Source organism: Platalea leucorodia, assembly GCF_965183815.1.
Source record: "Platalea leucorodia genome assembly, chromosome: 9".
In the NCBI taxonomy this organism is placed as follows: domain Eukaryota; kingdom Metazoa; phylum Chordata; class Aves; order Pelecaniformes; family Threskiornithidae; genus Platalea; species Platalea leucorodia.
The window spans coordinates 2,553,020-2,624,713 of NC_138831.1; the positions used below are offsets into that span (position 1 = coordinate 2,553,020).

A 71,694-nucleotide genomic window follows, 5' to 3' on the forward strand; every position below is an offset into this window, starting at 1 on the left:
CTCCAGATTTAGGCGGGGTTAATGGGTTCAGCTCTTACCTGGTGAAAATGGACAGTGCTACCCATGTTACCTGTATTGCACAAAGCCGCAAAGATTTCCAAATGGACACGACGATACATCCTTTAAAGAATAGTCTGTCCCAGGGGGAAATGAAGAAGCTCAGTCTTTTGGGATTTTGTAAATTAACTGGTACAGACAACATACTGCAAGGAACAATTCTCCGCAGGTAGGGATTCAGGTATTCAACTTCTCCCTCTTTTTTCAGCTATAACTCAAAACCCCCTCTATTTCTCTCTTAAGTTTGCCTGTGTTGGAGGCCTCCTGGTCTCCTGAGCCAGCTTGAAATTAAAGATCTAGAAAGGCTCCAGATGCCATTCCCCATACTTCAAATTATCTCAGGTCTCCCAGGTTAGAGGGAGACTGGAGTCAAACTCCTCTGTCCCCGGTCCTCTGAGCTGTATCACCCTTTGTTGCTATTCTGTTCCTAGCAAGCCCGTTGTTTAGGATCTGTTTTCAGTGGGTTCCTCCTGAACCTTCCTCGGGGAAGCGATAAAACTGCCTTTGAAGCACTCTAAGTTTTTGTTTTCATAACCAATGTTCATTGCATTCATTTAATTTCTCCAGATTACTATTTCCCAATTTTTCTTTTTCCTATCCTTATACAAGATAATGACCCGAAAGGACAAAATCCTCCCTTGTCCTACACTGCATCAGTGCTCCAAAACTGGAAATGAATTTGGCTTCCTTTGCCCAAACAGGGTCGGTCACAGCCCTGGGGCTTTCATCCTCCTCCCAACCAGGAGGGCAGCATCCCTCTCATCAGGCCGTTCAAACGCGCCACGGCCCGGACGCCGCGGTGGGAAACAAATACGTCATGCTATCGTTTCGCAGCGCAACGTGCCAGGCTCTGACAAACGAGCCCGCCGCGACGCCCTGCCGCTCTCTTGGCACGTGCCGCAGAGCAGCGGGGGAGCAGCTTGGCTCCCGCTACCCTGCCAGGGCGCGAGGCAATGCCAGGTCGGAACGAATCCTAAAACGGCCCATAATCACACCGCAGTGAAGGGAGAGGGCCTAGGGGAGTAATCGCTCCTTGTGGCAAATGATGCAACCCCAACCAGGACTTGTATGGGCTTTTTGTGATTTGTACCATAACCATATGCTTCTCTTTCTATTTCAGAGCGATCAGAACTAAGCAAGCCCTCATCCGGAGAAAACCAGGCAAGAAAACAACTGTGCTTGAAGCGAGCGGGAGGAAATGAGAGGCTCGTTCAGGCCTTTGGCTCCCATTCCCTGTCATGTAACAGTTCCATCATTGTAGGAAGTGTCAATAAGATACCAACAGGGTAAACAATTGTCAGACAGATTTTCACAGAGCCAGTTGACTGGACCATGGCTGCTTTGTACACAATGCCAATGCAGTGTCATTTCTAATAGGGGAATTTATACAGTGTAATTATGTCAGAATTTGCTCCAGGCTACACACTGTTGCATTATAAACCTGGCCATTGCCATGTGATTAGTCAGAGCTTTAAATAACACTGAAAGTAATTATATCAAGCAAGACGAAGGAAAGCGGTGCATTCCAGCGCTTGCCACATACCAGCCCCTGAAGGGGGTTACCTAACGATGATGTCCCCTTTACTGCTGGAAGTTTTGATACCTTAGGGCCACATCCTGATCACCTGACTCACAAACAGTTTAAGGACCCTCTTAGTTTGGCCCCCGTAATTATGGAGCAGAGGGGACTTTATGCGAGGTAAGATAAGATTCCCAGGTGACTGGATGTAGATGCGTGCGATTGAAATGCAAAGAGCGTGGAGGATGCCCCACATAGTAGCACACGGCCAAAGGGGGTTTGCATCAGAGATCTACATGCTTGTAGGCATAGGTGGGTGTCAGGCATCCTCTCACCAGTGGCCTGAGGGTTAAGGGCTTCTCCAGGGCTGGTCTGGCTGCAGAGAAAGGGCACGTTTTCCTCCTGATGGTGGCCCTGGAATGAGCAAGGCTCCTCCAGGCCTGCACGAGCATGGTTTCACATCGCCAGCGCTCTGTGAAAGTGAGGGCTCCATCCAGGAGGGACAGAAGAAGGATCTAAAAGAGAAAGCGATCACTGGATTAAGGGTGAGCAGATCACAAGCTTATGCGATGCTGCGATTTTGCACTTTTCCGTCAGAAGAGCCCTAATCAGCTGGCACCCTTAGATCCCCATTTTGCAGAGAGAAAAACCAGATCCTTTGCTTTCCAAGTCATGCTGAGCTTCAGTCCTGTGAGGGGGACAAAGCTGGCTGATATCTCCCTTGCTCTGGCCCTGGTCCCTCAGGGCTGTTGCAAACTATTCCAGTTCATAGCAGCTCTCCTGAGGGCTGTTACAATGGTTGGGAATTGCCGTCAGGCAGCATCTCTTAGCCTCGCTCAGCCCTGCCTTCGTTCCTTGCTCTGTGTCACATAGGGTGTTTCCCCTTCGCTTTACCTTCTCTTTCCAGTAAATGCTCAGCTGGGCCCGGAGCAACGCCTGGAGGTTATACCTCTCAAGAGCTCATGGGATCCGGGGCATCTGCGATGTCGCAGCCAAATCACAGTCAGAAAGGCTGCTGTTGCTGGGGCCTTACAGCATCTGCTGTAGAGGAGGCTGAGGCACTCAGGTGGCTGTACAGACACGCTTTTAGAAACCGGGTGGATAATTAATGAGAAATCCTCACTACTTCTGCTTCTACCTGGCCTGAAGAGCTACAGAGACCAACAACTACTTCTGGTATCCCGGCATTTCTGCTTTTGTCTGGGATGGGAATTAAACCAGGCACTAGATGGACAATAGAAATAACAGAATGGTGGAGGATTAGCCAAATCTCTTCAAATCCCAGCAAAAAAAATTCCCTTTGGTTTTCTGAGCAGACGTTCAGAACAGTTTTCATTTGCTCTGGACTGACTCATCCTGCCCCTTCCTTTGACCTGGAGAAACGGTGACTGAAGCCCTGCTTTTGCATCCTGTTTCAGCTGCAGAGCTCCCTGCAGAGGTGTCCCTCCACAGCTGCTTCTCAGGGCTCCCATCCAGAGGTTGCCACCTCTTCTGGCCTGCCAGCGTAACTATTTGTGTTGTCAACTATTTGTGTCATCACTTCCTCAGCTCTATCAAAATAGTCCTGCTTACAGAAGACCTAAATTAAATGGGCTTTAAAATGGGATGGGACTAAGTGGAGGACTGCTGTTAAACAGCACGTTCAGGCCAATGCCTTGAGCAATTAAAAATGGGGCTGGAGGCAGCAGCTCTGCAGCATCCCCAGCCAGCCTCTCTGCTGAGCACTGCTGTCCTACACGGTCTCCCTCTTTTCCACTCCCTTTCTCACTTGACCCTGTAAAGCATTGCCCCAATGTGTTGAACTGGCATAAAACTACTCCTACTAAAAATGGCTTTCTCTTTGCTGCTCAGCACCCTGGGCAGGCTCAGAGCAGGATCCAGTGAGCCCCAGAGCCAGCCTGAGGACGGAGGCTGCTGTGCAGCCACAGCTCAGACACATTACTACAACCAGGTGTCTCTCTCCAGGTCTTCGTCTCAAAATCTGCACTGCCAAGCTGCTGTGAAAATAAAAGATGCTGTGGGCAACAGAGCTGGAATTGAACAGAGGTAAATTTGAGTTTCAAATGAGAGAAAGAAGGGGGTGGGGTGAAGAATGAAGGGCAGTGAGAAGAGAGATGCATTTTTTGAACAAAGCACCAGTGTTTTGTAGGACAGGATTTCTCCTGAGTTTCTTGAAGTCTGATAATTTTACAGCCAGTTCTGGATGGTAATTCCTAGTCATTTTGGGTCATGTCATCAACTGTTCTAATGGAGCCAACCTTGTAAACTGCTGCCGTATTTCTCAAATGTGCAGTCACATACGCGCGCACATTGTGCGTATCAGCTGTGAAAAAGGAAGTAAAAACCAATACCCCAATCAAGTTTTCCATCTGAGGTGCTTTGCCTCAGTGTAAGTAGTTCAAAAGTATGAAAAAAAACAACTCTTAGGCGATAAGTAAACTGGTATGTGGTTGGCTGGCTTGCTGTGATTTACCTTCAGCACCGCCCTGGTCTGGAATACCTGGATGTTCGCCTGGAGCTGGTTTTCATTTTGAACTGGAGGGGGGTTTTGACAGCAGGGCTGCTTTTTGCTAAGGGCTCCCTGTTGTTTGTTCACAAGTTTATCGTACGAGTGGAAATATCACTCAGCGCTGTGCTAGGGATCTGGGAGCACACGAGAGCCGTTCTGGCTAGAGCTAGTGGTGGCTGTGCCGCTCTGACCACTGGAATGGTGAACTAGCGGTCCTGGCCCATAGTGGCCGTGCATTTGGCCGGCTCCTTGCCAAAGCAGAGCATTGAGAGGTGGTGTTGGCTTAACATTGCCAGTGCCTCAGGGCATCCAGCCCGTCTCACCTAACAAACAGGGTAAACCAAGCAAGGCTTCACTCTGGGCTGCTTACCTGCTCCACCCCACAGCATTGCTGGGCACGGCAGCTGGGGGATGCTCCAGTCCCAAACTGTGCTGGTGAGCGTGGCTCTGGGGGCCTTCGGGCTCGTCCAGTCCCTGTTCTGAGACAGCTGGGGGAAGATTTCAGGGATCTTACCACTTCTTCCAGCTCTCCTGCTTGAAGGAGAAAGAGAAGTAACTTTTCTTACATTTTCAAGCTTCTATTAATAGTTGCAGAAGTCGCTGTGCTACGGCAGCCTGGGGCAAGGCAAAACCCTACTGCACAGGACCTTGTACTTGCAAGAGCAAGTAGAACAAAAGAGAAGCCAAAAATGCATGTGGACACAGATGCCTCACGTTACAGCCCTGTATTCCTCTTCAAAACACCTCAGCAAGGTGTGGTGACCATGGCTTCCAGACGAGAGAGGGAGGTTTTGCCCTAGGGAGTGACCCAAAGAGCTGAGAAGACTGTGCCCAACCCCGGAGGGCTGCTGGGCTCTCACTGAACCCCTGAGTCCCTCTGGTTCCTCCAGCAGCGTACGACCCTGGCACAGCTTTGCAGGGCGGTGAGCGAGGCCAACCAGCCTCCAGCTCTGCGATGCGCCAAATTATTCTGGTCCCTTTGAGATGGAGCTGGAAGGAACAGATCCCAGCAAAGCTGAGGGATGCACGGGCTGTCAGAAGCATCAGGCGGTGCCAGATGGGGACTTGGGGACTTTAAGCCTCAGAGGTAATAAGACCTCCATCATGGACTGCACCAGAGTTGTGAAGCCCCAGAGAAGATGGATTCAGCCGAATATGGAACGGCCACAGCTTCCCTTTTGCTTGCCCTTCTTTAGCCATCTCTGCCACCTCTCCAACACCACATTTCTCATGTTGCAGAGACACCAGCGATTCTCAGGAGCAGCAAGAGGAGGGGCAGCACAGGGATCTCACGTGTGCCCAGCTCCTGCCCCACAGCCACCTGCACCGCAACCGTCAAACTCAGGGGGGCTGCAGGAACTGGGAGATGGCATTGAGCACCCTCGTGGAGACTGCGTGCCATTGAGGGACAGAGCTGGTCCCTGCGCCAGATCCCAGCAAGTAAAAAGAAATAGAGAAAAATAATTGTTATATTCTCCTACACTAAAATGGTCTAAAAAGTACCTTGAAGTGGCTTTGCCCCTTCTCTTGAGCTTTTCTGAAATAAAATCTGTGGTTTTGAGGGTTAAAAAATGAAAAACACCATCTGCGATGAACAAGACGTTGGGACGAAGTGGGGCAGCCAGGTGGGACAAGTGGAAGGGATGCGCCGAGAGGAGGACGAGAGCAAGGAAAAGGCACACTGGAGAAAAAGGAAAAAAAGATCGGTGGAGGGAGAAGGCCGTGGTGCGGCAAAGAAACCCTTGCAGAGACAGCGTCCCGGGAGCTGCAGCCAGCCAGCGCGGCTCGCTCCCGGCCCCCAGCCTGGTCCAACTGCAACAACATCTGTTACACTTGAGCTCTGCTTGGTTAGTGGCATGTTTGTTTAATTGTGGGCCTGGTTTGTTATTTTGCTTCCCATTAGGAAGCTGAAGAAAGGAGGAGGAGGGTGTTTTCATTCTGGGGAGCATTTCGCCAGGACAATGAGGTTTTTCCATGGCACTGGGTAGTCAGAACTAGCTGTACTGCTCCTCGCGACAAGGCAGACGCCTCCGAAGCCCATTGTTCAACCTGATGCATTAAGGGCTCACACTTGTAATTTTGGCGCTGATCCCCCTCTCCCATTGTGTGAGCAGAATGGGCTGAAAAAGGAGAGTCTGTCCTCTTTATCTGGCAGCAAGAAAAGGAGGCAGCGGTGGTGGCAGCGGCTCCGCTGTCCGCCAAGGTTTTCGCTCTCCTGCGGCAGTGGTGGGTGGCTTTGGAAGCTTCCCTGGTCACTCCCAGGAAAGTCACCCAACTTTCACTCTCTGCTGTAGCTCCTTGGCCTCCCTCCAATTTTCCCAAATTCATCACTGAGTATTTTGGAAAAATATGACTTCTTCCTGCCTGACAGCTCAGGCTTTTTTTGTTTTAATAAAAAAGAGAATTGTTGAAAGGGGAATTTTCTAGCGCTGGACTGACAGCCCTGAAGACCAGTACCCTCTGCTTCTCCATGTACTGCAATCAGAGCACGGCAGCAGCAAACTCCCACGCCACCATCCCCTACCAGCAAGGTGTTTTGTCCCTAACCTGGATGAGACCAATGCATTGCTGTCAGAGGGCTTCCGTGGCACGAACGTCTCCTTCCTATGCCAGGGTGATGCTTTGGCTTTGTCCAAGCCCCGAGAAAGGCTTTGGGCTTGTAAGAGGGGCTGGCACACGCAGGCACGCCCTGTTGTGCTTGTCTTGCTCAGAGGCAGGACAGATGACCAGCTCTCTGACTCAGCACCAAGCACAGACCCGTATATATATAATGGTCTGACATGAGAAAGCACGTCCTAGCAGCAACCGGGACAAAAGAGCGTCAGGAACGGCAACGGGTCGACGAGGCTTTGTACAGCACCGTTCTCATGCTCCTTCATCATTGCTCAAAACTAGAGAGCTCAACTCAAACCACCGGACCCAGACTTTGTATCCACTGCAGCAACACACTGAACTCAGCAAAACAAAAAAACCCTTTCCTTAAAATTACGGATGGATTAAAAAAAAAAATGAACCGAACATCAGAAGCTTAAATATAAACTTAAATTAGTAAACAGGCAATACAAACAGAGCCCTGACTTTGCAAACATTTACATATGCAAGAATCCTGGGCACTCTGAGCTCAAGGGAAAGGATCCTGTGTCTAAACATACTTATGCGGACCAGCGTCTGCCAGGACTGGGCCTGACGCTGTAAACGCTTCGGGGCACGCGCTGTCCTCTCCTCCAGCTGTACAGCAGGGATCCACTGCTGTGGACATCTGACCAGAACCTCGTTAGCAGAATTAAAATGCCTTGGATCCTAGGCAAGCTGGACAGAAGCCTCAGAAAAACCCAGGAAAAAATGTACGTTAAGTCGGAAGAGAGATGCAGAGTCTGAAGACGACTACAAAAATGCTTCCCACCTTCAGTTTTGCAGACTCCAGAGCGTTCAGCCCTGCTTTGGCAGGGCCGTGTTCCCTGTGCCCAGCCCGTCCTCCAGCGGAGGACCCAGCCATGCCTGGGTGCATCACGTGGACCCCAAACCTCAGCCCCAGGCCTGTTGGCTCCATGCTACCTTTAGAAAAGGACTTGGCTGCAGCTGCAGGACCGCGGGTGATCCCCTGGCTGAAACCTGCACTCCGCTCACGCCCGGGAGCCTCCCCGTGCCAGCAGCGTTCGGGGCCCGGGGTTTCGGGCGAGCTGCCCCAGCCGGCGGAGGTTTGGGCAGAGGAGTCCTTTTGCATGTCTCTGGGAGAGCAGGGTCTGACCTGGGGAGGGAAGGGGGGACGCTTTGATGGACTTCTTCCCCCAGCACCTCAAAGCCAGTTACGTGCTGCCAAATTATGGTAGGAGCTTTACACAACTAGGAATCTTGCTGCCAACTATTAAGACTCACTTTACTGAGCTAATTCCATCCACCTTCAACTCTAATTAGATGCCTTGACCATTAGAAACTACAGCTTCCAGCCCCTCAGATCAAGAAATATCCGTGGGCAATGGAGGGCTTATGAGGTTTGCCCGTTTCTAAGGGCCCATCTCTGCTGGCTTCAGCTACGATTTAACAGCCACGCTGGTCGGGCAGGACTCTGCCTTCCAAACGTGTGCCTTGTGCGTTGCAATCACCATCTTGCCATGCCTGTCTCAGTGCACAACCTCGAGGGAGAGGAGGCATCATCATACCTGCTACCTTCACAGAGCAGCAAGTCCTCCTTGATTGCCATTGACCTCCACGAGCGTCAGCCAGGCGAACACAGCAGCGGCTTTTCCTTGCTGGAGCCACACACGGACAGACTGACCTGAGACAGAACTCCCCTCTGTAGAAATCCAGCCTTAGCTTTTGCCAGCCACGGCTCACTTGATTTTCTGTACAAAGTGAGACGTAGCTTGCTAACCCATTCCAAGGTGGCGGAACTCTGTGGGCGCTGCCTGCGTGGACGCTTTAAGCCATGGAAAATAAACTTATTTGGGATCTGGTACTAAAATGACTTTACGGGAGACGCTGCAGCTCCCAGCTGCTTGGGCACCAGCTTCAGTCTCAGCTGGTGACAAGAGGACCATCAGCACAACAACCCCTGGTCAGAGCCTTGACAGCACTGTAACTTAACTTGATTTTAAGGTCTGCACGGAGCGAATATGAAAGCAAGGTCGCCACGCTGCAGGGCTAACTGAGCCGGGAGACTCGGTTACAGAACAACTGTCCATTAGCGCAGGAGGCAGTGCAGATGCTATCTAGCCGCGGTATTATCCCTCGCTGTCCTAACTTAGCTTTGGACAGTTAAGATCTTGATGACATTATGAGCGGGGCTAGGGGCAAACTGTGGCCACAGCCAGATTAATAGCGCGCACAGGGCCTTACTTGGGAAGCGCTGCCTGCTAATAGTCGCTCGCTGCGATTGCTGCTCCTCTCCTGGACTTTCCTACTCCTGCTCCGCAGCGCAGTGCCCCGTAGCCGGACCAGAGCAATCGCTTGCAAACCACCCCGCTGAAATAAGGTGAATTTCAATAAAACCGCTAAGGAAAACACGTCGCCAAGTTACATCCCCAGCTGCAGAGAGACATTCGCCGCTTTGCCGGGCAAAACGTGCGATGGCAGGATAACCTCTTCCCTGGTGTTCAACCCCGCGCCTCCCAGCAAAGTATTTACCACCCTCCAGCCGAGGGGCGTGTGATGTTTGCTTAAGCTCAGGCTGGTTTCACGTTTTCGCAGTGATATGATAATTGCATTTAGATAGCCCTGTCTCTCTCTGCTGGGCTTTTCACAGGCCTCTCCTGGCCCCCAGCAGGGCTAATTTAAAAGCGGCTCCGCTCTCAATGACATGCTGCAATGTTTTCAAAAAGAAACAACCAGCAGTGGCTCTCTGGAAAAATAACAAAGGGACCCAATTACAAGCAAATGTGTTGAAGGGTCCCAGGGCCGTCTGTGGGCAAATTAGGGCCAATTAAAGGTCAAAATGATTTAAGGTATAAAGACAAGAGACAGAGAAGGGAAACAATTGGTCAGATTCCTGCACAGAATAAGCGTCTGCTGCTCAGTTTGAATATGTTTTAGCACCCAAATGGTGGATAAACTTCAGAGTTGGGGTCAGGTCTGATTTTTAAAGTGGGTAATTCGTACTTTCTGCTCCGTCCATGCTTGGGAAAGTGCTTGATGTGCTCACAGTCAGCAGTCCACCTTCCACGAGCCCCGCCGGGACCTGGCACTCGGCAGCCCGCGTGGTCCCCGGGCAAGCTCGAGCCCTGTGGCAGTGGCAAGCGGACAAGTTTTATTGTCGCCCACAAACCGTGCGAAGGGTTTGTGCTGGTTGTCACTGCTGAGGGGCAGAGGGGTCTCAGCGTAACACTAGCTGCTCCAGGTCCCCACTGGCCAAATCCTGGCTGGGGCTTGGACAGCAATTCAATCAGGTTCACTCAACTCAGCCCAACGATGGGCAATTTCTTTGGAAAAGCGCTGCACGCACCGGAGAGTCGGATGGCTCCCCAGGGGAAACGGCCACCGCCGTGCTGTGTGACAGCACTGTCCCCCCTCCTGCCACACCACTACAGCTCTGACCTCCGCCTGGGCTCCCGTCGGCCCCGTGACCTGCCGGCACGTCCGCGGGCAAGCTGGCCGGGGTTGTTCTGGGCAGATGCGCTGCTGAGCCTTTGCACGCACCTTCCTGCAAAGGTAGCTTGAAACGCAGGAACGGACCTGACCCTGAGGTTCAGGGGCTGAGGGGTAACGCTTGACCACATCATTTTTTTGTTTTTTTCAGCATTAGTAGAGAGGACTCTTTGGGCTGATTGCTTGGAAACCTTTAAACAGCCGCACTCAACTGAGGCTCACAACCCTCTCTCCACCTCCCTCCTGCGACCCAGGCATCAAAGCAAAGGGAAAAGCAACTTTCCCCTGACGCCGTGGCACAGCCTGCCTCACTAGGACCTCAGATCCCATGCCCTCATCGACGAGATCACCCTCACCCACCTGAGAAAGCTGAAATCTCATCCAGAAATGCTCCAGCACGTGAATCTGTAAACGGGCTGGGCACTTCACACCGCGTTTCCTTCCAGGATCCGTCCCTCCGCCTGCAGCCAGCACAAATACCCTAGCAATGCTGCAACAAAGACAACACGATAAATACTTTCACCAGATCTATTTAAAAATCAGAGAACATGTCCAGCCTGCTGTTTTCTGTTGAATTTCACATGAACATTATGGAGGAGATGGCTTTCTCATTGCCATTTTTACCCAGAAACAAAGAAGCCTGGAGAAGGTTTGAACTTCTGATTGCTCCTCCGCATCTCCCCTGGTTCCCCACGGGTGGTTTCACAGCGACCGCTGGAGATCCGAAGCGAGGAGCGCCCTGCCTGGTGCCGGAGGGAGGGATGGAGGGATGGCGGGGCTGGCTGGGCACCGCAGGGACTGGGTGAACAAACCCACCCAGGAGGGTCCAGGTCTCGTTTCAGATTCATCCTCCCATCGCTGTCGCATTGTAGTAACGGACAGAAATTTAAAGACATGAAGCTATTTTTTGTTTGTTGTTTATTTTTTTTTTTCTCTCCCCCCAAGAACAGAAGGGCTATTTGAAAAAAGTAATCTAGATTTAGATTTCCCATATCCCTGGGGTAAAAAGCACTGAAATTCAGGGGAAAGGCTCAGGGCAAAAGAAGCCCTGACATAACATTTTCAACAGCCCACGCTGCCGGTTGGCTTTTTATAAGAAAGCAAATCACTCAGGGAGAAACGGCACCACCAGTGCTTTTACCCAGTTATTCTTCATCCCGCGACATCTTCATCATCCCCTACTGAACTGTTTGGTAACAGCTGATTATTGGTGACACATTTCCATGCAGACTTGCTTAAAAAACCCACAAACAAATGTAAAAAAAAAAAAGCAGTTTAAACCCATCTTACAAATCGCTCTAAAACATCCAACCCTGTCCCATCTCCTCCTGCCCCCTTCCTACCATCTCCAGCTGGAAAAAGAGACCATAAAGCAGTTTTGTGCAGTCACATGTAAATCCCCTGTCTCTGTTAAGGCGAGAGATTAGCCTGTTAACAAAGTTACCTTGTCACCTACCCTGCTTAATCCTTGCATTTCAAAGTGTAATTTTATTGAGCGCCTTGGAGCTAAAATCTGGTGTGTGTTATTTATTTATTTATGCAGTTTAATCGTTCGCTACTTTTTTTTTTTTTTAATTCACCTGGAGCTCAAAAGATTTTTTTTTTTTTGCCTTGCTGAAACCAGTGACTTTTGGAAAGGCGGCGCCTCGGCCGTTTAGATTAATTTTAATGTATTTATTTAACCCTTCAGGGGCTGAGGTAGTGCAAAGACCCCCCTCCTCCCCCTCTCCCCGCACCTTTCTGAGACAACAGTCAGACAGTCTCCACACGGTGCCGTACGGCCGGTGGTGCAGCGGAGTATCCTGGCCATAAATCTGTCAATACAAAGAGAACAACACGCACACAAAAAATGTGGCTAAAACCAAGAAATGTAGCATAATTACAGGTTCATTATTGCAAACAAAAGCATCCCCCGATCCCACCCCTTTGGCAGGGACGGGAGCAATTCAAACAGGCTCATTATGTAGTTACCTAGCCAGGGTCAGAGCCTCCTGAATAGCTGCCGTGGCTCTGCTTATTATCCGGCCCTGGACGCCGGGAATGCGCCTGTTCAAGCCGCAGAGGTGCAAGAGCGCTGGGAGCAGCGAGGCTCCAGGTCTGCTCTCCCCTCCCTTCCTACCTATTGTTATCTCCATCCTCAGAAGAAGATCTGCCTTTGTACCGGCTTTAAAGCCTGTTTAGCCATGGCGAAAGGTGCCAGGTTGACAGCCTCGGAGGCTGAAGGCTTGTGCTTATCTGCCCAGTGGGTACGGCATGAAAAGGGGGGACTGGGTGCAGCTGCTGGCATGGGAAGGGGGACAACGGTTTCGTCTCTGTTGCCTGCTCCATTCCCCCTCCGAAACAGCCTGCCGCAAGGCTGGACGCCGGCTGGCCGAGGTACATGGCTCCCGCAGCCCATCCAGCAAACACCTCTCTGCCTGGAAACAGCTCACATCTAACCTGGGCTGGAAAAATCACAGCTTCCCAGCTCACCCTGAACTTCCCAGAAGTTTGAGGGAATTCGCAACACACCAATCCAGCATGCTGCCTTGGGCCAGCGGCCAAAACTTTTGCCCGAGACATCTCCTCCAGCCCTGCGCAAGCCCGTGCTCCATCCCAACCCTCCTTCCCCGCACCCGGCCGCTGGCAGATGCACAAGCAGCCCAGGGATGCAGCCGGTGCTTTTTGGACATTTCCAGCCCGGGCTCCCTTTCTCACCGGGCCGGGAAGCAGCGTGAAGTCCCCTTCGACACCACGTGCCCCTTCCAGAGCCACAGCTTCCCTCTCCAGTGGCCGAAGAATTGAGGAACTCCAAACGGCACCGCCGAATATTCAGGGAACCTGACAGCCCCCTTCCCCTCCGCCTGCAGCGGCGGTGAGCGCCGCTAGCGCGCCCACGCCGAGCCTGCCTCCATCTATAACCCAAATGTCAAAACATTTCCTCTTGCAGCCCCGTTCGGCTCGTGGTAGCCCCGATCCCGGGTCCCAGTCACGCTGCTTTTGGGGTCTGCCTCGCCGAGCCATTACTGTCACCGCCCCACTGTGCGCAGATAAGAATAGGCTGCTTCTTCTGACTCATTTAGCTAAAACAATGGAGCCACCCGAGGCCAGATGAATCCCTGGTGACTTCAGCGGAGTTACACCAGGCTAAATTTGGTCCCAAGCGTACAATTAGCACAGAGGAAAGCGCGGGTCATGACAGTCTCTTGGCTCTTCCTCCAGGCTCCCTTCCCCAGGCTCGCCCTCTCCGCCGAGCAGCTGGGTGCTGCCTCTCGGCCACCTCGCTGCTCACGTCTTGCCATTTCTGGGCACCGGGAAGGGCACCCTGCAAGGGGAAAAGGCAGCTCATCACCAGCAGTGTTTGCCTGGGGAAGGGCAGAGCCTGTTCCCCTCGGCGGGTAGGAAGGGCGAGCTGGTCCTCCCCACCTCGGGCTTGCAAGGAAATGAAACCCGTTCCCCGCGGAGACGTGCCTGCAGGCAGCCCTCCCGCGCTGGGCATCCTCCCGACGCCTTCAACTGGCTGAAAGCCTCTCTCAGGTCTAGCGCCCAGTCCCCTTTACAGGCACGCAACAGGCCTTCAAACTCAGCCCCAACCAGCCCTTCAGCATCATCGTCATCAGTTTCGCGGCAACCACGTTCCTTCTAGTAATAGCTAAGCCACCGAACTACACTTTTTCAGCATATTTGTATTTCAAACGCTAAGAAAATGTGCCAGAAATCATACAGGGATTTTCTTTGGTGACTCTCGGCCAACCAGGCACTCCGGGAAGGGGAGGCATTGCCCGTCTGCTCCCGCAGCCACGCAGAAGTGCCGCGCCCAAAAAATAGAAGAGGCAGAAATAAATTTAAAAGGAAAAAAAAAAAAAAAAAAAAAAAAGCAGCTAACCAGATCTTTTCAAACTCCAGAAACACTTCCTCAAAAAAATGGTTTTGTGCATCAGGCGTGAACAGAGCCTGGATCGCAGAGCTACTTCCACTCGCCGCTCGGCAGCAAGGTGCGGGCAAAGCCACGCTGGCAACGGCCCGAGGTAGGATCGGGGCTCTGCTCTAGCTCTGAGAAAACTCTTGCTAACCTCAGACAGCACATGTGTGTACGTCAGAAAAAAAATTAAGCAATGAAAAAGCCTCAAATAATTAAAAAAAAAAGGAAAAAAAAGAAAAAGAGGAACAAAGAGCAGAGTGTGGGACTGGAGAAGGTCTGCGCTCGGTGCCTCGCTCCCCGTGTCCCCCTGCCCCCTCCGGCTCCACATCCCTGAGCCTTTTCAAACATACAGACTCCTCATTCCTTTGACAATTCTTCAAAGGCTCCGGGATTCGAGGGAACTTCCTGCTTCATCGCAAAAACCTCGCTTTCTTTTCATTTTCCAGACTATTGAACCCCGCGCTAACGAAGCGGCGCTTGTCGCGTGTCCGACGACCCTGCCTGCTGCGTGACATTAAAGTTAGGCCGCTCAAGGTGTTTTGGTCCTTGCATCCCCCTTCTGACCCCGGAGTTTACTGCAGAACAAAGTCTTGTTAAGCTCGACGCTGAAAACATATTTCCTCCCTCGCATGCCCATAGCAGTTGTCTGAGCGTTGTGTGGGGTTGCGTGTATTATTTTGTTATTGTAGGGTTGCTGGTGACAACCGATCCGCACACACTGCTTTGTTATTGTAGGGTTGCTTTAAAATCCTAGGCTCCCGGTCTTAGTTTCATTTATTTATTTTAGGAAAAGGTAGTTTTTAAGGGCTGAAAAATAAACACGTTTAAAGACATACCAAGACAGGGCGAAGAGATGGCGCGGAGAGGAAATCCTGTCCAACCTGGGGCCTCGCCTGCCCGAGCTGCGCCCCTCGAGCGCGGCCGCGTCCTCGCCTCCCGCGGCCCACAGCCTCCCAGCGGCAACGACCGCCTTCTGATAGCCGGCATTTTTGCAGCGCATATTAATGTCGCTGTGAAAACAGTACGGCATTAACAATTCTCAAAGGCTTGAGTTACTGTAAAAAGCTGCACCAGACGTGCGGTTTAAAAGTTCAGATAAAGGAAGAGGTGGAAGGAGAAGAAAAGAGGGGGGGAGGAGAGGAGCGAGGCGCTGACTTAACGATGGCACACGGTGATGGCTTTCGGTGTGCCGGGCAGGCAGCAGCCCCAGCGCTGCCAGGGAGCACCTGGAAGGGCTGCGGGAACCCTCTTCTCCGGCTGCTGGTGGGTGACCAGGCGGCAGAAAGGACTCTGGAAATCACAAAAATTCATCCCAGCACCCAGCTCCCCTACAGCATCCCCCAAGCCGCCTAAATTTGCTCATTTAGGACCGGTGGCAGACTCCAGTCCCTGACGCACCCGAAGGGCAGAGCACAGCAGCGATGGTACACGGGCCCAGCCCCTCGCCTTGCCCCGGGGGCACGTCGGGGGCTTGTTTTCCCCATCCGCTAAGGGAAGGGGGGAACAGATGAGTTGGGCAATACTGGAAAGGAGCAGAAACACGCGATGATGCGCCCTTCCCAGCAGAGCATCCACGGCTCTGTTGTGAAAAGGGAGACCGAGAAGACAATGAAATTAAGGGGAGAGACTCCTGTCAAGCTAAATAATTAAGTCCCAGGGTACATAATTGATGCGCTCTTGATGTGGACCCTAAATCATTTACAAGGCTAGCGTGTAACCCGACATGCAGCTCCGGCGGTACAACAGCGAGGGGTGAGCATCCCCAGTGGCAGGGCACCTCTGCCATGGCTCACACCGCCCAGGGACACCCCCCCGGAGGCTTGGCTGACTTGGGGGGCTCCTTCTGCCTGTGCCCACCCTTACCTGGCTGCTGTAAGCGGGTTGCTGGCCACCCAGCCATCCCACTTTGTCCACCAAAGCCTGGCATTATGCTTTGGTGGACAAGAGTAGCTCCACCACCCCATGCAAGAGGTTCACGCAGCAGGACAGGGCGGTACGAGGGGGAGATGCTGCTGAGAATTTTCAGCCAACTTCAACTGAGCCCAAACTCAGCTGAATCCTAAACATCAGCACGAGCTACCCAGCACCATCTGTAACACACCCACAAGTTTTTTCCACCATCAGAGTCTCAAACCGGGGCTCGCCTGCGGCGTACGCACACGCTCTGCCGAATACAGGCATCCCTGGCCAGCTCTGCTTGGGAACAGCTCTTTCAAACTGCTTCTCTCCCCGCAGCTATGCTGATCCGCGCCCCTAACCCAGAGAGATGGAGCAATCAATACATAAATGAACCGCCGGACAAAACAAGGCCACCGGGGAAGGGGCTGAGCCGGGGAGGTGGTCCCCGGGGGTTCGCTGCCTGGGCCGAGGTGGACAACGCCGACCCTGCAGCTGACTGCACTATCCCATAAGAAAGACATCAATCTCGAGGGCTTTTTCCACTGTCAGTCACCCACAATGCTCTTTCCTGCCCCATCAGTTGCAGAAAAATGGCACTGCACATCCCTATTCTCGTCTTTTTCTTTTCTTTTCTTTTTCCCCTTAGTCTTTTTATACTCCATCATTAAGAAAAACTGGTTCTGCCCTTCTTATGCCTTCCTACCACCGTGGCACCTGCCTTTCAGCAGCACCAGACGTGCCACCAATCTCCTGGGTACCACCAGCCACCCGGCTGGGTGACAACGCACCCCGAGCAGGGAGCGGGAGCCCAACCCAGGGCTGTCTGCTGTTGTGCAGACCGGCCCGGAGACCGGCATGCTGGCTCCACACAAAAAAATATCACCGTCCCTCCCAGCTACCCCCCTGCTCCCAGTGTTTTGACAGTCGGCTTGATGGGCTGAGTGTTAGCAGAGCCACCCGGAGCCCCCGCCGGCTCCCCGCCACCCCGTGCCCACCCCAGGCATGCGCTGTCTGCCTGACACTGCCTACAAACTCTATTAGCTTTGTAATTAAAAACAGCTGTAATCTGATCAGGTGGAGATCACGGTTACAAAATGAAGGAAGCCATTAGCAGGAAATGTTGTGGTTCAGGCAGACATCAAATCAGTTTAAAGAGATTGGATTTCATTGTTTTTATACAGTTACTCCATTACTATAATGCACTGGGTCCATTTAACCGGCTGGCTCAGAGGAGTGCTCATAAGGCAGTAGTGACATCTATGTGAAATGAACGGCATAAACGGCAAACTCCGAGGAGATAGCAGTGAATTTACACCCCTCGCTCTGCAGTGAATATTAATGCACCGTGCGCTGCCGGAGCGGGGTTTGTTAGGGGTCTGGTTTGCTCTCCTCTTTCTCAAGCCCCCATCAGCGTCGCCGGTGCCTCTGCGGGGCTGGGAGAGCCTCCCCAGCAGGGATCGGATCCAAGGACCTTTCCTCTTTCCCCCCAGCCACAAACCAAACCACGGGTCCAGGTTCTCAGTAGCGAGGTGGAGTGAGAACTGAAACCACAGCAGCCACATCGCTTCGCTTCCTCCCAGCCTCTTCACCCCTGTGTAAACACCAGCCGGTCAAGACAAAGGCTGGAGAGTAAAATATTTAGGTTCTCACAAGGGATGTTGCCTTTTTCCTCTATTCTCCCCCGCTATCCGCAAAAAAAGGGGGAAGCAACCTGTGTTTGAAAGCATCAGGCTCTGGCCCAAGCGCTGACAGCACAGCGGGGTGCGTGATGTGACCCAAAAGCTTTGCCATCAGGAGGGGCTCTTTGCAAAAGCTGCTGGCTCCTGCTTTCAGTTCAGTCCTGCCTGACGCCTGCAGCCAAGACACAGCTCAGGTACCTGCAGAAAAGCCTACATCGACAGGCACACGATGGCCCCTGACTTCTCCAAGGCCGACGGCGGTCGCTAGAGGAGCGGGAAGGGTAGAGGACGGGGGTTTTGCAGTATTTTGGGGTTCGCACAGCACCGGTGGGGATGGGGCTGGTGAGACGATCTGGACCAGCTTGCTGTGAAAAAGCACAGCCAGAAGCAATGCGAGGCGAGGGCTGCGCTCCTCTGATTTCAGCCTGGCCTTGGTGTTTGTGAGCTCTCCGTGCTCTGAGCGTAGACCGAGCAACCGGTACCTCTGGTTTCTCGCTCTGAAAAAGCCAGCTGGGGTACCGCGAGGGTTCGTTTACCTGCTCCGTGCCTTGCAGCCTCCTCCCTGCAGGAAAACGGGCAGGGGAGGCTTCATGAGGCAGCTGGTAAAGGGCTCTAAGATGAGGAGGGTGTTAAGGAGATGCAAACATGATGAGAGCTGGCTGCCAGGAAGGGAGCTGTGACCGTCCCTCGGTCCTGCCCCAGCAGTAAAAGGGCTCTCCAGGCCACGCAGAATACAGACGCTGCCCTCCCCCTCCCCTTGCCAATCTCCTCATCAGAAAAGGAGATAAAAAGGGGCCTGCAGACAAACGCTCAGGCTGCCTCCTACCCACCGCGCCAATCTGAGCCCGCGGAGCCCCCCGCTCCAGTCAAAACCCTCTTGGTTATCGCTAAGTCCCTCTTGGCTAGAAAATGGCCCTGTCATCTTCATACTAATCCTGTTCCCATACAAACAGGCAACCTCCTTCCTTCCTTGCCACCGCTTATCCCTGCCGTCTCCTGTCCTCCCCCTCTCCCTTCTCACCCCAAACTGTATCAAATGCATCAAAGCCCGAGTAAATTATGTTCCCTTTGACCTGCTGGCAGCAAGTTCAGCCACAGGACATGAAAAGAGCAGAGGCTGAGGTTTCATGGTCAGCGAAGGCAGAGGCGGAGGAGGAACTGCAGGCCTTTTCGCTGCGTTGCTTTTGCCTTCAGAAGCGATGTTTTCAGCCAAGTTCAGTGGCACTCCAGGCTGAGGTTTGGGGCTCAGCCCATATGGGAAGTGGGGGGCAGCTGTGAAGCTGGGAGGTGATTTCTGAGCAGCCCCTGGAGCCGCCCGCCTGTCCCGGCCGGCTGCTCTGATCCAGCGCTGCGGTTGCCATCGCCTCCCGCTAACCACCTCTGGAGATAACGGGCTGGACGGAGGGCGCGGGGGCCCGCGGCAAGGGCAGGAGGAGCGAAACAGCCGGGCTGGTCGCATCTCTGCAAACCCCAGCGCGGGTGCACGCTCGCCTGCTGGGGTCCGCGGCCCGCGCGGGGCTGATCACCACCTCCCGAAACTCTCCCCTCCCCGGCTGGTTTCCCCAGGCAGGGTCTGCGCTTCGAGTTCATTACGCTACGTGTGCAAGCTGGGCAACTTCACGTGGTTTTGGGTTTGGTTGCAAAAGATGCCCGTATCTTTGGCGATGGTGGCTGCGTAGGCTGCGGGGAGGAGACCCGGAGCTGGCGAGGCTCAGCAGTCGTGGAGATGTTTTGGGGGAACATTGTGGGCTCAAGCTGGATAAGGCCACCAGTGCTCCCAGTTTTCTGCCAGTTGTCCCTGATGTCTCTGATGTCGTGATGCAGAGGGTGCACAGCATCAGCGCGAGCCTTAGCGGCAGCAGCCTCAGCACCCCGTGCGCAGGGACCCACGTCGAGAAAGGGAATGAAACTGGAGAAGAGCGCCTGCAGCATCTCCGGCTCTTACGCACCAGCTCCAAACAGGAGGATCGACCTAAACCGATGGTAAAACGCCCTGTTGTCCTTAGAGAAACAGAGGTGTACGGGGACCGGCTGTCATCTCACAGCTCTGAGGCAGTTTATGCTCTCGGATCTTGGCTGCGGGGCTGTTTCTGCTGTGGCTCCGGGCGTCGTGCAGAGTTTGGAGCACCCTCCTCTGAAATCGCTGCGACGGCCATGCCAATCCCCAAAGAGGCGGCATTGAATCTGGAGCCTGTGAAGCCATTGCCAGCAAAATAAATATTCGGGAATATTTTTAGCTTGCTCTTGTTCAGAGAGAATTTCTTTGTGTCCTTCTGAGGAGCTCGCCGGATCTTTCATCGGTTTGTTTTTCTCATTAGCCGGCATAAGCTTTGTTCTTATTTAATAAAGATTAGGATCTGCTGCCTCCAGCCCTCTCTTTTTGCTCCTCCATCAGGCCGGTGGGGGCTCGGGCTGCAGCGACATGTTTGATGTCGGGCCGCGGAAGTTGAAACGCGGGACAGGAGCTGGTCGGGGTCTCGCGTTCGCTTCCCCACAAAAGCCCTGTCCCGCATTGCTTCGCCCCGGCCCCGCCGCCCTCCGGAGAGCCGCCCCGCGGGGGGAGAGGGGAAGGGGATGGGACAGAGCGGTGGGAAACCACCGCCTGCGTCGTCCAGAGGTTTCCAGGCTCAGCTGGTTTGAAGCATTGCAAAGGTCTTGGTCTGAGCCATCAACAGACAGCGTGGGGGAAAAACGGGATGGCTGATAGAGGCAAGCGTAGCTTGTGCGTGAGCCTAATAAAACAGGAGACGTACCATGAACGGGGGAATGGCTTCTTCCAGCTTCGGAGGTCAGAGAGATGTAACAGATCTCCCATCCCTTTACATATCATCGGATTCTCCTAGTTAGCCAAAAAATAACTGCTTTTCTTCCTTGAGCTGAGTCATTCCTCAGAAAGGAATGGGTTTAACACCACAACAGGTATGAGCCAGAATGAATTTATGAACTCCCAGAAGAAGGCAGTGGGGTCTTCTGAGCTTTGAAAGCCTGATCTCTGCCGACGGCCCCCGCCGCCGCCTGCCGCAGCGGTAGGAGCAGCACCGCATCCAGCCGGGCCGGAGGCTGCTGCGTGCCAGCCCGGCCGGCCGCCGAGCGCTGTGGGGACAGGACCTGGTGCCACGTCCCGGGGACAGGGACGGCGAGGGGCTGAGGGGGTCTGAGCTGTGCCTGCGATGAAGGCAGGGCCCGTGTCCCAACTCAAGCTCCCGTACGTCACTCCTCACTTATTCCCTCCACTGCCAACTGCATGGACCAGCCAGCTCATTGCTCTGCACCTCGGTTTAGCCATCCCTGGAGCAAGAGTGTATTTACCTCTTAAGAAACACTGTGGTTATTTACTTATGGTAACATATATAATTAGGCCTATACAGATTCAGTGCTATTAACGTTGCTCTTTATTAATGCACTTCTTTCTCAGAGATTTCATTTTTGTTTATTTAAAGAAAATATCTTTAAACCCTGACGCTTGGTAAGAAGGCTCCCATTTCTAGCAGGAGAGCCTAGTTTGCATATGCGTAACTTTGAAGGGGATGAATAACTTCATGGCCAATAACGTTTATAGCTTTGCCTTGTGCAGGGAGATAAGGGCAGAGGAACGCGGGGCTCCGGGGCAGGAGCTGTTTGCCGAGAGGGGCCGGGAAGGAATCCAGTCCCCACCCTGCCGGAGCCTTACCTGCGCCCAGGTGCAAGCCGGCCGAGCACCAGCCGCCGTGTAAGGCTGGATACCAAACCTCCTAGCTCACTCCGGCATAGCTGGAAGGGGAGGAGGAAGGGAGAACAGGGGAGGAACAGCAGGGAAGGCAAATTTTAGAAATACTTTTTGAACAGTCACTGTTGTAAATGAACTCACCCTCACCATGTTTGTGTCACTTGTGTTTGCTGCCTGGGGCTGTGTGAGAGCACAAGTTTTCCTGGCACGACTGCGCTTGGAAAATCAGCTTCCAATCCATATATGATAGTATTCATGGAAACCACAATTCCAATTTACATGCGCTGATTTCCCTGCCAGAAACCGTGCTGCCATCCAAGCCAGGGATAAAAATGCCGCCCTGTGACTTCCCTGCCCAATCACGACCAACCGATGCACTTCAAAACTCAAATATTTTCCAGGGAATGCTTGCAAGCCACAGTTTAAAAAAAGAAAATCTTCCCCAAATTCATGTGGTGGCTCAGCACCATGACAGCATTCAGGGACGTTTCCTTATAGGTATTTCCCAAGCCAGATATCTACCCCTACGAAGAAAAATCAAACCAACCCTTGAGAACTAAATCTTTCAGATACACAATTTCTTAAACAGTCTTCATCCAAAATGTCTCCCTTGTTTTCTCAAGTGCTTTACACCACGCCGTGGAGATGTACTCACGGGTCACCAACGCACAGGGAGGAACCTGGCCCTTCTAAACCCCTTCTGCCCTGGCCAAAACCAGGGAGAGCTGCTCCTTCCCCTCCCGGTGCCGAGCTCAGCCCAGGGACCTGCGTCCTCCGCTGCTGCCGTGCTCGGTGCAATGGAGCAAAGGTTGGGGAGGTGGAGACAGAGCCCTTAATAAAGATAAAATCTATTTCTAATGTCTATAAAAACCAAACCCAAATTCCCAGTTACTTCAACGTGAGCTGTGGAGATGGGGTAATGGAGAATGGAGTTATTTATTAATAGAAGGGCATTTCAATGGAGATCGGAGGAGGTGATACGGACCAAATGGAGGCATTTGCAGAAATAATGCTCAGGAGGTTTTACCCAGCTTGGCCAGGTGTCTCAACACCGTGTCCTGGGGATGGCTGTCTCCCCTTCCCCGAAAAGGGTGGTTTTGGGGAGCTGCATGCTCGCAGAGCCCTGCCATCACTCAACCCATTTCCCCCAGACCCGGCTCTCATTTCCATCTGGAAGTGGAGCCAGAAGAACAAGTGCAGAGGGGGGATATTTGTCCGGGAGTCCTGTTCTCGCTGGTTTTTTTTGGGAAGTGGTGTGATGCTGATACACCCCCAGCCCGGACCCTGCCGCCCCGCCCCCAGCCCAGGGCAGAGGGGAGCCGAGCCCCTCCGGCACGCTCCCTGCCTTCGCTCCCTGGCCGTGCTTTTAAACCTCCGAGGCCAGGAGACTCAAAAATTGCATGAGACCCCACTCCGATTCCTACCACTACCTCTTGCACAACACAAAATTTGCCTTCCTAAATTCCTCGCCAACTCCTTTTTAACAAACACCTCTGCCCTCGCTTGGCAAGCAAACAGTGCCGAAATTCCCACCTGCCTCTCCCTTGCAGCCCCTTCTGGAGGGACTCATTAGCCATGCAAATCAAAAATGCTCCGAGAGCCTGACGACGGCCAATTCCCCCCCTGCACCGGCAAGGAACGACAATTCACGGGGGTCTTCAGGGAGCCGGGACGGAGGGAGGGAGGAGCGCGGTGCGGCGTGGCTGCGTGTGGCAATCAAGCTTTCCCACCGCCACCCGTCCCCGGGGAGCATCCCCGCTCCTGCGGCGGGGAAGCAGCAGCGTCTCTCCCTCCACCTTGTTAATCCCCTTTCGCTGGGCTCCCGCGCTCGGCTCCCCATCCCGACCCCCCGGGAGCCCTGGGAAAGCCGTGCCTGGTCCTCGCTGCCCCTTCTCCCCTCTGCCTCGCCGCGAAGCGGCGCGGGGAGGGGAGGGAGGAGAAGGGGAAACGTGCGTTTCCTTAATTGATTTTGGTGAAAAAGGCAGGCAGCCGCCGCACTGTCAAATTAATTAGTTCCAGAGCTATTTGCAGTTATGAGCCACGTAAGATTAGTGGTCATCGCGTTTTGGTGCTAGGAAGCGGCAGGGGGAAGAAGGTTTTATAAGCTTTTTTTTGCTCTTGAAGCCTTTCTTAAAAACACAGAAGAAAATAAAGAAGAAAAGGCCCCTGGCTGCCAGCACTGCCCCAGGGCCGGTTCCCGCGCCTGCTGCAGCACAGGGGATGGGGGTAAAATGGCCATTTTGGCCTATCTGGCGTTGTCTATCCCACCCTGAACAAAGCGGGTGCTTTGCTGCGGCTCTGGCCAGGCGCTCTCCTCCTGGCAAGGGCTGGTGGGGTCCTCAGGGTCATCCTGCTGCCATCCCTGCTGGAGCACGGCGGCAACGCCAGGTCCCGCATCCCCGCCGAGGTGTGAAGCCGGGCAGCCAGACGCGCCAGGTATCACCTCCGGAGATGCTTGGCCCCTTTTGTCCCCTCTTGCCCTCCCTCCTCGGAGAGGCAGAGCGGGCTGAAGGCTGGAGGAGAGGCTTTGAAAGCCCCGGGTGCGGCTCACGGGGCTCAGATCCCCGATTAGATGGGAACGCCTGCTGCAACCTGATAACGCAGCAGCATCTGACGGGGAGGCTCCGGCAGCGCTCCCCGAGTCGAGCAGCGCCTATTGTTTCAGGAGATATTACCCCGCACACATGCTTACATCTGGATATCGATAAGCGTGCCTGTTTATGCATAAACACAGTACAACATGCAGCCACATACCTCTGCATTCCTCCTTCCCTCCCTCCTTTCCCTTCCACCCCTCCCTTATTCCTTTATCTCCTTTTTATCTGCTCTTGCCTGTTTAACGTTATCTCTGCTCCTCGTTCAGAGCCGAGTCCCAGGAAAGGGCAATTATGGTGGGTCACACAAACGGGGTGCTGAGGAATGGCAAACATTTTGGGGGAATTTGCAAAGTTTTCGCGGGTCTGGGTGGAGGGAAGCAAGGGAAGACGGTCTCGTCAGACCAAAACACTGCCAAATAGACTTCAGCCAGGATAGGAAAACACAGCATGGTTTGGCCAATGTACGCAACGCGTTCCTGACTCTGCTCAGGCAGGACCACCGCCTCCGGGCACGCACCCCGAGCCTTGTCTGCCCAGCCCTGCACACAGGCAGACCGCTGCAACCTTGCACACCCAGCCCTACCGTCGCACACGCTCTTGTGGCATCAATGCCACGTTTACTGCAAGAAATATCGAAAAGAAAAACAGCAGGGGCGTAGTTTTTATGGTGATTAAAAATGATCTAAAAAAATACAACCTCCTCCTTCCCTGTTGCTCATTCAGTAAAAGAGGATCTGCAAAATGAGCACACGCCAGCTGTACCCAACGCGACCCTCGGCACCCACGCTGCCCCAAGGGACCGGTGCCGCGCAGCCGCCTCCGAGCTGAAACGCTGCCGAAACTGCCTTCCCCAGGCTTGGGCCCTGGGAGCGGGGGAACCTCCAGCTATGCTGCCCGGCAGGCCTGACCCACTTTCTCCAGAGAAACGTGGCCGGCGCTCGAGGACTTGGCTTTGCTGAGAGAGGCCGGCGTGCGTTTTTGCAAGCGCTGCCGTCGGCCCCCGTGCTGGGCCCTGAAAGCGACCCCCAAAGGAGCGCTCGGTGCTGACTCAGGCATGCCATCGCGGTCGGGGCCCGTGCGTGGGGGGGCCGCAGGGCTCTGCTTTCTGAAAAGCAGGTTGGGGCTTACCCCGAGCCAGCCAAAGCACGACCTGCCCCGAGCACTGACCCCTGGGCGCTTGCGCAAGGATGGGGAGCCACGAGGTCTGCGGCAACCACCCGCCGAGCCCGTCCCCGCCACGCTTACTGTGTGCTGGGTGCTTGGTTCACTTGACTGGGGAGAAAGGCATCCCACGGCATCTTCTGGTGGCCCCCAGGATTTGTCCCCAGCTCTCCTTGTGGTCATAAGCTCTGCTCCCAGCAGGACAGCAGCTTGGCACTGGATGCTGCCTCCCCATCTTGGCTTCAGTTAGGGCTCCCAGACCAAAAGCTACGTCCTTGGCGCAGGCTGGAGCAATCCTTGAAGCAGGCGGGTTTCCAGCTCTCCATCTTTCTAGGAAAAGGGGAAAAAGCACATAACGCCAAAGGTATTTACACCTAAGCAATTTATTTAAGGAACTTTGCCCTGATCAAACCCACTGACAGCCATAACCCAGCTGTAGAAACCTTATCACCCCAGAATCAGCCCGGCACATGAACCACTCCTCTGCAAAGCTCTCCTCAGCCCTCTGCTCACAGGGGCCACCCAGCTCCAGGGTGGGGGACACAAGCTGGATAAGTGGAAAACTGGGGGAGGGACCTGTGCGTTGGTTGAAATCTTCATCATTCCCACTCTGGCAGTCTCCAGCACAGCTCAGAGGCAGTGCTGCTTCGACTGACTCCGTGTGCATGACCGGTTCACCCAGGCAGCTCATGCTGCCCATACACAAGAACACGGGTAAGAGAGCTCCTTTGCCAGCACCAAGCAAAGACACTTGGACCTCAGGTAAATGCAAATGGCTCTCCAGCAAGGGGGGACTGTCCCTTCTCCCAGGGGATGCAACATCATCTTCAAGACCTCCACTTGCTCCCTCACTGCAAATGCTACTCCAGCACTACCACTGGTTTTGGGCTGAAGCAGTGGCAGACAGTCCGTGTCTGTACATAAGCAGCATCCCCGGCCATGCGTTTCCCAGCACGCGTGCGCACACACGCACACGCGCCGTCTCGGGAGCCGGGGCAGGGCAGAAGGGCTCTTTGGAGAGCGTGAGTTCGAGCAATGGGAGCAAGGGCAACTCGTGAGCCCAAGGCAGCGTGGCTGCACCGCTCACAAGCTCTCTGGAATGGGGCTGTCTACTGAATTTATGAGCTCTTAAGTCATCACATTTACAATTTATATTCTCTAGTCTTTTAATCTCAGCAATAAACTTGGACTAAACCTTTGCTGAAGCAGTGTGGAAATTTCACTGTTCCCGGCAGCCCCATGTACGAGGTACCCATAGGCAGGACCAGAACATGCTTCCTGATGGCTTCAGTGTGCGGTCTCTTCTCCAGTTCCTCACTCCCAGTAGAGCCATCAGTAACCGATCAGTCCCCCACCTGCTACCTTCATTGCCCAGAGCCCCTTCTTGGAAGTAGGTACAACGCACTGGCAAATATTGGGGGACAAACACTTACAGCGGTTCCCTACAATCCCTCCTACCTTCTAGAGAAAGGGGCTCCTTCTTTTAATCAGGGGGCATCAGGTCTATGTGCATCGGGACTCTCACCTCAGTTTTGTGCCACTTGGGACCCCCCCCCCCAATCCCCTGCAAACTACCCCCACTGGTGTGTTTTTACCCACCTAGAGTTGCTTTACTTCAGAGGTCCACATCAGGAGAACTATCTCCAGAAGGTTTCCTGCTGGAGTGGTGGCTCTCAACAGCTTCCAAAGTGGCCACCTCCTTTGCAAACTGAGACCTAAAATTGAGATGGAATTGGCACCGATAAACCTACTAACAGAGGCAGGCCCTCCCCACTTGGACGAACCCCACGCTTTCAGAAGAGGGTGGCATCATTTCTGCAGAATGCTTGAGTGGCCTCAAATAACACACTGAACTGTCAGGCACAAACCCAAGCGATGGCGTGAGCCAGCACTGAAATAATGAGAAGCTGATCTACAGCTTTTCCCCTCTGGTTTATTAAATGAATGCTCCACATACCACTTCCCACTGACTGGAGACAGAGAGAAAATCCCAGGACAGTAACTCATCATCCTTTCTTCCCCTGAGAAGATTCAAGGCTGTGGCTATGTATGGATGTTGTGAAGTGATAAAGTTGCTGCGGCTTCGCAAGTTACCACGCATCAGCTGAGCCGTGCCGTCTGACCGCGCGCGCGCTCCCGGCTCCCTGCAACTGGGTGGTAAAACATGTTCGCTCACGATGGGGCTGGAGCAGGTACACCGTCGGCGGGCTCCAGATAAGCATGCTCTGCTGATAAGCAGCGCCTCATTAAGCCCCAGGACTCAACGGCTTGCAACGCAATCCTTGGCCCAGAAGTCCCTCCTCTTTCCAAGTTGTAGCCCTCAGTCATGGAACTGGCAACGGGAAATCGCTCTGGGAAAGCGGTCAATATTGAATTAGTTCCTACGCATAGCACGGAGAGGAAGGATGGTCAGGGACCATGCCAAAGAGAAGAAATAGCAGGAGGACCTATGCCATGCCTGGATGGGGATAGTGCAGATGACACATGGCGATGACCCAGGCAATGAAACCAAAGTGCTCTGAGTTCTGCTTGGGTCAGAGTCCATGAACACAAGTTACAGCACTGTTTGGGCTTTCCAAGACCGGAGCAAGGCCTTGCCCTGGGCATGGGGCATGATCTAGCATAAAAAAACCATGTCAGGCCCCTCCTTGACACCACTAAGCAGGACCAGACCTCCTCTTTGGCTTCATACCTCAAAAAAGGGTGGTTTTGTGATGTTCCTGCCTCTTGCTACCACCCAGAAGCTGGATGCCTTCTTGCCTGAACCTTGATTTAGTCTCAAGCCCCAACCTGAGGCTCAGAAAAGCCAGATACAGACCCAGCTCTCTGGATCCTCCTTCAGCTCTGTCTCCAGCCCCTGGGGGTCCCTCCCAGCCAGCACTCCCCAGAGCTGCCCCATCTCCCATCCCACAGCCGACCTCCATGCTGAGCCCGACACAAGAGATCAATGCATGGGACACACCGACCCTGCCTCCTTGCCCACGGAGGTGGGAATCCATGTCATTTAAGCCTTTTCTGCTCAACATTCACAGCTGCAAAAACAGCAGGCAAACTCCTGACCTCCCAAAGCTAACCACCAGGAACCTACCTCCTCTCTCCTCTGGTCCACCCAGATGCTCTTGGGGTGGCAGCTACACCCATTTAGGACAGGTTCTCCTTATCAAGATGTTGCCCTTGTATTTTGAGAGGCAAGGAGACATTCTTCATGGCAAATTTATTTTTCAGTCGTCTTCTGAAGTCAGGTGGGTCCCTCTGGTCCCCCCCAACAGGAGGTCAGCCTAATGCATCCATCCCCGGCCGCGTTCCCCAGGAAAGCGGCTCGAGTGGCGAATGCAGCGTCCCCTCCGACGGGGCCGCCCCGGGGGGAGGCATCTGATGACAGTTTGACTGGCGGAGCGAAGCGTGACTTGTGTTTGTTTGGATAGTCAAAGGACTCAGAACAAATGTCTCCGACTCATGTTGGTTTAGATAAAAGGACCCTGGCCTTGTCACAGGATCAACGGGGCTGATGAGAAACCACTGGTGTAGACCCCCTCTGCCCTCAGACCCTTGTAAAGCAGAAGAAGAAGTAAGAGTAAGAGTAAGAGTAAGAGTAAGAGTTTGGAAAAGACCTTTAAGATCATCAAGTCTGACTGCAAACCTAACACTGCCAAGGCCACCACTAAACCATGTCCCTCAGCACCACATCTCCCCGGCTTTTAAATACCTCCAGGGACGGGGACTCAACCCCCGCCCTGGGCAGCCTGGGCCAGGCCCTGACAGCCCTTTCCGTGAAGAAATTTTTCCGAATATCCAATCTAATAATAATAATAATAGAAGAAAGTTTTCACAACTCAGAGATGCTCGCCCCTCTCTGGATGAGGGCGCATCGGGGTGCCAAGAGCAAGGTCAGGGATTGGGGCTGCAAGTTTGGGGTCACCTGTGGTCTGGGTGACCCAAAGCTTGGGGCATTTTTGCTGCTCGGTGCCTTGTGTTTTGCTTCCCATCCTGACGTGGCTGACAGCCCCTGCCCTTGCAGACCACCCGGTGCCTGGTTGGGAGGGAAGAGTAGGCTGGATGTGGCAGTGCCTGGAGCAGGGGACCGGGGGGGACAGGGACCGCCACATCCGCATCCATCTGGCATACTGAAGCAGCGAATGAAGGAAGAGGAAGGAGGGGGTGGGTAGAAGAGAAAATCCCAAAGATCCTCGGATAATAAGCACCATTAAGGTTAGTCTGTCTCATGATTGTTTCTTATTAAAAAGAGACTGTACTTTATCTGTGCAGGATATGCTGTTTGGATGAGGGAATTAGCAGAGTGACTGCCTCCATATCATCTAATTAGCAAAAATGTTGATAAGCAGATACAATCACATATGATTAGGATCCTTTTAAAAAGCCACTCCATTAATTAAATAGACAGAAAGGCCGCCTCCAGCCCTCGCGTGCCACTGATTAGAATACAAATATTTACACTAATCTCACCTCCATCAGCCATGGGACACTTTTGAGTATTTTTAGTGACATCAGATTACTATTGATTTTCATCCCCAATGTCAGACCATTTTGTTAGTATCTGAAAGTGCTGCCTTCAGTTTCGGATGCTTTAAATCATGTTAAGGGTTTATCTTAATGACGCTGCTGATAACCACTGTTCAGGTCACTCGTACTTTCTCTTCAAAGAACACAGTCTGGGCTGGTTTTTATTGTTTGTACTTGAGATTTAAGATACGAAAAACATTTCTCATTTCAAAGCCTTGGTTTCTAGGGATGGGGCTGCCAGGCTAGTTTGGGTCTAGTTACTTGATGTGTGCATGTCTCTCTCATTTCCCTTTCTCCCTGCCTCTCCTCCACCCTTTCTTTTTTCCTTGCAAACCCTTTTGGCTCACAGCAGTGGCCTCTCTTGACTGGCTGCTAATCTCTGACGCCTGCTGCAGGCAGCAGACAGACAGGCAGTGAGCTTCCCCCGTTCGGGGATGACAGGAGAAAAACACTCCCCACTTTTCAGATGGGTAGGATGCACTAAATCCAAGACAGATAATGCAGTGCGCCAGCCAGTCTGAGATGGGCTCTCATCAGCAAAAGCGAGTATGGGAGGAGATGCTTTGCAAAGAGACAGCACAAGGCAGGGTCACCTCCTTCCTTCCATGCACGGCCCCACTCCCTGCAGTAGATAACTGGTCTGGGACCCTCCAACAGACTTCTCTGACATCCCACTTTCCCTTCTGGGCAACAGAGAGTAGGAACAGCAATTGCTCTTGAAATTTCTGCCAAGCATCTGCAAATGGACCACGCTGGCAGTGGCTAGGAGTTGTTGGCACCTTTCAGTGGCTTGTGGGTGGTAAGCCTGGATCACCCTCAAGTCCAATGGACAACCATAAAAAACCACTAGCCCAAATAAATGAGTCCTCTTGGTGAAGACTTCAAGCAAAGCACCACAGCGTGAGCAAGCCATGAAGCCTTGGCTCTCCCCTCAGTATGGAAGAACGCTTTGGGATGCTTTGGGCATGCAAAGAGCCCTCCCAGTTCAAACGGGCAGTAGAAGCTTGCTGCTGCACCCAGATTAACTTTTGCCATTGCCGCCGTACAAACAACACCCAGCAGAAAAATCATTCATATGGCACAACCACCCTGTAGTCAAGAAGACCTCCGCTGCGCAAAAGAAGGCAAAAGCCAAGATCTCCCAAACAAGGTGAGCCCGTGGGACCATGAGCTTCTTCACTGCTTTGCACATCCTTCAGCTCCAGCCTCCAGACCAGCATTGCATTGCCTTATGGCAACTTTACCGCCAGAATATGACAAGTATACTACTGACCCATCACTGACCAGTGAGAAAAACAGCAAAGCAAAGCCTTTCCCCAACATACGTCAGCTCAATTGCCTTTCTTCCTTCCTCTATCACGTTGCTTTCTACAGGCTGACATGGCTGCCCCTTGGCTTCATGGCCCCACACGGACGATGTATTTAGGACAGCAGCCAGCTCATACACTGTGTGGATGGTCTTTGGTCTAGCCAGCTCTTTATTCCTTCCCAAAGTGTGGGATAAAAGAAACAGGGGCAGTGACCTGCAACACACGCTGCCATTAGCAGGTGTTTGCAGCACTGTCTTACAGACAGACGAGTTCTCGTTACTGGCACTCCTTGGAGACCTCCTTCATGCAACGGTTCCCTGAGAGGATATTGCATTTTCCACAGGAACAGCAAACCCAAGGAACAGAAAGAGATGCAGGATAACCCCAGACTGCATCATCAAAGTTCAGCTCCTCAGGCTGAACTTGTCTGTGTTGAGTTCATGGGGCATCCCTGTTGCACACGCATACACTTTAGGACAGGTATCCATAAAAAGCACATAGAAAAGAGGCGAAGGTTGTCAATGCGCTCCATTCTAGGCATTTATTTTGGTACCAACGTGAGAGCTAAGCTCTTCTGGAAGTGTTAGGTTTGGCTATAAATTCAGAAGAGATCATGATGGTCATCTAATCATGATTTTAGTAAAAGGGCCCGCTCTGGGTTTAAAAATGGCCACATGAGGAAGTTCCAATGATTCGTTACCTTCATAACGAAGGACGTGCAACCATATTTTGAGTTTAAATTCAGCTAATGCCACTTTCCAACTGCTTTGTCTGGGACCCTGAAGATCCCTGTGCCATTTAATTTCTGGTCCCATGCAGGTTCTTACAGACTGCGATGAAGCTGGCATTGAACTTCCTCTTAATACCAAGACACTTTCCCTCAGTATCTCACTCTAGAGCACATTTTCCAAACACTTAATCACATTTTATGGCTCTTCCCTGAGCCTTCTCCAATTTATCAGCATTCTTCCCAAACTGTGGGCAGCCAAACTGCAAACAGCTTTCCTATAGCTGCTGCTATAGGGTAATATGCCCCGGAGGGGTAATATGACCTCGCTACGCCACGCTTCCCCGGACTGCACACAAAACCACACTGAGCATCTGCGAATCCCACCTTTGGGCAGGTACAGGCAAAAAATAACCTGACAAAGTCATATGTCATAGCTGTGACATCACAGCTATATCTAGAAACTACAACATCGCATGTATGATCTAAGTTTAAAAACACAAGGCCAGTGACAACCAGCTCCACCCTAGAATGAAGTCAGGCCAACTGAGCAATGATTGGCTGAGCCCCCTCTGAGGTCACAATCTCACGATTTGTGAACAACAGGGTTAAAAGGAAAGGATATGGTCAAGCAGCACTGTGCGGCCTCGTGACGCAAAAGGATGGAGCAGATCAAGGGATGAACTGAGCATCCACCCACCTCTGCGGAGCACAGCAGAATTTGGTGTCCAGGAGTCTCTGCATGCTGGTCATCCCGGGGCTTCACGTCCTTGGTGGGAGAGAGGTACCAGGCATCTTCCAAACAGCCCCACCTTTCCTTTGAGATGGTGGATTATTACAAAGTCCTTGGACTGCAAAAAAGTGCCTCACAGGATGATGTTAAGAAATCCTACCACAAACTGGCACTAAAATGGCATCCTGATAAGAATCCCAGCAACAAGGAGGAAGCCGAAAAGAAATTCAAAGCAGTCGTTGAGGCATACGAGGTTTTGTCCGACCCTCAGAAACGATCACTCTATGACAAGTGTGTTAAGGAAGGCAGATCCCACAGAGGAAGAAATGCCACGGGGGGTCTTAATGGCTCCTTTGATTCCCCTTACGTATTCCATGATGTCAAGGAGATCTTTAGGGAAATCTTTGGAGGGACGGATCCCTTTGTACATGTTTTCTGGGACTCCTCCAACAACACCAGAAAGAATGGTGAAGACTGGCACAGGACAAGTGGAAGAGGAAGGAGCTCCAGCCTGTTTTCTGACTTTACGGAGTCATTTATGCCATGGAATTCATTCAGCCCCAGAGAGCAGCCCACCTCCTCCTTTGCTGAGGACACAGCTGGTCCACGCAGTGTCAGATCAGTGTTAACCACTACTGAAGTGATCAACGGCAAGAGGACCACCACCCGGAAAATCATCGAGAACGGGCAGGAGAGAACAGAAGTGGAAGAAGATGGCCAGCTGAGGTCTGTGACCATAAACGGGAGAGACCACCTGAAATTATAATGTCCCCCGGCACAAGCATTAACTGCAAGCTGTGGGACGTGCTCTCATTGCCCAACTGATGGGACCTACCCCAAGCAGTGTTAATAAATGCTGAGTTCATGACGCAACCGATGCAGACTTCTCAATGGCTGGGAACAAACACTTCACAGGTAAAGATATGGAGTTATGCTGAACTATGGAGTGGGACTCTACTAACGCTGTGAAAGGTGGCAGATAGTGCTTGTTCAGTAAACAGGTATAGTAGATGTATCTGAAAGCAACCTTGCCGGTTTGCCAAACAGACCAAGTTGATTAATACAGCAGGTGGAGACAGGCTGGTTGATGGACAGGTAAGAGAGATCTATGACAAGCTACAGGCCCTCTTCCCACTCCTTGAAATGCCAATCTTGAAGCCTACTAGCTGGAAGAACAAAGGCTTGTGTGACCCTCAGACACAACCCTGAGGCTGAGTGAAGAATACCCTACCTTTGGTGTACGAGAAGGTGCATATTCATTGACAGAAGTTTTTGTACACAGGAAAGAAGGTGGAGGAGGTTCAGTGGGTCACGCAGAGCCTTGAGGAGAGGGACCGGCATAGCAAAAACCAAAGCAAGGAAGAAAACGTCATTCCTCAGACTGCAGAAGAAAATGGGAGCTTTTGAGAATGCCCTGCAAATTATGACCAAAGACCCCATGGAAGCACTGTGTAGCTCACGGGCTGAAAGTGAGCAGGGAGAAGGTGAATTTGGCTCTTGGACTGGGACAACCTATAGTCCCTTTCTGCTTGGAGTCGTTCAAACATAAAGAGCTAAATTCAAACCATGAGCAAACAGATTCCAGGGGGCTGAGTTTAGCTCCCTCTTTGTGCAAAGCTGGATGCGGGGACTTAGATGGTGCTTCACCCTCCTTATTGTCTTGCTCGCAGCTGCAAGAGCCCATTCACAATGCATTTCTTGCACAGCCTGCCAGCGCGCTGCTTTCGTCCTCCACTGAGCTAAGGAACGCGCTCCCCACGTTTCCGCCCTCCCCTGTGCTGACATGAGCTGCTGAGCCTTGTTTCTTGCTTGGCCAGATCACCTTAGGCGTTTAAAATCTTACACGCCTCTGATTTTCGGTCCCACGCTACATCCCCTTGAGTTTCCCAGCTTGCCCTGCCCACTGATGTCTCCCTGGAGACTGGAACTAGCTTTCAGGGACATTTTCACTCTAATCCAGATTGCAATTGCTGCCTGCGTTTGGGCAGGTCTTTGCATCTGTTTCCTCTGCTGTAAAATGGGAATAACAGACTCCCATGCTTTGAAGGAGACTGCGAGGTAGTGAATACTCATAAAGGACTCCGAACATTAACCAGTAAGTTAAATTAGCCAGAACACTGCCACCCCTTAATCAAAACCTTTTACTTTTCAAAAGGAAAATGTAGCTTAAATCACCTTCCTTAGCAACTGATGCCATGCCCAGCTTGGAAAAACAGACCAAAATTGTATTTGTTATGTTAAGGGCTGTTTTATCCCTGCAAGTCCCTCTCCCAGTATGAAAAAGACACAGGACTGGGAGGCAAGTAGAAGTCTAAGTGCATGCTGGGCTCACGGAGGGAGGCCAGCGGTGGTGGGAGCAGGGAAAACCTCGGTGCAGGGACAAACCACGTCTGCTGCTCCTCCATAGTTCGGGAGCCATCCGCAGTCCTGCAGGCACTGGGATTCCGAGGACTGCAAAGATTTAAGGGGCTTGGTACAGCAAGATTATTTTGGTCAGAGCAAACGCAAGTAAATATTTCTACTGATTCTCTCTCTCTCTCTGCGGACACCATGTTCATGTGAGATGGCTTCTTGAATTTACCTTATGCTACTTCAGAGGAAGTCCAAGGTAAAAAAACAAACAAACAAAGAAACAAAAACCCAACAAAACCCCAAACTGCACATTTTGCATCGGAAACTGAAACAGTCTTTGATCAAAACAACATATTTTGAAATCTGGACCAGAGTTGAATTCCCAGCTCCTCAACCTTTTCAGCTTTCTAGGGCTAAAACTTTGCTTCAGTCTCATCTCTAATGGGATATTTTTATGTATGCACATCAATATTTCTTGATCTGAGATCAAGATATGCAGATCTACACACATCTTAGGCCTGTCCTGCCTTGGGTCAGCAATTCCCTCTCCCGTATCAGTATCTAAGGCAGCATCCGAGAGCAAGTGCTTCCTTTTCCCATCCCTGGGTCACAGCGTTTCCATTGCCGCTTGCAGCAGCAGAGAGCTCCTGGGGCAGCTCTGGCAGCTGCACGGACCAAAACCTGCTGTCAGGAATATGGGAACATGGATCGGGAAGGGACCCAGCTCACCCAGTAAGTGTCGAGTCCAGGAGGACCTGCAGATCCTCTTCCACATCTCCCTGTGCTCCGCAGGCCACAAAACACCTGGCAGCACTTTCTGTGAGCAAAAGAACTGACATTTAAAGAAAAAAAAAAAAAAGACAACCATAAAGGTCTGGTGGTAAGAGAGCAGGTCAGACTGCGTTAGCAAAGTCCTGCATTCCTGCAATAGCAAGAAATCTGCCAGGTGTGCCCAAACCACCCATGGAAACGGCTCGTGTCTCTCTTACAGAGAAAGGTAAATGAACCCCGGCAAACCTTGCCTTGGAAGAAAATCCTTACCTGTCCCAGGACATGGGATCAGACTATCGCTGAGCCTGCCAGCAAAACACTAACACCTTCAAGGAGCTTTTTAAAGCTTTTTCTCATGCCATTTAGCAGCTGCAGCGCCGGAGGAGGCAGCACCAGATGTCCAGCCACAGCACAACCTGGGAGCCTTTGCCTCGCCCCGTTCCAGCTCTCTGTTCCTCTTCCAGAAATGCATCTTCCCTCTAAAAAGCTGTATTTTGGGACCTTGCCTGGTCAGCGGTGTGTCTTTCAGGTGTGTTCATGGCTGAAGGCACTTGCATGCGCTTGCACGTGCAGCCGATCCACCTAAGAGGACCACGGGTACCAGCGGCAGAGCCTTTTGCTCAGCTGCCGATGGCGACCAGCCCCTCATCCCTCCAGGCACCACCGGACACGATGGGCTCATTTCAAGCACCAGCTCTGCTTGAACACATCGCACTGGGGGGCAGCTGGAAGCCTCCGGTTTGACTGCAGCACCGAACCCGAGCGCGTGGCCCCGGCTGGCCCGCGGCACCGGGAAAGGCAGGGAGCGAAGGCAACTTGAGCAGCGCGGCCAAGCCCGGCCGGCAGCCTGCGTGGAGAGGCTGAGTCATTATTTTATTAGCAGGCCCCACAACTACTTTAATGTGGGCTTAGGCTGCAAAAACAAAAACATACATAAAAGCATTTGGAATTACTTCATAAAATACTAAATCACAATATTAACCGACTGACCTTTGCTCTATGCAGACCTGCTAATTTCAGCAATTACAGCCAACAACTTGAACATATCAAGTGGGCAACTGTTTAACAATAATGACATCTGCTTGGAAAATCCAATTATGTCTAAACATCTTTAAATCCCCACTAGGGGATACCTGCTTTCTTTTTGCAACTGTTAGTCTCTGCCTAATAGGATTTTAAACTCGCAGCCTGCTGCACACTGTGGTGGCAGTGGCCCCTCTCCCTGGAGTGGCAACAACAGGACCGCCATCCCATTAAGCGGGGAGCGAGAGTCTCTCCTCGGACAGTGATGGAAGCGGTTTGGGTTTTTGACAGCCTAATCTGATAGACGGGCGCATTAGCTGCATCCCCTCGCTCCCCCGTCCCCCCCGCAGATACGGCTCCCCTCCGCAGCCCCCCAAGCTTACACGTGCTGGGCGCAGCCAGGGCTGAGCCCTGCAGGCTCTTTCTCGGGAAGGACCTTGCTACCAAGATGGGCTTTGCGGCCATCGCTGCCTTTTGTAGGGCAACCCACATGAGGTTTCCTCCTGCAACATCCTCAGACACAAACTGGTTTTGTTTTCTGGGTTGACCTCTGTTTCTTTCCTCTCTTTTCTCCCTTCTTTCCTCCTCTAGCCCCAGCTACTTAGAGCCCTCCCTGCTGCTCCCTGCTTCGTGGGTGAAACTCCAACACTGAGATCTGTTCCTCTCTATAATGGGAACCCCTAAAAGACAACGGCTACGCAGTGGCTTTTGCAGCCATATTTCAGGCCTGTAGGTTTTTCTTGCCAAGAAAAGTGACGTTAGAAGTAAATGGGACCAGCGAGGAAGAGTGAGCAGAACGAGACCACCCAGCTCTCCAATAAAGCACCCCAGTGCAGACCAGGATCCTCCACCATAAAATGACAGGTCCTTATTCAGCCCCCAGTTAGGTTGCCGCAAACCCCTGAGCTCCCCTGATCTGGCAGCAGTCTCTGCTCCACGGTCCCACTCCTGATCACTCAGCACCCTGAGCTGCGAGGCTATTGTCAGACGTTTGAATTGAGATACAAGAGGAGAATATTTCCGTCCCTTCTCCTCCCTCCCGCCCCCTCCCCGGCCAGCCTGGCTCTGTTCTGGTGGAGCGTGCAGCAAAATCACAATCACATGTTCGCAGCAGTAGGAGGCCATTGGCATGGAAGTGGCTGTGATGTCACTACAAACATTTCCACCCTATCCCATTTCTCCAGAACAGTCTCCGTTTTTATGACCCCATCCTGAGATCTGCAGGAAATCAAATTGTCCTGATTCTATTTTGAGCGCTGGTGTCATGGCATCAATATATAACGATGTGGTGTCAAGCCGGAGAGTCTCGAGCGCTCTGCCGTGGTGTCACAGCCGGTTTGTTTTGTGCAGCGCTACGGACTGGATCGCAGCCCTGCGGATGCCACGCTTGCCGTGCTGGGACCGCTCGGGACACGTATGCTGTGCTAACGGGATGAGCTGCAGGGGCAGGACACAGGGCAGGTCTGGCATCCTTCCACCGGCAGCTCCCACGCCCTGGCAGAGGTTACCAGCTGGGGCACGACGGTACCGGAGGGCAGAGCAATCGCGCAGGCACGCGATATGCGGTTCCTACAGAACGGCGTGTTGGGTGCCAACCAGCCCCCGAGGGCTGCGTGCGAGGGAAGAGGAGAGCGTGGTTGCAAGGCGCTTATACAGGGCAAGGGGAGATGCAAGCAAGGGAGACAGAAATTTGGGGATACTGGCAAGGTGCCTGGGGCAAGAAACCAAGTGGCAATCTGACCAAAACAGGGAGAAGCAGCACCCGGCAGATAAAAATTTTTGCATAAACTAGGATTACCATCTAAACAGAAAGAACCATGGGTCAGACCCCCTCCCCAACTAGCCATCTGAGATTGAAACAGGGGTTTAGATCCCACTGTGCTCATGAAACACTTCTCTGATGCTTTCCACCAACACGTGAACGCCTGCAGACTGGAGCTCTCCCTCGTGCCTGTGTCTCACAGGGAAGAATCAGCCCCTGAGATATCTCTTGGCAATTAAGCTCCAGTGGTGTCCCTACCTGATTTATCTCCTGCACCCAAATCTTATCTTCTCCTCAAAGAACATCGGATCTAACACACGGCATACACAAAACGCTCCTGAACGGAGGTCTTCAACAGAAGCAACATCATCTGCAGCAAAATTTTATCTATTGGCCAGAGAGCTTATCCTGGAAGAACTTAAGACAGCCCGCAGAGTCCCCTGGAGCAGAGCAGGAAAAAGCACTGGTTTGACTAAAAAAGCAATGGGAGAGATGTGGTGGTGGCCTACAGCTCCTAGGGGGCAAGAGAAATTGGACTGCTTTTCAGAAAGCGTAGTGGGAGCTTCTCCATCGTTTTGCTTAAAATAAGGGACAGGACAATCCCTTATATTAAAAGATTTTGCAGAAGGGTGCAGGTTTGAATCCTACATTAAGATCAGGGCGCCTCCAGGAGAAGCATCTTTTGCAGGCCACGGTATGGAAAGTTAGAGCCTCTTTGCAAAGGCAAAAGAGAGCCAAGTGACAGAGTTTGAGTATCTCAAGGCGCATATGAAGCATACCAAGAGCTCATGTGTGTTTGCTCTCCACAGTACCAGAAAATACGCATGCTACAACCCCAGACAGAAAAGGGTATTAACCCTCAAGGCACTTCGTTTCTGGTGAAGCTCCACCATCGCAACTGAACCTCACCAAGACTGAATGTGACCCTTTATTTACCTTTAGCTGGAACCGCAAAACTCGCTGTATCCAAAGCAGCCAGCGCCGAGACCAGACAATCGCCTTCTAAACTCCTGTATGGGGAACATTAGTAATGGGAGATAGCAGTCCGGCAGACTCGCAGCCTGAGACAACGCATCAGTTCCCATGGAATTGCTGGGTCATTAGTCATCTCCTCTCTGCAGCTTTTATTTTCAAGCCCTCCTTTATCTTTGGCTATGATTAGCACTCAGTTGCATTCACCTTTGGTCACCCTCCAAAAAGCACCAGGCAAAGGAGCTCATGGGACTTGAATACCACCCACTTCTGAAGCATTCAAGAAAATTCTTTACTGTTTGACTTTAGTATCTGCTTTACCATCTTCCATGAAGCTATGCCCTGTAACTCTCTCTTCATGGCTGGCAGAACTTTGTGCCCTTCCTTCCCCAGGCTCAGACCTCCCTGGTGCCATTACAGACACCTCCTCACTTTCCCATGCCCTCGATCACTCAGCATCTTGGCTCGGTGATGCCATCCAGCCTTTCCAGCTCCTCCGCTTCTTCACTTTACCCTGAACTCCTTTCACCTCCTTCCAATGCCTTCCAGGAGCTGCTTGCTTTCCTTCCTCCTGCTGCTTGCTAATGCTTTCCTTCCCACTTTGGACACTGCACCCCCGTAAATAAATAGTTGCTCAGCTAAGAGCCTGGCCTCTTCCCACCACCCGTGACACGAGGAAAACCCTCAATGGTGTTTAAACAGCCGCAAAATGAAGCCCAGCAGCACCAGGTGACTTGGCAAGGAGTGACACCGGTGTTAGAGAGACACACTCCAGCGTGGTCAGAGCGAGGAGCCCATGCGGGGTGATAACATTTTTTTTTAATCTTATTTTTTTATTTTATTATCCCCTCTCTTGTGGTTCCTCCTGCTCCCGGAACGAACAGGGGTTTTTATTGCTGGGGTTAAAAAACACGAATTTGCATTACATCCTGGCTCCCGCTGTAATACTTCAGTCTTGTTTCTCTCTCGTCCCCTCTCCAGAACAACTGATGCTATCACAGCCTGATTTAATTTCAAAGACGGATTGTGATTTGGCAGTCGGGGGAAAAAAAAAAAAGCCAAGCTAATCAAAAGTCACCATCTGCTGCGTTGCCATGGGGATATTCCTCCCCAATAAATGTGCTCTTTGCCAAAATCACAGATAACAGCACTATAAAGGGTGGGAGGTGGAGGGGGGGGAATCAAAGAAAGAAGTTCCGACACTAGGGGGGAAAAACGAAAGAGGGAGAAACAAGAGAGAGAGAAGAAGTGGGAGAGAAAGGAGCATGGACTACTGAGGAAAAATGACGAATGGACCAACTAGGGAGAAGGAGGAGGAAATCGGAGAGACTAACGAGCAGCTGAGGGTGACAAAGTGATGGAGGGAGACAGACAACTGGAAAGGAGGAAAGAGGAGAGACACCTCAGACACTCTGCTGCATAAGATACCAAAACAAAACAAGCAGAGATAAGAGAATTGCCCTCAAAGCCTCGTCTCAGGGGAAGGGGAGAAAACTGAAGCATCAGTGAGAACTCCCAGGGATGTTGGTTCGAGCTCAAGAAGAGACCTTACCACTATTCGCATCGCAGTTACCAAAAATAAATCCCTGGATGGGCTGGATGGTGACACGTGGGGATGACCAGGGTCAGGTCGCTGGTGCTCCAGCAGCCCAGACACTGCCAGGGCCCCATGCCGAGCTGGAAGGGTTTCTCATGCTGCAACGCGGCACCAGGACCCGGTGGGTTAAAATACAAATTATCTGGAATTGAGCATCTTCAAGCTGTCCTGTTTGAGATGGCAGAGGGGCAGGGGCCAGTCATTCAAGAGCCACTATCATTTTTTTATTTCCCCTCATGATACTGGGGAGCAATTTAGGATATGGAATACAAGGGCAAAGAGTGCATCTGTGCAGGGGGTCATTGCTGTCCCCAGTGCTCAGAGGGGACTGGCCAGGCTCCCGCAGCACCACGCACCCCAGGCATGGGCACCGGGCAAGGCAGTTGGTCAAAGAGAACTGGGGTCACCTAACACAAAATGAGTAAAAGCTGTCAAATTTTAGGTTACAATGTGCTGGCTGCCCCCTGACCCTGCTTAGAGCGTGCTTGTGTGTGTTGAGTGCCCCTATTAACCCCCAGCAGCTAACGGAGATATGGGCGGCATCCCGCACTCCTCCCCGACCCTCGTGGGAGCGAAGCAAAGGGGTCACCTAGCACCCACACTAGTAGGATGGGATGAATTATTCACAGCAGAGGCACCACCAGCCTTTTTCTTCCTTCTCCCGGGAAGAATAATCCCGGAATAGATCACAGGTTGTGCGAACACTTCACTCGAAAAATAACTGAATGACTTCTGCATGAACTTGTTTTGCAATTCAATACTAGCACTGATAAGAAACGGTCGCTGCGCGTTGACTGGAGGAGCGCGACACCATATTACCCATATACAACAGTCAAAAACTTCGGATCAGCTCTTCTCTCTTCCCTTTGCTCCCACCTCCTCCCCACATCAAGAGGTGCTGTGAAAATTACAAGTCTTAAAACACAGTGTTAGATGTTTTTCTCTGTATAATCATTTCAGAGCACTGGGGTCACACTTCCATCCTTCTCTGCTCAACTGCATAAATGGATTGTTTTAGAAGGAAAGCTAAAGAGCCTCCCATCACATGACTCCAGGAGCTGGGGTTTAAAAATGTACACTAGCATATGTCCCACAAGAGAATTAATGCCAGTTGAATCTATGTACAGGGAAAGAGATAGGCAGTTGGAGTGAATTAATTTAAAAATTAGAATGGGAGCTATTGAATAATGTTTTTTAGAGTAGCTTTAGTGAAGACCAAAGGCATTGGGTCCTCTGAGCTCAAATGGCCTCACCTATGTGAATGGAGCCTGATGGGCTATCAGAGCAGCAGAGTTTCTGTACTCCAGGTCCCATCCTCTCCCCATACCACTGCCTCCAAGACCCCCAAAACACCTCTCCCGAGCCAGGCAACATCTAGGGAAGCAGAGATGGCCATGGCAGTAATGGGGCTCCTCCAGACCCAGCATCCTCCCGCTGTTGGCATGGTGGAACTCACCCATAGCTGGAGCTGAGAGAAGGTCCAGCAGCTTGCCTAAAAGCCTCTTTATCCTCTGGAGATGCAGGATGGTGCTCCCAGGGAGCCCTGTGGGCTGTTCTTCATACAGGATGGCTCTAGCGCTTGGGCCAAGGATAGCCCCCAGCTGTGTCACCCCCCCCAACAGCGTCCCTGCCCAGGGAGGAAGGAAGAAATGAGCTGAGAGTGAACGGACCGAAAGACAGGAAAGTGAAGACATTGATGTGGGAACTGGAGAACCTGGTGAAAAAAAAAGAAAAAAAGAAAAAAGGGGAAACTCAAGTAATGCAAATGGGAGAGTGGAAGAAAAGCTCTCTGGAACAGGGACTGCAGGGAGGGCTTGTGGGAGAGACAGACAGAGGATAAAACAGCACAAAATGGAGAAATGCTTCTGGATAGCATAAGCATCAGGTGTGTGAACACCCACATTTACATCCTGCTAGTGTGGAGGTGGGACGTGGGGTTAGATGGCAGAGGGATGGGACTAAGAAAGCCTCCAGGAGGAAAGGCCCCTTAAAAACAATCACGGACGTGAAAGGCTGAAACTCCAACAGCACTGTGCGAGGGATGCCCCGTTGGCAGCACCACAAGGCAGCGGCCACAGCACCCACCGGGAGAGCCGAGAGGACCCCCAAGGGAGCTGGGGCATCAGCACTGACTGCTGGTGCCAGAGCCCGTTGGGGAGGGTGTCTGTGGGGAGCCACGCTGGAAAGGGCTTTCTAGCAGACACCGCGCGAATGCACGAAGGGCTGACACTCGCGGGACATCGCCTGGCCGGTCTGTGGCACTCAGCCCCGGTGCCCAGGGCTTGCTTACGGCGAGCGGAGAGCGCTGCTGGGCAGGTTGGATGCACAAGCAGCCTCCCTCGGATCCGCTGTCCCCACCTTGGCATAGCCAGGCAGCGCAACGTTGGGCCACCGTCCCCAGCGCAGCAGGGGCTTGGTCCCAGATCAGCTCCAAGGGGGAAAACGAGCGCTGGGGACAGGGACATTAGCAAAGCAAAGGGCTAAACCACGCAGCGTCGTGCAGAATGGAGCCCCCATCACCATCCTGCCTCCACCACACGTCTCGCTTCCCCGTCCCACCTCCCCCGTCCTCTCGCTGGACTGTTACAACATTTTACAGCGCGGGAAGGAGGGGAGCTCCAGCAAGAGAAGGGACAAAAATAGGGAAACGATGAAGATTTGTTTAAAATTAGAGAATTTTGTTAAACAAAACCTTTTCCTACGCAGTCAACCTATTGCGACTTCCACTTTTCTCCCCCCCCCTCCCCAATTAAACAGCAAATTATACTTATCAAAGAAAAGAAGGTAAAGAGAAATCTGAAAGGCTGCGAGAAACCTTTAATTATTAGTATAGTGGCATGAAAAGCTGTTGAGCCCCTTAGAAACGTACATGGCCAATTATCAAAAAATATAAGAGATGCAGAAAGAAAGGTTTGTCTAATAAGTATGAATCGCAGGGCCATTTAGAACATCAGTGTTAAAGCATTAGAGTTAAATGGAAAAGTAAAAAGGGGCTGATGGTTTTAACTATTTCACAGGAGGACAAGAGGTTGATACTGATAAGACAAGCAGTATAGTGAAGTTAATTATCTGCGGCCCTTGGTGCACAAAGCTTTTTGAGCTGGTGATTAATAGAGATAAACCATTCAAACTCCACATTTCTAAGGTGAATGAAGATGGCAGAGGAACGGCACAGCCCCAGCATACTAACTACCCTGACAGCGCGGGCCCGGCTGCTGCGGAGGGCGCCGGGTGGGTTTATCGCGCCCGATCTGCTCCCCCCCCTCTAACGGCGGGGAGGTTTGGGAGGTGTGGAGAAGGGGTGGCCAAACATCCCCGGCACCTCTGGGTGTTTGCTGCATCGGAGATGGCTGGGGCAGCTTCCCTTTAACTCATAAAAATAATTTTTTACAAAACGCTCCAGCGTTACCTCTCAGAGTAATGCAATCTAGGGGATGCTTATACGCAAGTATTTAACGCCATGCTGATCCTTCTTGCGCTGCATTAGCTGCTTGTCCCGGGCCTGCTTGCTGCTGGGTATGTGCAGAGGACCCCTCCTTCAGCCCCTCATCCCACCCTGCAGCTCAGGTAGGAGTATCGCAGCCTCCCTGGACCCGGGGTCAGTGGAGTAGATAAGGGTTAAAACGTGCCTGAAGAAAGCACGCCTCCTAGATACGAATTTTGTTTTATAATCACAGAGTACCTGCACGGAGGATGGGAGTAAATTAAGTGGTCTGGCGCTTCTGTGGGAACTGGGAAACAAAGATGTGAATGCAGGACTGACTCAGCCCTTCATCCTTCTGAGACAGATAAATCAGGCACCATGAGGTTTATCATGCTTGAGTCTGGCAGATAAGACCTAAAAAAATGGAGAGCCTGGATGGACAATCAAGACAGAGAGATCCCGATCTTACAAGATTTCCAGCCAGATCTCCAGACCAAAGCAATTTAGACACGCTCCCATGACGGTCCTAACCTCCAAACTCTGGGATTTGGGTCAGACATTTCTCCAAATCTCCTGGAACTGACAAATTCCCGGGAGATTTCCGATACTTCCTGCTGGGCCCCCCTAGATGCCACAAATGATGGTTTTCTTCTGATGTTTCAGTGTTTCTGTCTGGAGCCCAGTGAGAACAATGAAGTTCAGAGACAGCAGCAAAAATTCAAGTAATCAGAAAAAATGGACTCCATTTCTAACCTTCACAAACTACTTGGTGCATAGGTTTCCAGTTCAATTTGAATTCTAGGATGACTTTGGGGTTGGCTGTTATTTTCTCCAAAGTGGTTCCCTTGTCCTTGATAAGTTTGGAAAGGCATCTAAACTTCAGCATCTGCAAACAAAAGAATCTTATATTTTTGGCCAAACTAAATTGAATAAATTTTGTGTTTGTTAATTGCATCCAGGCCAACCTTGCGCAGGGCCAAGTTTCAGCCCAGTGGGATTTGCACATGGCCTGGATACAAGCTATTGTAAATGGGGATCCCTGAAGGAAAAGCTGACAGATGGTGATTCTAAAAATGTTTGTCAGAGCCAGCCTTTGTGACACAGAAAACCCACAGCCAAGGGGGTCCCTGAGTTGGAGAGATGGTTCTGAACTGTATGGAAGGCCAGGGGAGTTTGTTGGTACTGGAGGAGTTTTACTGGGCCCCTTCTCGTTGCCTGCCAAACCCGTTTCCGTTGGAGCCCCTCTCTCTAAGATCTGGTTATTTGGATAAAATGGAAATTGGATCAATGCTGCACCTGGTTTTCCAACTACATATTCCAAAACCACTCCGATTTCCATGCTATAAAATGGGACCAAGATGGACATAGTTTAGCCAAGCTGCATGGAAACCCTCCTCAGTCAGTCCCATGAGCGGGGTTACGGTCTGGCTAGTGCATCAGCACTTTGGTGATGGGATGAACACCAAAACTCATTAGCCCATCTCCCTATTAGTACCACTTTTCCTCTAACTAAATGGCTGCACTAAAAGTCTGGACCAGGAAAGGTCCCCTCCAGCACGCATAAGCAATGTGCAAGGAAAAATTTCGCCTTGTGATTTTCTGGTCAAGCACTGCAGATCCAAATGTTTCCAAGCAAGGAAGATAAGATCCAGAAACGAATTTCCAAGCTGGCCCCATTCGTAACAGCAGCATCCCAAGACACCAACAGCTTTCCCAAAGGGCTCTGCAGCAAACATCAAGCTTTTGCAGTTAATGTTCAGGAAACAACAGGTCTCTCCCTTCCCTTGCTCGTCCTCATCAGTGTCAAGTTTCTGCTGTTGCCAAACAAATGGGTTTCAGTAGCTCGACGCAAAGCAGTGGGAGAGGAGTTAAAACAGGATCATGCACCAGGAGTCACCTCTTGGGGGGCGGGAGGCTGGAGCGTACCCAGACCAAGTCTGGGGCACAGAGAGCCCAGCTTTACAAACAGCCTGGTCACCTGGGGGAGAGGGGAGCTGGCTCCAGGATGGCAGCGCTGGCTCCGCGAGAGGTTACAAGGCCCTTACAATCAAGTTCAAATTACATATCAGCCACACGCTCCCACGAGCAGACTCCAGACACCAGCTGCTTATTTTTAGACTGGAAAAGCCTTTGCTTACTGACACAGGTGGTGAGGCTGGAGCACGCAGAGCACCAGCGGCGTCGGCAGCCCCACGGCCGTCCCCGAAGGGGCAGCGCCAACAGCCCTCCACGGGCTTTCTGCCATCCCTTTCCTCTCTCACGGCGGAAAAGGACCAGAACGGTTTGCTGTACTGCAGCAGAGGGGACCACGAGAAGCTCTCCCGACACCCTCGCGCGGGGTGCGCGCAGCCCCGGGGCTGTGCTCCAGCACGCCTTGCCCCACCGCGTTGACCAGCCTCGCTTGCTCTCTGCCGAGCGCATCGGCCCCGATGGTCGGCAATGCCGGTTCGGAAATCTCAAGAAAAGAATATAGCATCTCGGGAATTACTTGTGCTTGCTTCTAGAAACACCCCAGCTTTTCTGCATTGTGCTGTAACCAAACTAGTACACGAGTCCAGACCCCCTGTTAGCTCCTTCAGCAACTGGACAAATCATTTGGATTGAATTATTTACATAATGAATTTTGCTTTCTCCCTGCAAACAGCAAGTAAAGAGTCTGCAATGGTTTTGGATACATTTTTTGATTTTCTGCAACTAATTTTCGTCACTTGCCTCGCTCATTGCAGCATTTGTCATCTGAAAACTGAAATTTAAATCCTTCAGCTGGGTCCGAATGAACGTACCTGTCACGTGCTTGTTTATACCCACTTAGGTCGTCAAAAAGTTTAGAAAAACACATTAAAGAGTTTAAAACTGGCCCCCACCCCTCAACGTTCTTTACTATTAGCCTATTTTATCTGTTGCCAGTCATTCATATACATATATATATATATATATGCGCGCATATGCCAGGATATTAATGGAAAGTCAATATAAAGAGGGAACAGGCAAAGCAAATACATTTACCATAACTTCATGTCAGATAACTGTTTTATGAAAATGCACGTTCCTTCTCTTACACCTCTGCAATTATAGATGGAAAATGCAAGAAACAAGAACTTATCTAAAAGATACCCTTTACAGGGATAGAAAAGCAAAGTTCACAAAATGCTTCAGACATGAAGATAAACATATTAAGAAAAAAAAGAAAAGAGAAATGGGCTATTCAAATCCCTAAGTTTAAACAAGAGACGGCGTTAAACAAGAAAGCCAGTCTTTCCCTCTCAGGGGAACTCACCTTTTTGAACTCTGACTGCACCACGAGGCTCCGCACAGTCCTTCGGCCCCTGCCATCTTGCAAGATCCTGCAAAAGAGCATATTTTCTAAAAATCAGTATGGATTCACTGGGGGCAAGGGGGTGTTTCTCCAGGAAAAAAAAAAAAATCAAATAAATAGGGCTTCTTTTAGAAGCTCCAATTTTATTTAATCCTCTTTCTGCACAAGACATCTACTCCGGCGGCTTTTACGAGGAAGGCTAGAGATGTGTGGCGACGGTCAGTGCTGTGTTCGGGCCGCACACGTTTGGGGTTTGCAGAGGGTCTGGCCCAGCGGCAGCGAAGGGCGCCCGTGCGGCGGGGGCTCGGCAGGGAGCAGGGCTCCGCAGCAGCTTACGCGGGGCTGGCACGGCGCGGGATGGGGGACCCCGAAGGAGCTCGGCCCCGCTAGGAGCAGAGCCGCTTCTACATAGGCGTTGCAAAAAAACGCCTAAAAGTTTGGGGGATGTATCCAGGCCGGAGCATTTTATTTGGAGCAGGAATAACTAAACACTGGCATTTTGGCAGAGCAGCAATGGAAGAGCACAGGGAGAGCCAGGCTAAGTGTCCAGCAGAGCCATTCTGCCCCAAATACCAATGAGATTTTTATCAAGGATAACACAAGCCCTCCAAAAAAATCCAGTGTTGCAAGTTTGCTCCTATCTACCTGACTGCCCGGTTATACCCTTCGGGCAGGACACAGCTCCTGAACAAACTCTTACCTCACCTATCATTTTTTGGTGGGCTTGACTCGATCGCGCTATTGCAAAGGTCATTTATTAGCTCTTCTCCCTGCATTACACCTCCTGCCCCGAGTCTTTGCTCTGTTACGGCTGATGGCACTCCCAAGGCAGCCATGAAAAATATCCCAATTGCTTGTGCTGTCCCGTTACGGGAAGGTCTTGCTCTTCCACGGCCATATCTGGAGAGGAAATGATATAACACAGCGGTGACGTCTCCGTGAAGATAAAGTGTTGCTCAAAGTAAAATCAGGCTGCTTCATGTTTCTGCTATTTATCTCCCCTGCCAGCCATTTGTTAGGAATTTATGCATGGTCTTTAGTCACTGTTGACTCACCTTCTCTCCTTCGCTTTTAATCACTCTTCTTACAGCACAGGAAAGGTGAAGCTCTGCTCGCACCTAGAGCAAGACTGGTTAGGAAAGCAAACTGGTTAGGAAAACACTGGGCACATCTTCCTCCTGCAAGCCGTAGCTCAGGCATCCGCCTTAGCGGGACTGCAGACACGTAGGGTAGCCTTCGTCCCCCCTCTTCCACCTCGTTTTTCGAATGACTTGTTTACGGTAGCACAACAGGGGCTTTCCAGTTTTTCAAAGCAGAAAAGTACTCACGCAGTCTGGAGAAACCCTCCAGTTGTGATAAACCCCCTTGATTCAAAGGAAGGACCTGGGCACCCAAAGGGCAGGTTGCGAGCACCCTGACTCACCCCAACGTCCGCGAGCAGCGTGGTTTCCCAGTACCTTTCAGGATGAAAGGCTTTCAGAGAACAATTCATAGATGTTTTTGGAAATTATGGAATGCTGTAAATTAGCAAAGACAAGACACGCAAAAAGCCTATCCCGTCATGAAGTCTCTGGTATGGAGTCTTTTTTCCGAGTTGCATTTTAGTGCAACTACTGATGATAACTCACTATAAAACCCTAATAAATTTGCTGAATGGCATTTTTTATTTTACATAGGAACCATGTAGCCATATGCTCAACTCCACTCCTCCTCACATAAGTCAAGTTAGGCACGTACTTGGCATCTCCAGGCTCTGGGTCTGAATTCAGACATGACAAAATACAAACGTGCACGTAACTGCACAAACGGGTAAGCGGCTGCTGGAGAGAAGGAAGGTGGACATCAAACAGATTATACAGTTACTTGGCAAAAGCTGAGAGACATCCTGGTGAATTTTTACATACAAAGAAAAAGAAACCTTAGTCACAACTCACTGGGACGTTTTACTAAAAAGAATAAAAAGTTTAGAAATGGGAGAACTTTAAAACAGCAAACCCTAACGTTTTTTCTGGCAGAGGCAAGAGCGACCGGTGTCAGGGGCAGGTTGTAAAACACACAGGCTGGAAGGACGTGGACCACAGCATGAATGGTTTTCAAGTTAATGGTGGGTTTCAGGTTATAACAGAGATTCACTTAACCACTATTTGGGAGGGATTTGATGGGATCGCCTCCAATTGTAATGATTAACTGCTTGATTATTTCTGAAGCACCTAAAGACAAATTATTTTTTGCTCCAGGTCTTAATTTTCTGTGATGAAATTAGAATGATCAGATTTCTCCTGCTTCACAGTACTGTTTCTGTTGCTAAAAACCTAAGTATCTTTTCAGCCTGTAACAAAGCTAATTCGGTTCTTGCTATAACACCATGAATTTGCATCGAGTCACACAAAATGGATGAATTTGATCGTATCTGCTCGGTACTCGCAACTGCTCTCTCTTGCACATGCACTCATAAATACTATTTTTACCTACATGCGTGCATACATGTGCACAAACATATGTATGCACACAAGTATAACAGCTTCTTGCGTGTCCAAACCAAGTAGGCGGCTTGTTGAATTCTAATAGTTTCTGCTTACAAAGTTTTCCCATAAAATCCAACATTACATTTCAGAATAAGAGAAAAAAGGAGAGACAAAAGAGAGAGAGAAACCAGCACTGCTGAATATATATGAAGCCTGGACTACTTCATTTCTGTGTGTTGAAACTAATTTGTTGCATTATGTTTCTATCTCTTGCATGTCCACATTGCCACAAGGTCTTATTTTTACAAAACAGACCCATCATTCTTTCCCACAGGATGAAAACATGGTTAAATACTTGCTGTAAAAAAACCATTATGTGATGTGCTAGCCAAATGATACACTAATACTCCGACGTAAGTGCTTTTTTGGCAACTACTCAAAGGAGCAAAAATTACATCGTTTTCAACCCCAGTGATGATAAGATTACACAAAAGAAAGCAAAATATACAAAACGGGTTGATGATAAATATTGTACAATAAATGGAGAATAAGCCGGTTTTCTTGCTGTCACACCCTTTGCAGTTTTCTGCAATTTTTCCATCACTTGAGGCAGCCACACCAATTATTTCCACCGTATTGGGTGTCCCCTGAAAAAAACCTGACAAAAATAAGGATTTGAAAGATTCCTTTTCAGGAACTTCCTCCACCAACTATTTCCTCCTTTTCAAATGGGGCTTTCAGAAAGGAAGTGGTGGCCAGCAGTAACATTCCCCCCGGGAGGGACCCATCTTCCCTTCACATGTGGAGAAGCGAGAATATCCTCTTATGAGGCAGAGCAGGAAAAGAAATCATCCTTTCATCGGCAGTGTATTCCGACCGGATAGGTGTCTGGTGCCGTGTCCATGATGGTACCTTCTACGGAGTCATTTCCAATTGGCTTCAAGCCCCACATTGCAGAAGGACGGTCAAGAGCCCATTGGCTTATCCTCTACTCTACTTATTTCAGTTGGAAACAAATCAAGACATTAACAACAACAAAAAAAGCAACCCTTAATCTTCACTCAGATCCTCCACCGCAGCGGAAAGATTTTCTTACATCCTCACCGAGGTGGTCAAATATTTCTCCTTGTTGCTAGCAGGCGCAGCGTTGGTGGAAATGTTTCTTGCAGCCTTTCACCTTTTTTTCCCCAGTTTGCAACCCGGTTTCCTGCCTTCTGCATATTTCTTTGCTCCTTGTAAGTGCTTACTAGGTAGGTGGAAGGAACCATCCCAAACGCCAAGGCTGTGCAGGAGCCGTTTGCTTCAAGTCTCTGTTGTTGTATTTAGGTACATAAATCACAGCTGAGCTCTCTAGGTAATTTTTTAAAGAGAGGGGAATAATAAAGGAGCAGAGTTAGGACGAGGCATGGACTCGGTGGATGGGAAAGTCTGCAGCAAAGAAGCCATCGGCTCCCTTATTACTCTCCTTTGGTGCAGCGTGTTTATTCATAATCTCCAAATATCCAGTATCCAACAAGAGGGGCAGCCACTGGACCAAGTAGCTTCTATGACTCCTGCACCACAGCATCTGATTGCATCACCCCCAGAAAGCGCCCAAATCACTTGGGAGCCCTCGGCACCCGCTGCCGTCCCACGCTGCACGGACGCAGCCACGACACGCGGCTGAGCGCTGGGGCTGCCCCGGGGAGCCAGGCGAAAAGCAGGCGCTCGCCGGCGGCCCTGCAGCAATATCCCTTTTGCAGAGACATTTGCAAGGGCAGACTCATGGGGGGGACACGGAGAGGAGCACCAACCTGGAGGTGTGACACTGTCATGCACGTTTGCAAACGCCATTTAGCGGAAGTCGGATGCCTATTTATTGCTTTCAAAGGGAGATGAGATCGGCCGTTAGTGCTTGCAGGATCAAATGGGTAAATTAGAGGCAGAAAAGATCGCCATTCAGGCTAATGGGATTTACACTCTCAAATCAAGTTACATGGATGCATTATAGGGAGTTCACATTGAGGGGAGCCAATTACCCCATTAGCACTAATAGGAATTGCACTAAGGCATCATGTGAGAAGATACATGCAAAAAGATGGCAGCTTCCCCTCACTTACTCAGGATTGTTTTGCTGAAACAAGGCAATAACTGATGGATCTCTCTCCCCTCAACAGAGGCCAGGGTTTAGATGTTCAGTCTTGGCTTCATCCAACCACTTCATTCATAAATTTGGGAAGGACCTTCTTCCCGAAGAGCTGTTAGGAGGAACGCTCAGCTCTTCTGTACCCATCGCCGCCTCTTTTAATAGCGAACAAGGGCCTAAACCCAGGTAGGCCTTCTGCTGCTAAGAAAGCCTCGGCCAGGGACGTGCCGTTTATCTGCCGTTCCTTCTGACTCTCTGAAGTTGCACACCGGCTTTGTCTCCGGTTGCTGCTGTTTATCACCATCTCTTCACTGGCAAGTGCCCAGTGGACACATTTATTCCCTCTGCAGTGCACAGAGGCATCTTAAACAGATACCTGTAACCCTGCTGACGGTTCTTTAATGAAGAAAAGGCAGCAAAATTAAATGCGAGCGGCATATTACCACACTTGTTTTAAATTGATATTTAATTAAAAAGTTAATTATTAATTAAGTTTATCAATTGCACATCAGTTGTTCAATAGAAAAGGGCTCATTCATTTAATTATCTGCGTGCAACCGATAGTATATGCTTTTTAGCCAGGCAAGGTTATCTCTGCATCTGTTCTAATTTAGATCAGTTTAGCTTCTAATCTATCGAGAGTGCTTCCTTTTGCGAGCTTTTGATTTGATCTATAAATGTTTACTCACAGAACTGTTAGGTATTAGAAGCTGATCCCACAAAGGGAAGAGCTGCTCGGAGTTGCATTACGCTCACCCAAGGGCTCCGGTGGTGCTTTCTTGCAAAGAGCTTCTCGGGGTTTTCTTTAACAATGCGCCTGCCGTAAAAGTTTCAAAAAAGATAAACATCCACCCCGAAAGTATGTTAATAGCCCAAACAATGGGGAATCTTCAAAGGGCAAGGCCTGAGAGCAGAATACAGCCGCAGAGGCCACCACCGCCGGGCGAAAACCTCCTCGCTGCTTTTGCTGCGGAGGGGACGGCGGCACGGGCCGCGGCGAGGCTGGGGGCAGCCCCGCTGCGCAGGGGTGCCAGCTCCGGCCCCGGGTGCTGGGCAAACACCGGTGATCCTGAGGGCCTCCACGGTCAAAGAATCAGCCTAGGACTCCTGCTCTCCTTTCTTCCTAAAATGATTCCTAGGTGGAAATCAACGGCTATTTATAGAGGATTTTTGGATGCCACATAGTAATCCATGCAATAAACTCCTCCAGTTCTTGGACAGTATAACAGAGAGAAATACCCTGTGGAGGCTGTGACTCCAGTAATGTATCCTAATAAATTATCTTGTATTTATTTTAACTGCAAATCGTGGTCCTGTTCCGTTTCTATTAAAAGTAGCATTCAGTGCATACATTGAACGTGCTAAAGGGTGCTGGTACATTAGTATGTTATTGGGGACCAGACCTGCCCGGTGCTGAGGATGCTGAAGACCAGTAAAGTTAATAAGAAACTGAGGGTGCCCAGACCTTGGAGCATTGTAGGAGGCTATAGATAGGCACTGTGTAACTAATTAGAAACAGCCACCAGCTCAGCCTTTGGGGCTTCAGCCACAAAATGGGCTGCAGCACTTGCACGTCCCTAAATAGTTCTCGCATCCATTGCACGATAGATGGCTTTTCACAGGCAACCACCACGACACAGGCCCTGCCCCAGGAGTCTGACACACATCACGAACACGAGACAAAAAAAAAAAATGCAGCAGACCACAGAGGATGAGGCGAGGAAAAGGTGAGAGAAAAAGATGCTACGAAACACAGGGCTGATGGACTGCCTTGAGGGGGCAATGCTGAAACAGATGTGTCTTTTCAGAGCTTAGTTAATCAAGAAAAGGAAATGTATCACAACAAGTAAATAGCTACGGCACAGAGGTTCATATAATTCAGGTGAATACCCAGAGTCTGCAGCTTGTATTTGATCTGAAGACAACAAGCCCAGGGCTGTCTCCCATCTCCTGAATGAAAAGCACTAAGGGGAGAGGGCTTTTAAAAGGAAGGTAATTTACAATGCAATATTGCCGGGGGTGGTGGCGGTGGTGTGTTTGTACAACTGGAAAGAGGATAAAAGAAATCTCCATGAATAGTAACTGTATGTTTATAGACGGGTGCCTCTTTGCCAACTCTGCATGCAACATGCATTCATCTTCACCAGATATTCAAGTGGCAGGACTTTTTCAAGCAACGATGTTTATAGAAAATGACTATTTTGAAGCTTTACACACTAGAATTTGAGGAAACTTAAAATTTACATTTACAAACATCATCAGTCACCCTATCTGATCAATCAGAACAGAGGAATCTGGCTTAACTACTATAGATGGGCAGCAAACAGCAGTCGGTTTCTCCAGAGATTTGCTAACATTGGTTAAAATGAGAAATTTATCATGCATCTGCTCAGAGATACTCTGAAAGAAGCCAAACATATCAAAGCACTGATTTGTGAGGAATTATTTCTTCCTCTTTCTTGACTAGAGGACAAAACTGGAAAGTTTCCTCTCTGTTGTACCACCCCATTCAATGTAGCATCGAGCCACGGGATACTCCTTTCCTTCAGTGACAGGACCAAAGTGAAGATAAAGAAGAACTTCCACATAGACGTAAGTTATCGATGAAAACACCATATAAGCAAGCAGCTCTGAGAGACGGGGAACAAATAAAGCCAGTTTGTTTGTTCTTTAAGGTGCCGCTGCACAATGAGATGGTTGATAAAGTGAGAGTTTTGACTGGAGCTTTTCCACAGCTGGCGGACATCAGAAAGCCCTTTGCCTCCCCTTGACCCAGCCTCTGCTTAGGATCCTCTGCTGTATGATAAGGAGTGAATTAACACTGCAACCTTTTCCTAATAGGGGTACTAATTTAGTCTGTCATCCCCATTCAACCAGCTACTCTCACAAAACCTGTAAGAATTTCGTATCTCTGAGCTCTTCAGGCTTTGTGGCCAAGTGAGGTTGAAAATGGTACCTGGGGAGGGATTCAGAGATGCTGGTCTGATGTAGGACCTCACACCACTTGTCTTTGAATTCTTGGGTTGACAAAACCACCTTGGGTAATTTAAACAATTTCTGCAGGTATTGAGCAGTAGGGCTTTTAGGATGAGACTATTTCTTTATAAGTTACAAGAAAGCAATCAACCCCTTCCTTCCATCCCCAGGAGATGCAGAAGTTAATTGAAAAGAACTGGGTTCCTCTAAACTTATGGCCCAAGAGGGTCAACACTTGCCTCTCTGAGTGTTAACTCTGGGTTTCTGCCCCAAAGGGCAAACTTCTCCAGCTGTCGGCAAGCAGTAAGCAAGCCATCAATCAAGAAAGGACCAGGCCTTCATGCAACACTTTGATTAAGCCTTTGGTTTCAAAGCTGAATCTCCTGTGCCCTTCTGTAGTCCTGGGCTCCACTGGCAAACGAATGCAGAAATGCCGCTGGGGAAAGCATGTTTGTGTGAGATTTCCAACCCAATTTTGCAGACTCAGATGTTAGGCAGTTTAGATAAGGGGATGATTAGAGGTCTAAGCCTAAGGTTTGAAATACCCAGACTTCCTGGAACCACTGGTGCAAATCCCAGCAGGGCTGACTCAGCCCTCCAACCTCCTAATGAAGATAAAGTGAGCTCCATGCAGAAGTGTGACTTGTGAGTCTCCACCGGCCAAGACCCCACTGGAGCGCAGATAACGATGGTGGTGCCTACAGCGTAGCAGGGGATTCGTTACGAGGCGGAGGTGTAGTGCCCCGAGTCTGTCCACACCACGGCTCCTGCCGGTGCTCTCACTCCTGGGCTCCACCAGAAGTGATTTATGGATCCTAAACTTTTCTAGAGTTTTGCTCCTGCACGTCTTGGTGTGCATGACCAGAGTCTTGCACCGCTTCTGGCAAAACCATGGCCCCTCTTATCTTTCTGTTGTGCTACATATTGACCCCTTCAGAAGGGTGCTGCATCAGTATGGTTAGGGACTCACTCAGAGAAAAGCCCTACAGAAGCATTGTTTTTCTATCAATCAGTGCTGTGATGCAATCGTTTTTATTTTACAAAATAAATCAAACTCCCAGATCTCTGGTATGCTCTTCACACTAACATTTCATTTGCCAAGAACAACTACCCAAAAGTTATCAGCAAAAAACCTTTAATAAAGAAGCTGAACTAATCGCTTTAGCCTTTCTTTTCCTTTCTACTGCTGGACAATTAGCCAACATGATACAAAATTCTAGCATGCATTTCCTCTCTTACGTTATTCATAATATTCTCCTTTAATAATTCACAGAGTACTTGCAATTTATTCTTTTGTGCTGTGTTCTGAAAATTAAGTCATCTGATCAGGGGCTCCTCAGAAAAAAGAGAAAGAAAACCACATAACTTCTGTAACCATCAAACACAGCGTCGATGACTGATTTCACAACTAAGTGTAAGATTTGAAATGTACTTTAGGAAAGTATTGAAACAGCAGAGCTAATTAAACACTTGCTTTCCAGTAGCATTCACCTCATTACAGCTCAGACATTCACAGGGCAGCAAATCTGCAAAGGACACGCATACTTGAATATTCTCAAGTGAAACTCCACAAATGGACATTGGTACAAAACCAGTCCCACACTTTGTCATTCCTCATCCCATACCGAGACCAACAGATTGATCAACTTGACCAAACAGTTCTATTACTCAGTCCAACATAAAAACAGTGGTAAGAAAACTATAACTCGTCCTCTCTCTAGCCCTTCTTTGCACTGTGGCCAACTGAATGATGACCCATCAGCACCTCCACCCCCAAAACGCTCTCCAGCAGAGGCAGGAGATGCTGTGCTCATTCGCAGGTCTTTGAGCAGAAAGAAGCATCCCCAAACTGCCATCCACCAACCGCATATGAGCAAATTAAAAACAAGCAGGTAACTTCGAGAGAGGTAGAAACAAGGATCCTGTTTTCCTGGACTTCGCGTTCCCATGGTTGAATTACCCTGTGTCTCAAAAGGTAACACACTCACGTACATGCTGTGATGGAAACTTCTCCAACAGCTGCAGCCACAATGGTTGCAAGAAAGCATCTGTCCTTTTCCTCCCTCTCAGATTTTTTGAAGACTCGTAATACTGCTTCTGCACGCGCAGAAGCTTTTCTTTCAGTTGAAATAATGGTTCGGTTGCCTGTCCTCCACCTGGCTTTTTATTGTCACAAAACAAGACAGGAACACAGTACCTTTGAGACCTCTGCCCTCCCACCACCTTTCCCTGAACCTTGCAGATAGGCTCCAATGTTTCTGGGGGAAGGAGTGAGAACCGTTTCTTTTAAGCCAAGGCTAAAAATGGCTCCAGAAGCCATGCATGCACACAAGGAAAAATAAATAACTTAGTGGAATCCTTGGTTTTCCAAACAAAAGTGCCCACCTTCTGGTTTTTAATACCAAGCAGCCAGCATTTTCACTCCGCTTTGGTCTGACTTAAATTGTAACTCCCTCGGGGCAGCGTCTTTGCCTTTCTATTTGCTTTTAAAATGCCTTGTGTGCCCAGCAGCTCCAAGTATAAAATAATCTCTAGAGCTGCAAGGAGAAAAGTCTCCATGAAGACGTGCCTGAATTTTGTAATGAAATTGTCTCCGCGTTGAGATGTCCTGGTGCACAAACATTTCCTCAACAGGGTTTCACTAGCACAAATACTTGGTTTTTATCGTTTCATGTTTGAATACGCATGGAGACTGCATCTGAGCTTGGGTAAGCATTCACATCAGAAGCAGCTTTGTAAGTGAAACTCCCGCTCGGAGAACAGAAAGAGTGATTTTTCTTGACCCATCCCAATTCGGCAATAAAATTCAAATGTGGCAAACCAGACCATCCAGGCTTTTATTTTTCCTTTCTTTCTTTCTTTTCTCCGTCCCTCACCCCTCCCTTTTTTTCAAAGCAACAAACATTTTCTTGAATTGTTCCAAATAATGACAACATTTGAAACCACTTCAGTCTGTTTAAGATCTCAGGGGGGAAATTTGGTGAATAAATGACTCAGGATAAATCAAATCATTCTGTTCTAATAACTGTGTCTCTCACTCTCCTTATCTCAATTGCTGTCCCTACTTCTGTGTGCTCCCGCACCTCCCCAGCCAACTCCTGGGCATCGCCCCTTGCTCTGAAGCCACCCCCTCTGCTCTTGTCTCCAGCTCTGCGATGGTCCCCATCCCACCTCCTCTCGTCAAGCTGTCAGGCTTCTCCTGTCTCGTCTTCTTTCCTCCATGCGGTCCCCAACCTCCGTCCACCAGCCCCGCACACCCTGCTGCCAGGCGTCTCCTCTCACCACCCTGTCCATCATGTCCACCGTGTGTTGCACAGCCTTCTCCAGTGAGGAGCCCTGGCTCCTCTTCTCCCCTAAGAACAACTTCTCACACAGGCACGACCCCACCATCTAGACCAGACTCCGGTACTTCTATACACCTCATTGCAAGACTAAGCCAACATCCTCCACTTCTCCCGCCTTTCCCCCTGCACCTCCATCCCCTTCCCATGCTGTCATTCTCCACCATTTGACACAGTAGCTGTAAAACTTACAGCAGTCCTTTTCGATGGCCTTTGGGTACGGTTTGCATGGGAAACGCTATGCAGCACCGCGTTGCCTCTGTGCACCCGTGCCGGGGGTGTGTGGCGAAGTCTGAGGAGTCAGGAGAGGTCAACCGTTGGCTTGACCTCCTAAGCCCATCTGCCTTCACGCAAGCGAAGACACATGCTCTAAACATGCATTATCTTTTCAGGACATTTGTTTCGGGAACGAGTTGCGTTAAGCAAAGGTACGTCAATTGATAATAAACCTGCTCCACGCTGTCATTTGTGGGTGATTTGAAGAAAAACAGACCATGTAATCAGGTCTAAGGGGTCCCTAATACCAGAGACGCTGGTGCTGTCAGCTATAGAAAATAATTAGAACGTTATCCCTGTGGCAAGGAGAATGTAAATACATCTAAAATACGACATAATGACATTCTCCTCTGTAAGCCAGGGGATCTGCTTCAAATAAAAGGGCCATTAACACAACAATTAAAGCCGAGGGGGCCGGTGAAGTAGGGAGCCGGCCTGGTGCAGGGCGAGGCGAGCGATCGCCCGGCGTAAATCTTTCGCCATCCCAGCCAGGAATGTGACTATTAGCCCTCTCATGACCCGAGGGCTTCCCAATAATGCATCTGCTCTCTGTCAGGGCCAGGATTTCATAACGTCCTCCATGGCGAGCCGAGGGCCGACTCCACGGTGCGGCGCCAAAGAGGGAGTCGGCGGGAGCAGGGTGGCTCCACGCTGGACCTTGGCCCCTGTTCAGCAAAGCACTTAACCGCATGCCGTAGGGACGCGTCTCCTCCCAGGGCTGTTTGGGCGCTCGGAGGTGAGCGATGGGTGGGCTTCGCTGAATGGGAGCCATTCAGGCTTTCCCGGAGCAGAGCTGGACCCGTTGTCATCTTCAGCACTTCTCCTCTCTGTCTCCCTTGCAGGGATGCACCCCACGGAGTGGGCTGTCCGGAGACGCTCCGGGAACGTCCTCCTTGCAAAACTCCAGCTCAGGGAAATCTGTGAGAACCAAGGCCTGGAAAGCACCGCAGAAATTTAGGCACGATTAAAGGAAATAATGTCACTGCTTTCACCGTCCAGGCAGCAAACACTCCAAACGTGCTCCAGGCAACACGGAGATAATATTTTCTATAAGCTCTGTAGCAAACTTACAGAAACGATGGACAAGTGCTTGGAGAGGACTGCAGTTCCCACCTTTTGTTCAGTCTGAAGTAGGCGATGATAAAAGTCCCAAACACATCAGGAACTTTGATTCGGGGTGAAATGCATCCAGCACACCCCTGCAGGTTCTTGGCAAAGGAAAAATATCATTGAGCTGGCGAAATCAGCTTCCACAATAACATCAGGCTCAGACGTAAGTTTTCTTAAAGCTGACAAGTTAGGTCACAAATGCAGATTTTATTTGTTTCCTTGTAGAGGTAAAGGCCTCATCAGGCTCAAAAGACTTTTTTTTTTTTTTTTTTTTTTAAATTTGGTAACTTTTTGTGGCAAATGTAAAATTTTATATGTTCGGTGGAAGTTTGTGAATGCCAGAAAAGAAGAAACGATACCGACCCGCCTGGTTGAGTCGTGCAGGAAGAGGACAGCACCAAATCCAGCTCTTTGGGAAGATCTGCCAAAAGTCAGGTTTAGTGCATCAATCCTCTTTTTCAGTTCTACTAACCCTTCTAAGACAGTGACATAGCAGGGACTTCAAAACAAAACAAAAATCCTCATAATCATACTTTTAAGCCCCAGTGTTTCAAAATCCAAAGGCAACATGCTTCCCATGCCCAGCTTTGGGCATATGAACATTAACCCCCCCCCCACCCCAAATGAATAAATTTAAATAGTTGTAGGACATACAGAAACTTGTGCAGCTATTTAAAGATGACCTTTAATTTTTTAAAGAAGACAACACACATCCTCTCAACCTTTATGAGTAAGGAAGATCTGAAAATAACTACAGGAGTCACACTGCTCCTATGAAATCATACCATACTCTGAGAAAACTATTAGAAAGGCACACAGAGATAATTTCTCCCTACAGTGCATTAATGACTTCCACGAAAGGAGCACTTGTTTAAGAACTGAGGAGCTGAATAACTCAAGGTACGCTAACTGAAGACCAGGACTTGACATCCAGAAACACTTGCATCTCACGAAACAAGGCTGGGCTCTGGTTGCCAAGAAGTTCAGAAAATGAGACCCAATTTCAGGGAAAGAGAAAATGTCTCGCGCACATTCTGGGCTGCGTGGGCACTCAGTCTGTCCCCTGCTGATGGATGCAGGATCAACACCCTCCAGAGGATGGACACGGGGGCTAAGAGAGAATTATGAACGTCAAGGTACCGCACACATCACAGTAGTATCTTGGTATGGAAAAAATTACGTAAGCAAAAAATGAGCTGCATGTCCAATATAAAATAATCTTTGAAGATTCTCATTACAAGTAAACACAAGGATAATAACTAATGGATAAGCTAATTAGTCATGCAAATCTGATGGATTTTCACTGCCTCCTTCCAGCCACTTACTTCTTTAGAAGGCATTTCATTTTCCGAGTAGTGCGCAGTTCAGCATCCAGTTCATATTAGTTGGGCAGAAAGACAGTCCTTTAATCTTCTGACACTTTGGTCCTCAGTGTGAAACACATGGAAGCTTTCCAACAGAGAAACAAAAAGAGCGATAATATAAAAGAAAATACTAGCAAAAAATCCCATGGAACAAAATGAGGTGGTGTTCTCTGGCAGAACTCATGGCTGAGCGTGGTGGATAGCAGTAACTTATAACCTGCGAACGCAAGGACAGCAACCAACGCGTTTGTCTTTTTCAATTATGTGAGCTGCCTTATATATAATAGAGCTAGTAAAAATGATCTGAAATAAACAACAGCCAGCCTTTCTAACTAAGGTCACACTGGCCAAAAGGGTTGTGAATGTTCCAGCAAGCTAGGAACAAGTTTCTAGACAGCTGGAGACATTTTGAGCAAACATGGGCCAAATTAAACCGACGTGGGAAGCCAAAGTGAAACCAGTAAAAGCTTGCCTACTCAGATGACTTTTGTTTGAGCTGGAAGCTAAATTCAAACAAAATTCCTAGGATGATACTGCTTTGACCGCGACGGCAGTCACCTGAGTCATGTGATAAGCACTTTGCTTTAAAAATCTCAGCGTGTCACTCCTGAGAACACTTGCACATCAGATCCATCAGAAGCAAAAAGAAGAGGGGGGTGGGGGGGGGGGGGGGGGGAGGGAAGAGAAAATAAAAGCTTTTGTACAAACCCTGTGAACCAAGTCCCCTATGCCTCTTTCCTTCCAGACATTTCTGAAAAAAACAGCTCACTGGAACCACAAAGAACAACAACAACCGAGCAGCATTCTAATATGGGACATCCTGCTGGACCAGCCCGAGCCAAAGGAAAAAAGAAAGCCACAAAAGTCAGAACTCAAATTGGACACTCAAACCCAAAGTCTTACGTTTTGGGGCATTTTTTTCATTTAAACTAATCTAATCAATTGGTCACCATAATAGAGGGTTCAAGCAGCTGGCTTAGTTAGGTCCATCTGTGATGAACCTTGGAACCAAAGCCATGTGTTCAAATGCACGCACATTTGAAAGTGCAAACAAAAGATCAACTATTGCGTCTTAAAATATCTACAGTTGACTTCGCACATCACCTCTAGTAAGTGTCATAGCACAGAGTATAGTCCTAACGTTGTTCGTGGAGCCTCCCATCAGTTCCCTAGAAACACAGTTTCTACATTATTAAGTCCCAGGGACGGATTTCCTCTCACACCGACTTACAAACCACGGGTGAAGGTTTATCAAGGGTCATTGCCTTGTGCTGATGACCCTATCTTGGGAATGGTTGCAGATCAGAGGGCACGAGAAATAACATGAAAAGATTATCAAGAAAAGGAAGACTATAAAAACAAGACAGGAACCTGGGAAGAGTGCATTTTTTTCCAGGAAGCGGTAAATATCTGGAAAACTAGAAGGGAAAAAAACCCCAACCCTAATTAACCATTAAAAGAATTCCTTAAAAGCAGAACCCTTAAAAGTAGATTAGTGGCAAAGCTTACAAGTATGGTAATATCCAGTTATTTTCTTCATCTACGAGGTTGTATCTACTTTGCGTCCTTCCTACCAGCTGGGGAACAAGATTTCATGGCTCTCCCGAGCGGAGCAGGGCACTATGCAACACACCCCGCTGCACCGGTCCCCTGTTGCCTGCCAGCCTGGAAAGAAAAGGTTGTGAGGATGAAGCACAACTGAGCCCAGTCCCAGCACGGTGTCAGATCACGGCTGGACCGCGACTCCCAACGCAGAGTCCAGCTTGGACCCAGGAGCTGGAAAATGCTCCTTGGCCCCTATTCAGCCTCTGGGATGTTTTCCAGAAATGAACCAGCTCCAGAGCCAAGGTCTGATAAAATGGAGCCTGGGACTCGACCAGACCTGTCTTTTGGATCCACAACCCCAAAACCCAACAGCCAAGACACCACAAATCCAACGCTGTGCTTGACAAGTTGGGTCACTGGAGGCAGCAGGCATCCGAGGTCCATGTTTGGGTCTATCATATGTTGCAGTATGGTGCAACTCCCCCTTCGATGGCCATTTACCTCAAACAGGACCTAGGCACGCTCAGTTTTGCTACCTCAGAGCTGTCTCCAACTTCGCTCTACTCTCCACTGCCACTGCCTTTTTTCATATTTTGCAGCCTCACAGAGATAAACTCGGTGAGTAAATGGCCAAGGGATGTTGAGGCTGCTACAAGAACAAAACCAACCACTGACTTTCTTTTTATCTAGTAAGGCAAAGGCTTAAATTCTCCTAAGAATAAACTGTTTCTATTGCAAAAGAAAGAAAAATTCCTAGCAACAACAACAAAAGAGATAAATGTCCTAAGAGAATATCATGGAACTGGGGTAAATTATTTTAGAATAAAAAATCCAGGGTGAAGGGGAAACTCCCCAAAAGTGAACAAGTGCTCTTCACATTTTAAACAAGAGATGGATTTTTTTTTTCCCCCCTTTTTTTTCTTTCTTTCTTTCCAGCAGCTAGAAGTCCCATCTGGTTCCTGTTTCTATTCGTCTGATCTCCCAGAAACTTCTAAAAGCCATAAGCATCAGCCAAAAATTCCCCAGGCATGGACTCCTTTCCAAAATAGCCCACAAAACGGCATTTTTTAGGTGGGTTGGTTTGGAAGGAGCAGAGGGGGGGATGCTGATTTCTGTAACATTCCTAGGAATCTCTCGCATCTATTCTCCCCTCTAGGATTTCTTCTCTGCCTGAATCCCCCTTCCACTTCCCGCCGGCACGCTGGCCAGTGCAGGGACTACCCACTCCCACGCGGCAGGATCCCACTCTTGTGGGAGCTCACAACAAGCTGCCGAGAGGCTTTTATCCCCAAGGAAGGCAAATGAACTTGCAATTCCCTCGCAGATGAGGTCTCCTCTGTTGGGTTGGTGGCTGTTTCATCCAGAGGCTGCGTAACTGGACATTTTCCCCTGCTAAGGTGTTGTCAAGACAGGACTTTTGGAAATAGCAGCTTGGTGTAAATAGGTAAGATAGAAGAGACAAAGAGGCCTGGATCATCTCTGCATGCTCTACTCCATGGCCTTAGGGACAGGTGGAAGAGCTTGAACATTTCCAACGGACCCCCAGCTCCCATCTGGCCTGGGAGCGGGGGCAGCGGCGTGCGGCACCACCGGCTCTCGTGGCTAAAGGGAACGCTGGCTTTCCCTGCGCCGGCACAGCTGGAAAGGGGTGAAGGCTGGTTGAGATGGGGACACTCACCTGATGTTCCTTTATGACAGTTTTGTTCCATAGACATTTGGATGATCAATATTTGGTCCCTCTGAAAAACAACCAATGTGTCCAACTCCTGTACATTTAGCATCTAATTCAAGCAAGCTTTAATAAAGATGGTTAGCTCTCACTGACTTTGGCATGTGCTTAAAAGCTTCCCTGGACACATTACACAGCTAAGACCAAACAAATGCCCAAACAAAAGCAACCCCATTTAATTCATTATGGGCACACCTCTTGGTTGCACCTATGCTTCTTGTAAACGTGCACAGACCTGTCATGGAGACTCCAAGCATCTTGGTCTCCTCTGCTTTTAAAGCCTCATAATCCTTCACTGGATCAAAACAGACATAAAAGTACAATCTTTCAGACTGATTCAGAAACACAGGGAGAACAGGACAGCTCCAGAGATGGGAGATGAACTCTAGAGATCTACCCCCCACAAGAAAGCAGCCCAGGTCACTGATGACTAAAGGTTGCTACTTTTAGACATGTGAATTAATGAGATTAATTTAACCTCACAAAAGAGCGCAGCTGCCTGGCTGGACCCATCCAGCATTTGTAGTAGAGCAAGAGAATAATCTAAAAGGTCACAGCCTTATCTCCACACCCTGCACTTGCTTGTGCTACTTGCCTTGCTTAAGAAAAAAAGTCAGAGGCGTAGCAGAGAGCAGGCAGGCTCTAAGGCTCTGTGGCACAGCTCCCTGACACAAGGTGATGCCGTGCAGAGTTCAGCACTTCAGCTTCAGGAAGCATCCCAGAAAAAGCACGGCGATGGCAGCGTGGTGACAGCATCCAAGTTCACCTTCCTTCCTCAGCAGGTATCTGTACGTGTTGCACCAGCTCATCAGATGCTCTCTGGCGTGGCCTGCTTTGCTGGCAGACTCTAGGGACACTAAAGGCCAAACAGACCACAAAGACCAAAATCACCGCTTTGGGTAAGCCTGTCCAGCCAAAGTTGAAGTACGCTGGCCAGGGGCAATGGGCAGAGACTTTCTCTTCTGCTGTCAAATGCATCCACTCAACAAGCCTGTGGGTCATCTTAGCATCTAGTCCAGTTTAAGAAGATACCAGCGGAGTTCTCTGGCCCTCCTGGCACAACTGTGGCACGTCAGAGGTCACCGAAAAATCCCGACATCCCCTTGCCCTTCCCAGCTGCAAAACAGGTGAGTTTGACCTAGCAAGATATTGTACCAAAGACCGACTGGCATTTCTAGTCAATGCACAGGCTGAGATGCCGCTAAGAACGTCTCTCAAACCCTCAGCACAATTAAATACTTCATCAATAAAAAGTAAACACACTTCATTTTCTATTTATAAAAGAATCTCTCCCTCCCCCCCAATGTTTTATTTTAGCAAGTGCACTCAACCATGTTCTCAATCTGCACTTCATTTCCTGCTATTCAGTTTTCTGTGGTTCACAGACAAAAATACCTGGGGAAAAAAAAAGCACAATACCAGATCCCAGGGGGCTCTGATTTACCACAGGAGAAAAATGTGGCACGCTGTATAACAGGAGCCTGCTGCCCAGGCCGGGAGCGGGAGGCACAACGGATGGGGCAGAGATTGTTAAGCTCAGAGGCGGTGGTGCCAAGAGCTTCTCGAGTCTTCTCCCAGCCAAGACAGTGGAGGATAACCCCGTCTTCATCTGTCACTGATCCCTGTAGGAGCAGTGAAGAAAGCAAGGGGGTCTTTCCGTGCAGGCCAATCCTCCAGCCCAAGAGAAAGAGCAACTAAGAGCTTCAGTCCCCGATCCTGCCAGACCAGGACCTTTCATCATCATGGAGAAAAAACAGAGGAATGCATTTCTGCAGCCATTTCCATCCACGAGGATCCTAGAGCACTTGGTCTTCTGCAACTGTGGTTGGCATAAGGCATGAGACCAGGCACAACCTGGCAGCAGATCACAACAGGATTTCTAGACCAAGATGTACAGAGTGTCCCCAGGGCTGCAGGCTGGAGGTGGCCATTCTCCTTCCAATTTGGGCAGAAGGATGAGGTTTGGGAAGAGAGATGAAAAGGAGGTTTTTGTGTACTTGGAGACGAGGTCCTCCCCACCCACGGCAGCACAGACTCTCCTCACCCTGCAGATGCTTCTGGTGCTGCTCCCTGCCAGAGAGGAAACATGGGACACAGGTAAACCAAGCTCAAAAAATAATCCACCAAAAGAGAGCCAGCAGATCCACCTCCACCGCCGCAGCAGGTCAGGGCTGCCAAGGGGGAGCAGGAGATGCTGGAGATGGAGCCATGGCTGTCCCAGCAGGCATGGTCCCACCCTGCCTCCCCCACCAGTCACAGCGATGATGGAAACCACGGTAGGGAGCTCACTCACACATTTTTACCACGTCCCTTCACCCCAAGCAATGTGAAACAAGACACTAAATAGGTGACACAGCGTCAGAAACAGCAAGCCTTGTCTGTGCTCCAGCTTCCCCTGCTATCCCCAGCGGAGAACTGCAGCTACAGGGTTTGCTGGGGTTGATGTAGCAAAGGGGAAGGAGAGGGACGGAGCCAGGCCAGAGGACAGAGAGAGGGAAACCATGGAGAAAGGAAAGACTGGGGGAAGGAGGGGGCTTGGGGCTAAACACAAGTGTTAGGGAACAGAGAAGAGTTTGTAAGCACAGAGATGGGAAGGCTGAGAGGGAGAGCCAACGATAAATTGTTTTGATGAGTGCTCCAACCCTGAAATAAATATAACCACCCAAGGGGGCTGTGTGACTCAGTCTGACATTTTGGCTATTTTTTTCATGCCACCAGATGTAATCAATTTAGCTGGGGGGGCGAGGGGGGAAGCACACACATATTTTTATTGCATTCTAATGTCCGCAAAAAAAAAGACTTTTTTTTTTTTCCCCCCTAATCATAGTATATGGCACTTCGTGCAACCAAGCACGAGCAGAACTTCCACCTGCCCTTCATCATGACAGAAACAGGAGTTTTGGGGACTGGGGGCAGACCAGTCTGTCCGGGGGTAGCCTGAGCAGCCCCCTCATCTCCACTGCAGCAGGGAGAAAACCTCCGAGCTGAAGGAGGACGTAAAGGATAGCTGTGCGACTCTGTTCACATTCACTTCAATATGCACGAGGGAACAAATATGGCCAATAACATCCTAAGATATTGTCGTGCTGAAATTCTTTGTTTACCAAGAAACGACATGTTGAAAGCCCTTGGCATTTATGAAGCAGATGATTTCTATTCATTTATTTGAAGCATTTTGCAGTACTTACCCAGACACTTGGAGCCATTATCTTGCCAGATCTCATGTGGAGGACTGGGTCAGATGGGCGAGCTCCAGAAAAACCTCCTGGCGTCCTAGAGGAAGCGGTGCGGTACTGGGGTAGGTGGTGCTCGCCCCTCCGAGCCCATCCAGCACCAAGGCGAGGGAGGGGGCCCGTCTTATTGCTTGCAGTTGTAGTGTCAATTGGGCATACAGAAACCCTCAACTCCTGTCCAAACCTGCGGGGAAACGTTTCTGCGCACTGTTAAACAGCTCCTGCATTCCACCCAGAGGCTGATGCTGTTCTGTGGTAGGTGAATAATTCTTATATTTACTCTCTGCAAAATATTTTGGACTCTGGAGAGTTCTTGCTCAGGCAGACTCCTCCTGAATTAATAACAGCTTTGCCTGAGCAACAGCTAAGAACTGCGATGAGAGTGCTGTGGAAATCAGTGTTTCTTAATTCATCCTGACGATAGGCTCTGCAGATACAAGTGCTGGCGGGAAATACCCTTCCCCCTTTCTGCCATACAGCCGTCCACCTCTAGCTCCTGCCCGTGTATCTTCGGAGGAGCCATAGGAACTTAGCCCAACACAGGACCTAGGATCACACATCCAAAAACTAAGCAAAACTATTCACTGAACTGGCTACTAAGTCTCCATCCAATGACCAACATAACATCCATTGTATCTAACATCTAAGCCATCATCGGCGCTGCATTTTATTTGAAAATTTGCAAGGAGGTAGCATTCCTCAAGAATTACTTCCACCATGGCTAGATCTTTGGACGTCTCCTCCTTGCGTGGCTCTTGGCATGGAAAAGAAGCCCTAGTTAAACCTTCCCTTGTAGGGCCTCCCTTCTGTCAGCTCGCTTTTAATTAGCCCCACTCCCATCGCCTAGGAGGCTCTGTGCTGAAGGCCATTAGGAACAGGGGAGTTCTGTGAGGTTGCTCAGTTTTTAAAGATCATCTATAGTATCTCTTAATTTTCAACTCTGAGCACATATTTTTTCTCTCTTGAACACATCCCTGGAATCTTAAACTCTACTTCAAAATCAAATACATCGCATTTATTTAAAGTGTCACAGTTACTCTTATCTGTCGTGTTAATTACAAAGATATTTTTTTCCCCTTTAAGTGGAAGTCTTTTGAAATATATATAAATGATTCTATAGCATGACTTTCTTATCACCTATTCTAATGTTTCAAATCAAGTCATCCACTGTGATGCATTCTGGGCATTTTGCAAATTAGCCGTTTTGAATGCACTGTGCATTCAAGGAACTATTTCACGTGTTCAGTGCATAGACTACGCCAATAGCCTACATGTACGTGCGTGTCTGAAAGTACCAAACTGATACCTACTCACAGGGACAATCTCTGAACATTCAAGAAGTTGCCCCATCACAACGGGGTAGAGAAGGGAATAGAGAAAATTCTACATTTGCGGGATGACCTTGTATAAACTTTGTAATGCCATTAGTCCTTGGACTGGAACTTGCTAACTTTCTAAGAAAAAGGAGTCTAAGGAAAACAATCTTTAAATTGGAAAATCCAGGGGAAAAACACGTATTAAACCACAAGACTCCCATAAATGATAAATTCGACCCTGGAATCGCTGTTACAGAATCACCATGAATGGAGGCCTCCCAGCTCCCAGAGGTAACTTTTAGTCCTTCAGTCCTAAACAGATTTTCTGTATTTCAGCTATCCTTAAAGAAAAAAAACACCAACAAACCAAAACCCTCCTACCAGAGATACTCTTAACTAAGTTAACACCAGGTTTTTAAGTCTGGCGTCCTCGACCCAGATAGGAAGAAAGGCAAACTGCAAATCCAATACTTGCACTAAGATACCCATTTTAAATTTCCACAACTTTATAACTGATAAAATGCTTTTCCTTAAGCTGAATAATTTTTCTAGCCTCCTCGCTAAGGAGATGGAATTGAAGTCATGCTAAAAAAGAAAGTTGATAGATGTAGGAAGCGGACATTTTTGCCTTTATGTCTTTGAGTCATCCTTAAAAAGTAGAGCCGATCAAAAACTAATGATCAAAATAATTTTTTTTCAATAGAAAGTGTAGTTTTCACAAAATCTAAATGTTCCATGGAAAAAGTTCAATTTTGCCAGAGCTGTTCAGTTTTCCACTGGGGGAGATCTAAATAAAAGATTTCCTTTTAAGTTCCAGTTGACTGCAATGTAAACTTTTGAGCCACTTTTCCAAATAAATAAACAAGTAAATAAATCAGAATCCATCCTCTAAAGATTTTCTTCAGCCTGATGTCTCCTCAGACACAAAAGACGGACATTTCACCACGGGGCAGAGATTAGCAAGGAGCTCCACAGAGAGGACTCCAACCAGCACAGTCCATACCTTCAGCAAAAACGTGTCACTGGGCTAAGACCAAGCATGGAAAATTTCAACCCAAAAGGAATGAGTCTGAAAAAGATACGAGCACAAGTGAAGGAGGACAGGCAGGAATAGCAGTTGGAGCTCAAACTCCGTTCCAGCAGCTCTTGCCAACAATTGCGAGCGCTAATAAGGAACAGTCCCCCTGTGCATGCCACGTGCAGCCAAGGCAAGATAGATGCACTCGTTTCTGCTGTTAAACAGCCCGGAGTAGATATTGGCTGCAGTCGCATTAGTGGAGAGCCACACCAGCATCCTCACACCCAGGGGCAACATCCCTTGGGACAGAATACGTTAAGGGCAATGTCCCGCTTTGCTGAGCCTCCATGTATTGATTCCTGCAGCTGCTGGTGGCTCGGGAGTCTTGCAAGCACCAGAGCTGGGGTTGGGTACCACCATCCCATGCCCATCTCCAGCACAGACTCAGGTCCTTCTGCAGGTCTTCCTTGAGCATGGGGGCACTGCAGCATTGCCATGACTTCCAGATGACCAGCAGGGAGGGTGCCTGCGGATAACAGCACCGATTGCCAGTCCCTTTCCACCTCTCCGCCTGCCAGGACTGGTTCTGGCCAACCAGGACTTCTCCTGATGCAGAAGGAGATGTTGCTCCTATGGGAAGAAAGGGTTTCACGGAGCCTTTCCTCTGCACACCCAGCCTCTCCTTGCCCTCCTTGAGGAGCTGGCACTGCTGAGACCCGAGCGCAACCAGAGGCGACCGCAACCTGAGTCCTGTCCCAGCCCGAGAGCCCCACGCAGCTTCTCCCCACACACATCTCTGCGCTCCCTCCTCAGAGCGGGACAGCTGTCCCCAGAAGGCAGCTCTCAGGACAATTTTCAAACAATCCAATATAAATGGAGTTTGCAAACCTATTTCTTCACAGTTTCTTCCTGCCCTGAAGCACCTTTTCCCTCTGTTCACCCTGCTGGGGCTCAGCAAAATGGGGGGTGTTTTCTTTTTCTCTGGAAAACGGAAAGAAAAACAAAAAAAAAAATATCAGTGTTGCCAACTCTTGCAATTTTAGTCCCACAGCACTTGATGTTTTTCTTCACCCCCTCCCCAGCTTCTTGCTCCAATGTATTATGCAAAAATCTCAGATTTCATTTTAAAAAGAAAGAAAAAGGAACAAGCAGTTCATGGGCCTCCAGGTTCTAGAGAAAAGCTGAGAAACAAGCTCAGCATACTCTAAAGCACCCTCCAAACCAAAAAAGCAAGCATGGGGGAACCTATATTTATCACTTTTTTTTCCTTTTTTTTAGGAGGTGATTAAAAAAAAATCCTCATGACCTGAAAGACCCAATTGATTTTTGAGCCCTTGGGGGGTTACATGAAGGGTCAGCTAATTCCATAGGTCCCACCAACGGCTTGCATTGGTCAGATTTCAGCTCCCAGTGTGGTGACGTGGAGATGAGAGGGTGGCATTTCCCCAAGACATGGGGGGCTTGGAGCCACACGCTGCTCTGCTCGCCCACCCCAGTGCAGGACCACGAATGGTCTGGCCATGCCCATAGCCACAGCACTAAGAGAAGCTCAAGGACAGGGACCCCTACCACAGATCCT

At 50.0% G+C, this 71,694-nt stretch overlaps 1 protein-coding gene across 1 annotated transcript; it reads left to right on the top strand.

Moving 5' to 3' along the window:
• Nucleotides 1–32,491: 32,491 nt before the first annotated feature.
• DNAJB8 (DnaJ heat shock protein family (Hsp40) member B8) lies at nt 32,492–33,166 on the top strand (the record flags this gene model as incomplete). The annotated part of the gene is made up of 1 exon (XM_082321479.1): nt 32,492–33,166. The coding sequence occupies one exon, from the start codon at nt 32,492–32,494 to the stop codon at nt 33,164–33,166; it is 675 nt and encodes a 224-aa protein (XP_082177605.1).
• Nucleotides 33,167–71,694: the final 38,528 nt, after the last annotated feature.